The 72,089-nt window shown below is 43.8% G+C and overlaps 2 protein-coding genes, 3 long non-coding RNA genes and 1 other non-coding gene across 6 annotated transcripts; 1 reads left to right on the top strand and 5 right to left on the bottom strand.

Moving 5' to 3' along the window:
• Positions 1-26,343: 26,343 nt before the first annotated feature.
• Positions 26,344-26,445, bottom strand: LOC123146500 (U6 spliceosomal RNA). Its single transcript, XR_006472762.1, has one exon. It is a non-coding gene; the product is annotated as a U6 spliceosomal RNA (small nuclear RNA).
• A 3,005-nt stretch (positions 26,446-29,450) lies between these two features.
• Positions 29,451-30,278, bottom strand: LOC123142398 (uncharacterized). The gene is made up of 3 exons (XR_006470570.1): positions 30,205-30,278; positions 29,735-29,810; positions 29,451-29,658 (listed from the first exon to the last, which is right to left on the bottom strand). It is a non-coding gene; the product is annotated as an uncharacterized lncRNA (long non-coding RNA).
• Positions 30,279-33,488: 3,210 nt separating this feature from the next.
• LOC123143559 (stomatal closure-related actin-binding protein 1) lies at positions 33,489-39,323 on the top strand. Its single transcript, XM_044562507.1, has 9 exons — positions 33,489-33,854; positions 34,056-34,118; positions 34,695-35,001; positions 35,091-35,219; positions 35,422-35,514; positions 36,063-36,203; positions 37,064-37,131; positions 37,784-38,092; positions 39,244-39,323. The coding sequence occupies exons 3-7, from the start codon at positions 34,954-34,956 to the stop codon at positions 37,076-37,078; spliced, it is 426 nt and encodes a 141-aa protein (XP_044418442.1). The 5' UTR covers positions 33,489-33,854; positions 34,056-34,118; positions 34,695-34,953; the 3' UTR covers positions 37,079-37,131; positions 37,784-38,092; positions 39,244-39,323.
• Positions 39,324-42,994: 3,671 nt separating this feature from the next.
• LOC123143560 (uncharacterized) lies at positions 42,995-44,067 on the bottom strand. Its single transcript, XR_006470940.1, has 2 exons — positions 43,939-44,067; positions 42,995-43,299 (listed from the first exon to the last, which is right to left on the bottom strand). It is a non-coding gene; the product is annotated as an uncharacterized lncRNA (long non-coding RNA).
• Positions 44,068-50,090: 6,023 nt separating this feature from the next.
• LOC123143558 (uncharacterized) lies at positions 50,091-51,135 on the bottom strand. Its single transcript, XM_044562506.1, has 5 exons — positions 51,042-51,135; positions 50,859-50,963; positions 50,622-50,747; positions 50,422-50,526; positions 50,091-50,343 (listed from the first exon to the last, which is right to left on the bottom strand). The coding sequence occupies exons 1-5, from the start codon at positions 51,115-51,117 to the stop codon at positions 50,183-50,185; spliced, it is 573 nt and encodes a 190-aa protein (XP_044418441.1). The 5' UTR covers positions 51,118-51,135; the 3' UTR covers positions 50,091-50,182.
• Positions 51,136-51,271: 136 nt separating this feature from the next.
• On the bottom strand, positions 51,272-52,077 carry LOC123143561 (uncharacterized). The gene is made up of 4 exons (XR_006470941.1): positions 52,015-52,077; positions 51,859-51,942; positions 51,595-51,767; positions 51,272-51,412 (listed from the first exon to the last, which is right to left on the bottom strand). It is a non-coding gene; the product is annotated as an uncharacterized lncRNA (long non-coding RNA).
• Positions 52,078-72,089: the final 20,012 nt, after the last annotated feature.

The following is a 72,089-nucleotide window of genomic DNA, read 5'->3' as shown; positions in this document are numbered from 1 at the left end:
GAAAGAACACTGTCATGCAGACTCCGCATAGCACCGGTTGCAGCATTGAGCAGATTAGTCGGTAGCATCGGCCTACCTGCCACATGCACCCTCCTCGAGATATCCTTAGGTATGGGGGCCCGTCCTGAGCAAGGATCGTACTCGGTGCCGGCTCGCTTGCACCCTTGTTATTTTTTCTTTTCCGTCCCTTCTGCTTCTTCTGCTGTAATGGGATCGAGTTCTGCTCAGAGACCACCTTCTTGAGTGTGTTGGGGCTGATAATATTTCGCACCTCGGCTATTTGAGTCTCGATGAAGGCGGCAGCTGGAGGCGTCTCCTGAGAACTGAACGCCAGGCGACGCCTGTTGCAATTGGGTTTCTCCGCGGTACCAGCTAGATCGCGATCGTCTTTTGCAGGGTTGGGTTCTTGAGAAGGAGGCCCCAAGAATTCCTCACCGTACCCATGTTCGTTGAAGTACTGATCAACGTTGGAAAATGTATCGTCGTCGTCGTCCGGATCCTGTGCCATATGCATGTCCAGATCAGCTGACGGCGGCAGCGTTGCGGCGGTCTTGCCATGGCTTGGTGCCGGCACGACTGGCGGTGTTGTCTGTGGGGTGGTGTCCCCCGCCCCCAAACAAATCTGGCTCTTCGGCCAAAGCATGGACCAGCTTAAGCAGGCGCTGAGGGTCATCACATCATCTTCGTCGGCCCCAGGGGGTCGATACGGAGGTAACAAGTCGTCGCAGCCCCGCAGCACCCAAACCAGTTGAACCCTATACACGGTGGGTGGCATCGGATTACCGTGGAACACGCGGTTGCCCGGTTGAACGATTTTGGCCTTGGCGACATCGATCAACTCGCCTTCCACGAAGTGTAGGAGAGTGCATGGAACGTCGGCGGCACCCTGCAAAAACATGTAGGGCTCAGGGATGCCCAGTCAAAGGCAAGGAGATGAAGTCATCGGCTGAGGCTTAGTTACCGTGATGGCGTCGAGCTTGGCTAATGTCGAGGCACCGCCAACAGCGGGCATGCAAGTGATGGAGGGGCCGCTTGCTGCCGAGGTGCCGGCCGGCATATTCTTCCCACACCCGGGTGCATTAAGCTCCAATGCCGGCACCGACGCCAGAGACACCAATGCCACCTCCGCCGGAGACACCAATGGCGTCGGTGCGTTGTGCGAGTTGCTGCCTGTGAAGCTGGGAATCGGGGGCGGCCCCTGTTGGCCGCCCGCAATCCACACCTGCAGCCCCTCAAGCAAGGTAGGCATAATGGCGGTGATTGTCGCTCCCAGTTGGTCTCGCACTTGCTCTTGGACTATCTCCGGAATCCGTGCCACTTGTGCCTTGAGTTCTTTAACCTCGCGCTCCTGGCTTTCTGAGCTGGTCTTTCTCTCCTTTCGCCCGGTCTTATAGTATTCCGACCATTTCGTGCACAAGCCTTTGCCGGCCACACGACCAGCTGACGACGGCTTACTGAACTTATCCTTGTGTTTCATTACATTCAACGCCCTATTTAAAGTGGTGTCCCAAGGGGAGCTCTGAGACCCCGCGCTACTGCCTTCAGTTTCCTGCGAAAGGAACGTGAACCATTTAGAAATTTGCCTTCATTAATTAGAATGCAACCATATGGAGCTAATTACGCGGGGGTGTATTCCTTACCAGAACAAGCTCAAGCGCCTTGGTCTTCGGATCCGTGGTAAGCTCCTTTGTTACCGGGTCCACCTTGTACCGGGCTCTGACATAGTTCCTGGTCTGCTTGTCATGGTATTTATCGAAGAGGGGCGGTAGGCCTTGCTCGGCACGCTCCGCGTCCTCCTTGTCCCATATAGATTCCGCCACTCTGTAACCGCCGGGACCGAGTGTGTGGTGTCCTAAGTTCAAGTCCCGCATATCATTCCCCCACTGACTTGATTCCGCGGATGCGTTGCTCTCGCACTTGATCTTGAACTCCAGGTAGTCAGCTTCGCTGATCGAAGGATTTGTCTCCTTGATCTTCTCATAACTATCACCACTTAGAATCCTTCTCTCCGCGGCTCCCCAAGTAGCCAAGGCCGTGCTCATCTTCGTAAGGGCGGCACTATTCACTTTATTCCCTGAGAGGCGTGTGTTTGCGAAGTCACCGGGGAACTTGTATCGTTCGTGCAGCTTCGTGAAGAGGAGGTTGCGCAAATTCCCTCGGTCACGATGCCTTAGGTTCTCGGTGTTGATCGAGACGGTGCACCGGAGAATGCACCCGAGTTGTCCCGCGTACCCACTGGCTAATTCTTTGGGCGCCGTTGGATGCCCACTGGAGGACACTTCAGTAAATTCCTCCTTGACGGTGCCGAGCATGTTCGGGCGCCGGTCCTTCCGTTGCCTCTTCGGTTGGCTGCCATCTGTGCGTGCGCTGCCATCATCAGTGGTGGCATCCCCGGCGGCACCATCAATGGTGTCATCCCCGACGCCACTAGGGGTTGTGTAGTCGGGATCGGTGTCTTCCGCGGCGTCCTCATAGCGGTGAGGTTCTTCCTCCATCTCCTGGGACAGCTCCCAGAATGACTTGCCCGAACCGCCGACCTCATCGTTGTCGGCCATGTTCGCTCTAAATAGGAAAAAACGCTACTAGAGTTATTGGATGAGATCAGGGTAGTATCTATTCTTCTCAGATTTAGAGGAATATTTCCGTTTCGGTTGAGAATCGGGCACCTTCTAGGTCAAGAAAATTGGGCATGACCTTTGCTAATTTTCTTGACCTAGGAGTGCCCCATTCTCAACCGAAACGGAAATTAATCAACATTTCAGGAGAAAGGGGTCATTTCACATCAGAAGCTCATGCCAGGCAATCAACCAAACCAAATATGACAGGAAAGGCTCATCATGTTCAAATCAGATTTAGGAGAGGGAATTGGCAAGGAAAGATATAGTCCATAACCAGAAATAGGACATTGATAGCACACATACTAAACATCTGCTCTAACCAGAACACATACACCCACCTACACATGGGTACTATTATGTATATAGGTACACAAGCATAAGACATGCACCTACTATTGGTAGGAGTATAAGCATGCATCTAAACCATCTGAAATAGCTAAAGCAAAGAAAGAGTTATCACTACATGCAACAATCGGGACTGTGACCTGTACAATATACAACTAAACCACCAGTAGATGATGTACTAAACCATACAAGAAATGCCAATACATGGTATTTAGATAAAGACAACACAAATACCAAAAATTGATGAGTACTCCAAAAACTGATTGCTTTTTCATGAAACACTTACTTTCTTGAAACAGATGAAACTGATTACTTAAATCTTGATTGCTTTTCATCAGTAAATAGATGCAACTAATGGAAACTTTCAGTAGCTTGTTGAATATGGCTCTAACTGTCATCTCAAAGAAAGGTACACTTGGCTATGGCTCTAACTGAATTTTCAAAAGAATGATGGTAATTTCTGATTCTATACATGACATGCAAAACTAATAATTCTCAGGTTATAATATCTTCATTAGCAGGATGACAAGAAATTTGGTACCCCATTCTCAGTAACAGTTGTACTGAATTTACAATGATCATCACAAGCAGCAACTGTTGTACAACAGCAGTTCTACTGAATTTACAATGATCATCATCATGACTGGCAGCATGACATATTGTTCTGAAAATTTCTGTAACCTAGACAACTGTATATACAATCTTGACCCAAGTAGTGCCAACAACTATATCCATAGTGCCAACAACGGTAGAAACAACCTAGAACCACTTGAACTACGTACGGTAGGCAGCAGCAAGCAAAGCAGCGGCAGCGGCTCAAGTAGCAACAGCGGCGGCGGCAACAGGCAACTGAGACGCGCGCGAGGGGCAGCGGCCGAAGGGCGCGGGCGTTGGCCGCGGCTAGGCAGGAGCAGGCGAGCGGGAAGCGCGACGGCGCAGCCATGCGAGGCACAGCAACAGCAACACACAGCAGCAGGAGAACCGAAGGGGAAAAGGAGGGGATCGACAGAGGAGCTCACCGTGACCTGCAGGTGAGCAAAGCGGGCTCGGGGGAGAGCTCGCCGGAGCGAATTGTCGACGGAGTCCGCCGGGCCGAGGAGGAAGCCGGTGGTGTTGGAAATATGCCCTAGAGGCAATAATAAATGGTTATTATTGTATTTCTTTGTTCATGATAATTTTCTATTATTCATGCTATAATTGTATTGTCCGAAAATCATAATACATGTGTGAATACATAGACCACAACGTGTCCCTAGTAAGCCTCTAGTTGACTAGCTCGTTGATCAACTGATAGTCATGGTTTCCTGACTATGGACATTGGATGTCATTGATAACGGGATCACATCATTAGGAGAATGATGTGATGGACAAGACCCAATCCTAAGCATAGCATAAAAGATCGTGTAGTTTCGTTTGCTAGAGCTTTTCCAATGTCAAGTATCTTTTCCTTAGACCATGACATCGTGCAACTCCCGGATACCGTAGGAGTGCTTTGGGTGTTCCAAACATCACAACGTAACTGGGTGACTATAAAGGTGCACTACGGGTATCTCCGAAAGTGTCTGTTGGGTTGGCACGGATCGAGACTGGGATTTGTCACTCCGTGTGACGGAGAGGTATCTCTGGGCCCACTCGGTAATGCATCATCATAATGAGCTCAATGTGACTAAGGTGTTAGTTAAGGGATCATGCATTGCAGTACGAGTAAAGAGACTTGCCGGTAACGAGATTGAACAAGATATTGGGATACCGACGATCGAATCTCGGGCAAGTAACATACCGATTGACAAAGGGAATTGCATACGGATTGATTGAATCCTCGACACCGTGGTTCATCCGATGAGATCATCGTGAAACAGGTGGGAGCCAACATTGGTATCCAGATCCCGCTGTTGGTTATTGACCGGAGAGGCGTCTCGGTCATGTCTGCATGCCTCCCGAACCCGTAGGGTCTACACACTTAAGGTCCGGTGACGCTAGGGTTGTAGAGATATATGTATGCGGAAACCCGAAAGTTGTTCGGAGTCCCGGATGAGATCCCGGACGTCACGAGAGGTTCCAGAATGGTCCGAAGGTGAAGAATTATATATAGGAAGTCAAGTTTCGGCCACCGGGAAAGTTTCGGGTGTTACCGGTATTGTACCGGGACCACCGGAAGGGTCCCGGGGATCCACCGGGTGGGGCCACCTATCCCGGAGGGCCCCGTGGGCTGAAAGTGGAAGGGAACCAGCCCTTAGTGGGCTGGGGCGCCCCCCTTGGGCCTTCCCCATGCGCCTAGGGTTGGGAACCCTAGGGGGGAGCTTCCCCCTTGCCTTGGGGGGCAAGGCACCCCTTCCCCCCCACTTGGCCGCCGCCCCCCTTGGAGATCTGATCTCCCAAGGGCTGGCGCCCCCACCCCCCAGGGGTCCTATAAATAGTGGGGGGAGGGAGGGCAGCATACTACAGCCTTGGGCGCCTCCCTCCTCCCCTGCAACACCTCTCTCTCTCGCAGAAGCTTGGCGAAGCCCTGCCGGAGACCCGCTACATCCATCACCACGCCGTCGTGCTGTTGGATCTCCATCAACCTCCCCCCCCCTTGCTGGATCAAGAAGGAGGAGACGTCGCTGCACCGTACGTGTGTTGAACGCGGAGGTGCCGTCCGTTCGGCACTCGGTCATCGGTGATTTGGATCACGACGAGTACGACTCCGTCATCCACGTTCATTGGAACGCTTCCGCTCGCGATCTACAACGGTATGTAGATGCACTCCCCTTCCCCTCGTTGCTAGATTACTCCATAGATTGATCTTGGTGATGCGTAGAAAATAAATTATGCTACGATTCCCAACAGTGGTATCAGAGCCAGGTTTATGTGTAGTTACTACGCACGAGTAGAACACAAAGAAGTTGTGGGAGTTGAGTTTGCCAATTCTTCTTGCCGCTACTAGTCTTTTCTTGTTTCGGAGGCATTGTAGGATGAAGCGGCCCGGACCGACCTTACACGTACACTTATGTGAGACAGGTTCCACCGACTGACATGCACTAGATGCATAAGGTGGCTAGCGGGTGTCTGTCTCTCCTACTTTAGTCGGAACGGATTCGATGAAAAGTGTCCTTATGAAGGGTAAATAGAAATTGGCAAATCACGTTGTGGTAGAACGTAGGTAAGAAAACGTTCTTGCTAGAAACCTACAAACCACGTAAAAACTTGCAACAACAATTAGAGGACGTCTAACTTGTTTTTGCAGCAAGTGCTATGTGATGTGATATGGCCAGAAGATGTGATGAATGATATATGTGATGTATGAGATTGATCATATTCTTGTAATAGGAATCACGACTTGCATGTCGATGAGTATGACAACCGGCAGGAGCCATAGGAGTTGTCTTTATTATTTTGCATGACCTGCGTGTCATTGAATAACGCCATGTAAATTACTTTACTTTGTTGCTAAACGCGTTAGCCATAGAAGTAGAAGTAATCGTTGGCGTGACGACTTCATGAAGACACAATGATGGAGATCATGATGATGGAGATCATGGTGTCATGCCGGTGACGAAGATGATCATGGTGCCCCGAAGATGGAGATCAAAGGAGCATGATGATATTGGCCATATCATGTCACTATTTGATTGCATGTGATGTTTATCATGTTTTTGCATCTTATTTGCTTAGAACGACGGTAGTAAGTAAGATGATCCCTTATAATAATTTCAAGAAAGTGTTCACCCTAACTGTGCACCGTTGCGAAGGTTCGTTGTTTCGAAGCACCACGTGATGATCGGGTGTGATAGATTCTAACGTTCGAATACAACGGGTGTTGACGAGCCTAGCATGTACAGACATGGCCTCGGAACACACGCAATACACTTAGGTTGACTTGACGAGCCTAGCATGTACAGACATGGCCTCGGAACACGGAGGACCGAAAGGTCGAGCATGAGTCGTATAGAAGATACGATCAACATGGAGATGTTCACCGATCTTGACTAGTCCGTCTCACGTGATGATCGGACACGGCCTAGTTAAACTCGGATCATGTTTCACTTAGATGACTAGAGGGATGTCTATCTGAGTGGGAGTTCATAATCAGATGAACTTCATTATCATGAACATAGTCAAATAGGTATTTGCAAATTATGTCATAGCTTGCGCTTTAGTTCTACTGGTTAAGATATGTTCCTAGAGAAAATTTAGTTGAAAGTTGGTAGTAGCAATTATGCGGACTGGGTCCGTAAACTGAGGATTGTCCTCATTGCTGCACAGAAGGCTTATGTCCTTAATGCACCGCTCGGTGTGCTGAACCTCAGCGTCGTCTGTAGATGTTACGAAACATCTGACATACACGTTTTGATGACTACGTGATAGTTCAGTGCGGTTTAGAATTGTGGCACCAAAGACGTTTTTGAAACGTCGCAGAACATGTGAGATGTTCCGAAGACTGAAATTGGGATTTCAGACTAGTGCCCACGTCAAGAGGTATGAGACCTCTGACAAGTTTCTTAAGCCTGCAAACTAAGGGAGAAAAGCTCAATCGTTGAGCGTGTGCTCAGATTGTCTGAGTGCCACAATCGCTTGAATCGAGTGGGAGTTAATCTCCCAGATGAGATAGTGATAGTTCTCCATAGTCACTGCCACCAAGCTAGTAGAGCTTCGTGATGAACTATAACATATCAAGGATAATTATGATGATCCTTGAGCTATTCGCGATGTTTGACACCGCGAGAGTAGAAATCAAGAAGGAGCATCAATTGTTGATGGTTAGTAAAACCACTAGTTTAAGAAGGGCAAGGGCAAAAGGGATACTTCATGAAACAGCAAGTCGTTTGCTGCTCTAGTGAAGAATCCCAAGGTTGAACCCAAACCCGAGACTAAGTGCTTCTGTAATGAGAGGAACGGTCACTGAAGCAGTACTACCCTAGATACTTGGTAGATGAGAAGGCAGGCAAGGTCGACAGAAGTATATTGGATATACGTTATATGAATGTGTACTTTACTAGTACTCCTAGCAGCACCAGGGTATTAGATACTGGTTCGGTTGCTAAGTGTTAGTAACTCGAAATAAAAGCTGCGGAATAAATGGAGACTAGCTAAAGGTGAGATGACGATATGTGTTGGAAGTGTTTCCAAGGTTGATGTGATCAAGCATCGCATGCTCCCTCTACCATCGAGATTTGGTGTTTGCGTTGAACATGATTGGATTATGTTTACCGCAAAACGGTTATTCATTTAAGGAGAATAATGGTTACTCTGTTTATTTGAATAATACCTTCAATGGTCTTGCACCTAAAATGAATCTCGATCGTAGTGATACACATGTTCATGCCAAAAGATATAAGATAGTAATGATAGTACCACATACTTGTGGCACTGCCACTTGAGTCATATTGGTGTAGAACGCATGAAGAAGCTCCATGTAGGTGGATCTTTGGACTCACTCGTTTTTGAAAAGATTGAGACATGCGAACCATGTCTATTGGTATATATGCATGAAGAAACTCCATACAGATGGATCGTTTGGACTCACTTGATTATGAATCACTTGAGACATGCAAATCATACCACATGGGCAAGATGACTGAAAGTCCTCGTTTTCAGTAAGATGGAACAAGAGAGCAACTTATTGGAAGTAATACATTTTGATGTACGCAGTCCAATGAGTGCTGAGGCATGCAGTGGATATCGTTATGTTCTTACTTCACAGATGATTTGAGTAGATGCTGAGTGTATTTACTTGATGAAACACTAGTCTGAATTATTGAAAGGTTCAAGTAATTTCAGAGTGAAGTTGAAGATCGTCGTGACAAGAGGATAAAATGTCTGTGATATGATCATAGAGATGAGTATCTGAGATACGAGTTTGGCACACAATTGAGACATTGTGGAAAGTGTTTCACAATTAATACCGCCTGGAACACCATAGTGTGATGGTGTGTCCGAACATCATAACTGCACCCTATTGGATATGGTGCATACCATGATGTTTCTTATCAAATTACCACTATCGTTTATGGGTTAGGCATTAGAGACAACCGCATTCACTTTAAAAGGGGCACCACGCAATTCCGTTGAGACGACACCGTTTATAGAAACCTAAGTTGTCGTTTCTTAAAAGTTTGGGGCTGCGATGCTTATGTGAAAAAGTTTCAGGCTGATAAGCTCGAACCCAAAGCGGATAAATGCATCTTCATAGAATACCCAAAAACAGTTGGGTATACCTCCTATTTCAGATCTGGAAGCAAAAGTAATTGCTTCTAGAAACGAGTCCTTTCTCGAGGAAAAGTTTCTCTCGAAAGAATTGAGTGGGAGGATGGTGGAGACTTGATAAGGTTATTGAACCGTCGCTTCAACTAGTGTGTAGCAGGGCACAGGAAGTTGTTCCTGTGGCACCTACACCAATTGAAGTGGAAGCTTATGATAGTGATCATGAAACTTCGGATCAAGTCACTACCAAACCTCGTAGGACGACGAGGATGCGCACTACTTCAGAGTAATGCGTGATCCTGTCTTGGAAGTCATGTTGCTAGACAACAATGAACCTACGAGCTATGGAGAAGCGATGGTGGGCCCATATTCCGACGAATGGCTCGAGGCCATGAAATCCGAGATAGAATCCATGTATCAGAACAAAGCATGGACTTTGGTGAACTTGCCCGATGATCGGCAAGCCATTGAGATAAATGGATCTTTAAGAAGAAGACGGACATGGACGGTAATGTTACCGTCTATGAAGCTCGACTTGTGGCAAAGAGTATTTTCACAAGTTCAAGGAGTTGACTACGATGAGTTTTTTCTCATCCGTAGCGATGCTTAGGTCCGTCGGAATCATGTTAGCATTAGCTACATTTATGAAATCTGGCAGATGGATGTCAAAACAAGTTTCCTTACCAGTTTTCGTAAGGAAAGGTTGTATGTGATACAATCAGAAAGGTTTTGTCGATCCTAAGGATGCTAAAAGGTATGCTAGCTCCAGCGATCCTTCCATGGATTAGAGCAAGCATCTCGGAGTCAGAATATACGCTTTGATGGGGTGATCAAAGTTTTTGGGTTTATACAAAGTTTGTTAGAAACTTGTATTTACAATAAAGTGAGTGGGAGCGCTACAACATTTCTGATAAGTATATGTGAATGACATATTGTTGATCCGAAATGATGTAAAATTTCTGGAAAGCATAAAGGGTTGTTTGAAAGGAGTTTTTCAAAGGAAGACCTGGATAAAGCTGCTTACATATTGGGCATCAAGATCCATAGAGATAGATCAAGACGCCTGATGATACTTTCAAAAGACAGCACACCTTGACATGATTTTGAAAGAGTTCAAAATAGATCAGCAAAGAAGGAGTTCTTGGCTGTGTTACAAGGTGTGAGTATTGAGTGAGACTCAAGACCTGACCACAGCAGAAGATAGAGAAAGGACGAAGGTCGTCCCCTATGCTTTAGACGTAGGCTCTATAGTATGCTATGCTGTGTACCGCACATGTAGTGTGCCTTGCCATGAGTTGGTCAAGAGGGTACAATGGTGATCCGGGAAAGGATCTCATGACAGCGGTCGAACTTATCCTTAGTACCTAGTGGATTAAGGAATTTTCTCGATTATGGAGGTGGAAAGGAGTTCGTCGTAAAGGGTTACGTCGATGCGAACTTTGACACTAATCCGGATGACTCTGAGTAGTAAACCGGATTCGTATAGTAGAGCAATTATTTGAAATGGCTCCAAATAGCGCGTGGTAGCATCCACAAGATGACATAGATATTCGTAAAGCACACGGTTCTGAAAGGTTCAGACCCGTTGACTAATAACCTCTCTCACAAGCATAACATGACCAAACCAGAACACATTGAGTGATAATCACATAGTGATGTGAACTAGATTGTTGACTCTAGTAAACTCTTTAGATGTTGGTCACATGGTGATGTGACCAGTGAGTGTTAATCACATGGTGATGTGAACTAGATTATTGACTCTAGTGCAAGTGGGAGACTGTTGGAAATATGCCCTAGAGGCAATAATAAATGGTTATTATTATATTTCTTTGTTCATGATAATTGTCTATTATCATGCTATAATTGTATTGTCCGGAAATCATAATACATGTGTGAATACATAGACCACAACGTGTCCCTAGTAAGCCTCTAGTTGACTAGCTCGTTGATCAACTGATAGTCATGGTTTCCTGACTATGGACATTGGATGTCATTGATAACGGGATCACATCATTAGGAGAATGATGTGATGGACAAGACCCAATCCTAAGCATAGCATAAAAGATCGTGTAGTTTCGTTTGCTAGAGCTTTTCCAATGTCAAGTATCTTTTCCTTAGACCATGAGATCGTGCAACTCCCGGATACCGTAGGAGTGCTTTGGGTGTGCCAAACGTCACAACGTAACTGGGTGACTATAAAGGTGCACTACGGGTATCTCCGAAAGTGTCTGTTGGGTTGGCACGGATCGAGACTGGGATTTGTCACTCCGTGTGACGGAGAGGTATCTCTGGGCCCACTCGGTAATGCATCATCATAATGAGCTCAATGTGACTAAGGCGTTAGTCACGGGATCATGCATTGCGGTACGAGTAAAGAGACTTGCCGGTAACGAGATTGAACAAGGTATTGGGATACCGACGATCGAATCTCGGGCAAGTAACATACCGATTGACAAAGGGAATTGCATACGGATTGATTGAATCCTCGACACCGTGGTTCATCCGATGAGATCATCGTGGAACATGTGGGAGCCAACATGGGTATCCAGATCCCGCTGTTGGTTATTGACCGGAGAGGCGTCTCGGTCATGTCTGCATGTCTCCCGAACCCGTAGGGTCTACACACTTAAGGTCCGGTGACGCTAGGGTTGTAGAGATATATGTATGCGGAAACCCGAAAGTTGTTCGGAGTCCCGGATGAGATCCCGGACGTCACGAGAGGTTCCGGAATGGTCCGGAGGTGAAGAATTATATATAGGAAGTCAAGTTTCGGCCACCGGGAAAGTTTCGGGGGTTACCGGTATTGTACCGGGACCACCGGAAGGGTCCCGGGGGTCCACCGGGTGGGGCCACCTATCCCGGAGGGCCCCGTGGGCTGAAAGTGGAAGGGAACCAGCCCTTAGTGGGCTGGGGCGCCCCCCTTGGGCCTCCCCCATGCGCCTAGGGTTGGGAACCCTAGGGGGAGCTTCCCCTTGCCTTGGGGGGCAAGGCACCCCTTCCCCCCACTTGGCCGCCGCCCCCCTTGGAGATCTGATCTCCCAAGGGCTGGCGCCCCCCAGGGGTCCTATAAATAGTGGGGGGAGGGAGGGCAGCAACTACAGCCTTGGGCGCCTCCCTCCTCCCCTGCAACACCTCTCTCTCTCTCGCAGAAGCTTGGCGAAGCCCTGCCGGAGACCCGCTACATCCACCACCACGCCGTCGTGCTGTGGATCTCCATCAACCTCTCCTTGCTGATCAAGAAGGAGGAGATGTCGCTGCACCGTACGTGTGTTGAACGCGGAGGTGCCGTTCCGTTCGGGCACTCGGTCATCGGTGATTTGGATCACGGCGAGTACGACTCCGTCATCCACGTTCATTGGAACGCTTCCGCTCGCGATCTACAAGGGTATGTAGATGCACTCCCCTTCCCCTCGTTGCTAGATTAGTCCATAGATTGATCTTGGTGATGCGTAGAAAATTTTAAATTATGCTACGATTCCCAACTGGTGGCGGGGAAGGCGTCGCGGGGGCGTCCGGCGTCCTGCGGCTTGTCCGGGGAGACGTAGTCGAGGGAGGTGGAGTGCTTGAGCACGTCGGTGTGGCATGAGGTCGACGGTTGCCATGGCGGTGCGAGGTGGCCGGCGACAGGCGCGTAGCACGCGGGTTGCTGACGCGGATCTGGGGAAGAGGAGAAGGCGGAGAGGGCGAGGGGAAGCGCGAGGGGGCAAGTGGGGAGGGGGGCCTGAGGAGGCAGGGCGGCGGCGCAGGTAGGGGCGGCGGCGCAGTGGGTCGGGGCGGCGGCGTAGGTCGGGGGCAGCAGGTCGAGGGCTGAGAGAGGTGTGAGATTGGGGATTGGGGATTTGGGATCTTTTAGTGGGGGGAGGGTTAGCAATGGCGCACGGTGCGCCATAAACACCATGATAGCAATGGCGCACCTTCTCGTGGTGCGCCATTACTAACTTTTTATTTATTTTTTTGAATTTTTAGTTGCATGTAATAATGTTTTAGAAAATTACCATAAATTTTAAAATGTTACGATATAAGTAGTTATTACTAATTTTCAAATACTTGCGTTGCAAAACATTTATGAATTGGTAAAACATTTATGAATATGAAAAAATATCATCAAATTTTAAAAAATATTCATGAATTCGAAAAGTGCCCACGAAATTTACAAATATTCATGAGTTCAAAAAATATTAACAAATTCAATACTTTTTGTGAGTTAGAAAAATGTTCGCATTTTCAAAAAATGTTTGCAAATTTAAGCAGGAAAAGGAACACTGAAAAATAATATACCAGAATAAACATAAATAAAAATTGGTATATCAATGGCGCACCCTCTAGGGGTGCGCCATAAACACCGTGATAGCAATGGCGCACCTTCTCCTGGTGCACCATTACTAACTTTTTTTTATTTTACCAGAATAAACATAAATAAAAACAATTAAAATACCAGAAGAAAACACAAAGAAGCCCAAGGTGCCTGTAAATGATGATTTGCAACAAAACAAGAGGGAGAAGAACAAAAATTCCAAAGCCAAGAAGAAGGTGGTCGATACTTCAACTTGGTGATGGAGAAGTTATAAAAGGAAGGTAAGTACATACAACATTAATCCCCACTGTTTTGAACAAAAGAGGTTACTGGATAGAGGACTAGAACAGAAGAAATGCCATTTCCATACTTCAACTTAGTTTCATGTAATAATTGAGCTTGCCACTGACACACACACACACACACACGGCCGACACGTCGTGATTCATAAATGGAGTTCTTCTCTTGAACGGACGTCCTTTAGGTAGGGTGGTCCTGCTTCTTCTTGTGGTGTATGGTACTTCATCGTCGTCGTCATCTTCCATCTTCGGGTCGCCGTACTTGTCGAAGTCTTGATCATTGGCGACTCCATCCATTCCGATGATGTTCCTTTTGCCTCTCCTCACGACAACACGACTGGGCTTTGACGGGTCGGTAATGAAGAAGCATTGGTCCACTTGGGAAGCCAGTACCCATGGCTCATTTTTCGCGGTGACGTTTGCGCCCGCGGTCTTGGATTTGGCTTCGGGTATAACCATGGTGGTGAAATACCGGTCTTCTTTTAGGACGCTCTTGGCCCATCTGACATGGAACATCGGGACCTTCTCTCCAGCGTAGCTCAGCTCCCAGATCTCCTCGATCCTTCCGTAGTATCTATCCTTGTCGTTACCGGTGTAGGATTCCATCGTTACCCCGGAGTTCTGATAATCATCCTTTTCCTCTGTGTAGAATGTGTAGCCGTTGATATCGTACGCCTCATAGGTCATCAGGTTGTGCTCAGCGCCCTGTGACAAGGCGAATATGAGTTTTTCTTCCGCGGAAGAATCCTCATGTAAAGGGTACGACAGAAGCTTCTCCTTGAACCAACGCGTGAAACATGAGTTGTGCTCTTTGATTATATCTCCGTCCGTCCTATGTTGGCCTCGGTCATTGTACGTCTTCTCAATAAAGGTTTTGTGCTCTACCACCCAAGGATCGACCACGTCTATGTGTTGTAGCGCGACTAGGTTTGCTCTTTCAAAGTCGGCGAGTTGACCCTTGAAGTCGACATGCATTTCGCGGCGACCGTCGCGGTGACCCCATCCAGCGAGCCTGTCGAGGTGCCTGTTGACAGGCAGACCAACGGGGTTCTCGATGCCTAGATAATTCGTGCAGTAGGAGATGCACTCTTCGGTCAGAAAGCCCTTGGCTATGCTTCCATCTGGACGTGCCCTGTTGCAAACGTATCCTTTGATGACACCATTCATCCTTTCGAACGGCATCATGCTGTGCAGGAACGTCAGCCCGAGTTGGATGATATCCTCCACGATATGGACCAGCAGATGCACCATAACGTCGAAGAATGCGGGCAGGAAGTACATCTCAAGCTCGCATAGTATCACCACGATCTCTTCCTGTAGCCTTCTGAGTTGCCTCAAGCCAACCGACTTCCGAGAGATGACGTCGAAAAATTTGCATAGGCCAAATAGCATTTCACGGACGTGCGCATCCATGATCCCACGGATTGCAACTGGAAGTATCTGCGTCATCAGCACGTGATAGTCGTGAGACTTCATCCCGCTGAACTTCTGCTTCGCTGAGTCTAGGTATCTGCTTATCTTCCCCGCGTAACCGTAAGGAAGTTTTACTCCTACGAGGCAGGTGAAAAACTGCTCGATCTCCTCCTGACTTAGAGTGAAGCACGCGGGAGGGCAGTCATATTCGATCTTCTTGGCCTTTTTGCCTTTGCGACGACTTTCCGTGTCCTTCGCCTCATCATCATCATCATCATCATTAGGGCGTTTTGCGTGAAGCTCCTCCCTGATGCCCATTGATTTCAAGTCTGCCCTTGCTTTCGGCCCATCTTTGGTCCTCTCTGGCATGTTGAGCAGGGTACCAAGCAGACTCTCGCACACGTTCTTCGTGATATGCATGACATCAAGGCTGTGAGGCACACGGAGGATCTTCCAGTACGACAAGTCCCAGAAAACAGACCTCGTTTTCCATACCTTCAGCAGCGGCTCTAGCGCCTTTCGCTTCTTTCCCGGCGGTGGGCACTCTTTCCAATTTTTCAACAGCTCGTCTATTTCCTCGCCGCTCCTCTTTCAACAGCGTCTTTGGGGTTCGGTTTCACCATCGAGCAGATCCTTGCGTTTTCTCCATGCGTCATCGTCGTGAAGCCACCTTTGATGTCCCATGAACACGGTTTTCGAAGACCCGGGATCTCTATCTAGCTGGCGATACGTTGTTTCATCCATGCACCTGACGCATGCACAAAATCCGTAGACCACCTGCCCTGCGACATATCTGTAACCGAGATAGTCGTGCACCGTCGTGAGCAGTGCGGCTCTCATAGGGAAATATTCTTTCGCTGCGGCGTCCCACGTATTGGCTGGCGTTTTCCACAGCATGTCTAGCTCCTCTTTCAACAGCCCCAGATACAGACTGATGTTGTTCCCTGGTTGTTTCGGCCCTTCAATTAGCATACTCATGTGAATGTACTTCCTCTTCATGCACATCCAGGGGGGAAGGTTGTACATCCACACAAACACAGGCCAGGTGTTATGTGTGCTTCTCTGGCTGCCAAACGGATTGACTCCATCGGTGCTCGCGCCCAGCACGATGTTCCTTGGATCGTCCCCAAATTCTGGGTGTTCAAAGTTCAACGCTTGCCACTGGCTCGCATCCTTAGGGTGACTCAGCATCTTGTCTTTTTTATTTATCTCCGGATCATTTCCGCCATCTTCGCTTCTTCTCCTCCCTATCCGCGTCCCAACGCAGAAGCTTTGCTAGCTTAGGGTCCGCGAAATACCGCTGCAGACGAGGAGTGATCGGAAAGTACCACACCACTTTTCGAGGAGCTTTCTTCCTCTTCTTGTATCGAGTGACGCCGCACACCGGACATATGGTAGACTCCGCATGCTTGTCCCGATAAATGATGCAATCGTTCATGCACACATGGTATTTCACATGCGGTAAATCCAGTGGACACACGATTTTCTTCGCCTCCTCGAAACTGGTCGGGCACTTGTTCCCCTTGGGAAGACGTTCGTGCCAGAATGATATGTTCTCGTCGAAGCATGCGTCGGTCATTTTGTGTTTTACCTTCATCTCTAGAGCCATGATCGTTACTTTCAGGTGGGTATCCTCGGGCCTGCATCCTTCATACAATGGAGTAACCACGTCTATCTCCAGTTGATCCAGCTTGGCTTTCTCTCGGGCAGCAGCTCTTGCGTTACCCGTCTGCTTGAGAAGCAGCTCTTGAATATGAGGGTCCTGCACCCAGTCCATCGATGGTCCATCGTCGTCTGCTCCGGCATCTTCATCTTCATGATCATGCCCTTCGTCTTGATCTTCCTCATCATCATGTCCGGCATCTTCTACATGATGACTGTGTCCTGCATCTACTTCGTGATCATGTCCTGGAGATTCTTCGTCTTCTCGCCCGCCCTCGCCGCTATTGTCTTGCTGCCCTTCCTTATTTCTTGCCTGGCCCCCATGGACGACTTCATAATCATCTTCATCACCTTGCCACCGATAGCCATCCATGAAACCACGCAAGAGCAGGTGGTCCCACACCTGTCTGGAATCCGGGTCCATAAGGCTCTTCAGCTTGCATCTTCGACACGGACATCTTATCTCCGCCTCATTCTTTTGAAGCATCTCGGCCTTTGCGGAGCTCAAAAACCTATTCACGATGCCTTCGGTCATCGTGCGGACCATGGTCGCCTGCGGGGTAGAGGAAAACGATATTTTAGAACCAAAAAAAAAAATTTGGCATGACTTTGCCTAAAAATAGGACCAAAAAGAATGCATAGTGCCAAATTCTCGCCGAAACGGAAACGAATCAACATTCCGGCAAAATGTTGGCAACTATCGCATTTCAAATACCGGTACCTGCAAACACAAACATATGCAACACCACAAACATACGTAGATCTAGGCCATAAAAAGTGTGTACGTTGTTGGAGGGAGAAAAAAGTAGATCTAGAACATAAAGAAAGCTTTCCCCTTACTTACCTATCAAAAAAGGTAATTTAACCACTTAATTTGGGTGAATCTATGGTGCAAATGAGGTGAGGAGAAGGAGGCAGCCGAGACCAAGCTTGGTAGAGGTGGAGAGAATGAAGTGGGGAAAGTGAGTGTGGTAGGTGGCTGTCAAAAATATCTAGCTGCTCTCAGGTTACCAATGGCGCACCTCCTAAAAATGCGGCATTGGTAACCAGGGTTACTAATGGCGCACCTGGTGTGTGGTGCGCCATTACTAGTTTTGAAAAAAAATTGAAAAAAAAATTGTTAGTAGTGGCGCACCGTGGGTGTGGTGCGCTATTACTACTCCAGACCACGGTGCGCCACTGGTAAGTCTGGGGAGGGGGTGTGCCTAGGAGAAACTTAGAGGTGGCGCACCACACACAAGGTGCGCCATTAGTAATATGGCCACTAATGGCGCACCTATATCTGGTGCGCCACTGCCATATAGCAGTGGCGCACCACATACATGGTGGGCCATTAATGTCCATATTAGCTATAGCCGTTTTCCTAGTAGTGCGTGGAGGAGAATATTTGAGTTACGAGTTTGGTCTTCATTTGAAACAATGTGAAATAGTTTCACAACTTACGCCACCTGAAACACCATAGCATAATGGTGTGTCCGAACGTCGTAACCGAACTTTATTAGATATGGTGCGATCTATGATGTCTCTTACTGATTTACCGCTATCGTTTTGGGGTTATGCTTTAGAGACAGCTGCATTCACATTAAATAGGGCACCATCTAAATCCGTTGAGACGACAACTTATGTATTGTGGTTTGGCAAGAAACCCAAGTTGTCGTTTCTGAAAGTTTGGGGCTGCGATGCTTATGTGAAAAAGATTCAACCTGATAAGCTCGAACCCAAATCGGAGAAATGTGTCTTCATAGGATACCCAAAGGATACTGTTGGGTACACCTTCTATCACAGATCCGAAGGCAAGATATTCGTTGCTAAGAAAGGATCCTTTTTAGAGAAGGAGTTTCTCTCGAAAGAAGTGAGTGGGAGGATAGTAGAACTTGATGAGGTAATTGTACCTTCTCCCGAATTGGAAAGTAGTTCATCACAGAAATCAGTTCCAGTGATTCCTACACCAATTAGTGAGTAAGCTAATGATAGTGATCTTGAAACTTCAGATCAAGTTACTGCTGAACCTCGTAGGTTTACCAGAGTAAGATCTGCACCAGAGTGGTACGGTACTCCTGTTCTGGACGTCATGTTACTAGACCATAACAAACCTACGAACTATGAGGAAGCGATGATGAGCCCAGATTCCGCGAAGTGGCTTGTGGCCATGAAATCTGAGATGTGGTCCATGTATGAGAACAAAGTGTGAACTTTGGTTGACTTGCCCGATGACCGGCAAGCCATCGAGAATAAATGGATCTTCAAGAAGAAGACTGACGCTGACGGTAATGTTACTGTCTACAAAGCTCGACTTGTTGCGAAAGGTTTTCGACAAGTTCAAGGAGTTGACTACGACGAGACTTTTTCCCCCGTAGCGATGCTTAAGTCTGTCCGAATCATGTTAGCAATTGCCGCATTTTATGATTATGAAATTTGGCAAATGGATGTCAAAACTGCATTCCTGAATGGGTTTCTGGAAGAAGAGTTGTATATGATGCAACCAGAAGGTTTTGTCGATCCAAAGGAGGCTAACAAAGTGTGCAAGCTCCAGCGATCCATTTATGGACTAGTGCAAGCCTCTTGGAGTTGGAATAAACGTTTTGATAGTGTGATCAAAGCATATGGTTTTATACAGACTTTTGGAGAAGCCTGTATTTACAAGAAAGTGAATGGGAGCTCTGTAGTATTTCTAATATTATATGTGGATGGCATATTGTTGATTGGAAATGATATAGAATTTCTGGATAGCATAAAAGGATACTTGAATAAAAAAATCGATGAAAGACCTCGGTGAAGCTGCTTATATATTGGGCATCAAGATCTATAGAGATAGATCAAGACGCTTAATTGGACTTTCACAAAGCACATACCTTGATAAGATTTTGAAGAAGTTCAAAATGGACCAGTCAAAGAAAGGGTTCTTGCCTGTGTTATTACAAGGTGTGAAGTTGAGTGAGACTCAATGACCGACCACTGCAGAAGATAGAGAGAAAATGAAAGTCATTCCCTATGCTTCAGCCATAGGTTCTATCATGTATGCAATGTTGTGTACCAGACCTGATGTGTGCCTTGCTATAAGTATAGTAGGGAGGTACCAAAGTAATCCAGGAGTGGATCACTGGAAAGCGGTCAAGAACATCCTGAAATACCTGAAAAGGACTAAGGATATGTTTCTCGTTTATGGAGGTGACAAAGAGCTCGTACGTCGATGCAAGCTTTGACATTGATCCGGATGACTCTAAGTCGCAAAACGGATACGTGTTTATATTGAATGGTGGAGCTGTCAGTTGGTGCAGTTCTAAGCAGAGCGTCGTGGCGGGATCTACGTGTGAAGCGGAATACATAGCTGCTTCGGAAGCAGCAAATGAAGGAGTCTGGATGAAGGAGTTCATATCCGATCTAGATGTCATACCTAGTGCATCGGGTCCAATGAAAATCTTTTGTGACAATACTGGAGCAATTGCCTTGGCGAAGGAATCCAGATTTCACAAGAGAACCAAGCACATCAAGAGACGCTTCAATTCCATCCGTCATCAAGTGTCGGAACGGGACATAGAGATTTGCATGATACATACGGATCTGAATGTTGCAGACCCGTTGACTAAGCCTCTCTCACGAGCAAAACATGATCAACACCAAGACTCCATGGGTGTTAGAATCATTACAATGTAATCTAGATTATTGACTCTAGTGCAAGTGGGAGACTGAAGAAAATATGCCCTAGAGTCAATAATAAAGTTGTTATTTATATTTCCTTATATCATGATAAATGTTTATTATTCATGCTAGAATTGTATTAACCGGAAACTTAGTACATGTGTGAATACATAGATAAACAGAGTGTCATTAGTATGCCTCTACTTGACTAGCTCGTTGAATCAAAGATGGTTAAGTTTCCTAACCATAGACATGAGTTGTCATTTGATTAACGAGATCACATCATTAGAGAATGATGTGATTGACTTGACCCATTCCGTTAGCTTAGCACTTGATCATTTAGTTTGTTGCTATTGCTTTCTTCATGACTTGTACATGTTCCTATGACTATGAGATTATGCAACTCCCGAATACCGGAGGAACACTTAGTGTGCTCTCAAAGTCACAACGTAACTGGGTGATTATAAAGATGCTCTATAGGTGTCTCCGATGGTGTTTGTTGGGTTGGCATAGATCGAGATTAGGATTTGTCACTCTGAGTATCGGAGAGGTATCTCTGAGCCCTCTCGGTAATGCACATCACTATAAGCATTGCAAGCAATGTGACTAATGAGTTAGTTGCGGGATGATGTATTACGGAACGAGTAAAGAGACTTGCCAGTAACGAGATTGAACTAGGTATTGGGATACCGACGATCGAATCTCGGGCAAGTAACATACCGATGACAAAGGGAACAACGTATGTTGTTATGCGGTTTGATCGATAAAGATCTTCGTAGAATATGTAGGAACCAATATGAGCATCCAGGTTCCGCTATTGGTTATTGACCGGAGATGAGATGAGTCTCGGTCATGTCTACATAGTTCTCAAACCCGAGGGTCCGCACGCTTAATGTTAGGTGACGATCGGTATTATGAGTTTATGTGTTTTGATGTACCGAAGGTAGTTTGGAGTCCCGGATGTGATCACGGACATGACAAGGAGTCTCGAAATGGTCGAGACATAAAGATCGATATAATGGAAGCCTGTGTTTGGACACCGGAGTGGTTCCGGGTGAGTTCGGGCATTTACCGGAGTACCGGGAGGTTACCGGAACCCCCGGGGAGTATATGGGCCTTATTGGGCCTTAGTGGGAGAGAGGAGGAGGCGGCCAAGGTTGGGCCCCCCCCCAAGCCCAATCCAAATTGGGGTGGGGGCGGGCCCCCTTTCCTTCTCCCTCTCTCCTCCTTCCTTCCTCTCCTACTCCAACTAGGGAAGGGGGGAAATCCTACTCCCGGTGGGAGTAGGACTCCCCCTTGGGCACGCCATAGAGAGGCCCGGCTCTCCCCTCCTCCACTCCTTCATATACGGGGGAGGGGGCACCCCATAGACACACAAGTTGATTGTTTAGCCGTGTGAGGTGCCCCCTCCACAGATTTCCACATCGGTCATATCGTTGCAGTGCTTAGGCGAAGCCCTGCGTCGGTAACTTCATCATCACCGTCATCACGCCGTCGTGCTGACGAAACTCTCCCTCGACCTCAGCTGGATCTAGAGTTCGTGGGACGTCACCGAGTTGAACGTGTGCAGATCGCGGAGGTGCCGTATCTTCGGTTCTAGGATCGGTCGGATCGTGAAGACGTACGACTACATCAACTGCGTTATCATAATGCTTCCACTTTCGGTCTACGAGGGTACGTAGACAACACTCTCCCCTCTCGTTGCTATGCATCACCTAGATGAATGTTGCGTGTGCGTAGGAATTTTTTTGAAATTACTGCGTTCCCCAACAGTATGGATCTCATGTAATTCTTGGAATCTATGCCTTCCACTCCCAACTAGAGATAAAACATGATGTCCTCTCATCACTTGAAAACTCTCTTTTCGTTACTTCAAGACACAAAAGCTTTGTCATTCATCGTTCAACAACTTCTCGTGCCTTTTTTCTCTTGGTCAATTTCAAGCGAATCATGCTGGAGCACGGGCATAAAGCAACCGAGTCCCACTTGAAAGAATCCAACGACACAATCTACCCATGGTCACTGGTAGAAAATAGGCCTTTAGTCCCGGTTCGCAAAGGCCATTAATCCCGGCTGTGCAACCGGGACTAAATATGCGCGACTAAAGCCCCCCCCCCTTTAGTCGCGCCTCTTACGAACCGCGACTAAAGGCCCGTCCACGTGGGCGCCAGGAGTCCGTCGGGGCGGAGGACCTTTAGTCCCGGTTCTCGTGGCTAACCGGGACTAAAGGCCTCCTCCGCAGGTTTAGTTTCCTTTTCTGTATTTAATTATTTAGTGCAAACATTTTTAGTTTCCAGCACGGGCACGCACGGCGGCGCCGTTTCCGCACGCGCGCGAGGCTGGCAAGGCGCGCATCCAGTACGCGGCGACGAGGAGGACGGCAGGCAGCGGCGGGCGAGAAGACGAGGGCGAGAAGACGACGGCGGCGGTCCCCTCTTCTTCTAGGCACGCGAGGAGGACGGCAGGCGGCGGCGGGCACCTACCGGAGACGAGGGCGGCGCGGAGAAGACGAGGGCGGCGGCGCGGAGAAGACGAGGGCGGCGCCGCGGAGAAGACGAGGTCCTGGATGCGTTTGGTCCTTAGCGCGGAGAAGACGAGGGCCACGGAGAATATATAGGGCAAGCCTTTAGTCCCGGTTGGGGACACCAACCGCGACTAAAGGTACCCTTTAGTCGCGGTTGGTGTCCCCAACCGGGACTAAAGGGGTACCTTTAGTCGCGGTTGGTGTCACGAACCGCGACTAAAGGTTTTTTCGCGCCGTTTTCGTTCCCGCGCGGAAAGAGCCTTTAGTCGCGGTTCGTGTCACGAACCGCGACTAAAGGTCCTTTTTCAAATACTTTTCATTTTAAAATCTTAAAAATACAAATAATATATCAAAAAATTCAGAAAAATAAAACTAATTCATTTTAAAATCTTAAAAATAGAAATAATATATCAAAAAATTCAAAAAAATAAAACTAATTCATTTGAAAATCTTAAAAATAGAAATAATATATCAAAAAATTCAAAAAAATAAAACTAATTCATTTTAAAATCTTAAAAATAGAAATAATATATCAAAAAAATAAAACTAATTCATTTGAAAATCTTAAAAATACAAATAATATATCAAAAAATTCAAAAAATAAAACTAATTCATTGTGGCTAAGTGAAGTGAGCTGAGTCCTATATAGGGATGGGCCTTTAGTCCCGGTTGGCCAGGCCAACCGGGACTAAAGCCCCTCCCGTCCGCCAGCTGTCGACCGAGCGCGCTGGGCCCAGATAGTTGGTCGCGGGTCTCCTCCCGAACCGCGACTAAAGACCCCTTTGATCGCGGTTCGATTATTTTGGGGACTAATGGGGACGTATGGAAGCCTCTTTTTCTACTAGTGGTGTTCGCACGACCAGCAGATCACAACCTCGAAAGTTGTGGGTCAGCGGGAACAAAACACCACAACCTCCATAACATTGGCCGCATCGGCAATAAAAACCATCTTGATGCAATTTGCTGGTGATAATCACAGCCTCGGCGGGACAGTGACATCCCATGGTGTATAGTCTGAGGTTTACCACTGACAGACACTGGCGATGGAAGTGTGAGATTGCCGGGTTATCTCCAAGGTCGAATTTCAGTGGTGGTGATTTTCTACTCTACGGTCAGTGGCTCCGTGACTGGCTATATTGCTTTGTTGTGCGTATGGTTTTTAGCTCCCGTGGATATCACACCTGGACCATATGCGCTTACATAATTTTTTTGGTGGCTACAACAGCTCGACGAAATTCAATGTCGCTCTTTTTTTTCTTCTTTTCTTTTTGTTTTCCATCCTCCTATGCATAGCATAAGTCTTCTATTACTTTGCTATTTACCTACGTGATCCACTCTATGTGCATTAATGTTGGTTGTGTGCATCCTAATTATGCAGAGGTCAAGTGTATGCCAATTATATTTTGTATCCTCTTGATGCTTCATTATGAGTTAATACAAAATTCCCTTTTTCAAATAAAAAACTTGTATTATTAGATATTGGAACGCCGAACATGCTTTGGTCCTGCGAGTCGACCAAAGATGCTCCCATCATCTGGCGGCAATATGGGAGTAGCCGACGATGATGTTTCCACACAGTCGAGAACGTTGAGACGACGTGCAAGCAAGTGTTGCGCCATCGACTACCAAAGGTGATGTGACGGTGACAACCGAATGTTGTGATGATGACGAGAACTTGTGTGGCCGGCATTTCTACTAGTCGAAGGCCTACACCGATACTACGAGCAGGGTGACGACTGGACATATGGGGGCGGGGAGGCTATGCCGATGCAACAAAATGAGATATGTCAGGCCTCTTGTTTCACTATTCACGCACATGATGTGACAATAAGGGTGAAAATCGAGCGACCACATGGGAAGGCGATACCTATTTCACAGATAGGTCACTGAATAGCGACCTACCGCACGCTCGTCCTTTGTATGGGTTGGCCCAACTTGGCTTTTACGTTTAAATTCATGAACTTTTTCTCAAATACATGTTTTTATGAAATACGGGAGCAGTTTTTAAATTCGTGAAAAAAATTCCATAAGATTTTCTGAAAATTATGGACATTTTTTGTATTTCGAAAACACAAATTGTTTTTGAATTTATTAACATTTTATAAATTTATGAACATTTTTTTGAATTCACAAAAAAAATGGATACCAAATTTTAATCTATTCACGAATATTTTAGGATTTCAGCAACATTTCTTGAAATCATGAACCCTTTTTGAATCGTGAACTGTTTTTGAATGCATGAACCATTTTTGTATTGGCGAAATTTATTTGTAGTTGGCAAAAAAATTGTATTCACAACCATTTTTGTATTTTGGTTTTGTTTAAATTTCAAACTTTTTTTCCAATTCATGAACATTCTTTTGAAAATTTGAGAAAAAATTGATTCATGACCAGTTGTTGGAATCCCGAACATTTTATCAAATATGATATTTGTGAACAGTTCTCAAATTAGTAAAAATTGAAATAAAAAACAAAAATACTATGAAAAAAATGAAAATGAAAAGAAAAAGGGGTGCAAAGTCCACACATGGGCTGGCCCAGAATGCATGATTGGTGTCTATTTGCCAACCTACGCGGAAAATAGGTGCTCCCGTGATCATACGACTCGCAAGGCGGCCGACCAGGACGGGACGTTATGTGCCGCGCGATTGCGTTGGTTTGTCGAGCAAACATGTGCGAGCGTTGCTGGACTGACCCATTGTAGCACACAGTGGCAAGAAGCAAAATCGGGAATGTAGCGACTTGGGTCGAGATGGCCACTGTAGCCTCAAGCGCATTGGTTCACTGTAGTGAACCCGACACTATATAGATGCCCGTTTTTTGCTGATGTATTTGAATATTACCGTTGTATACGAATATCAAACCTGTATAAACAAATGTTCCTGATGGATACGAAAAATGTATAACATACATAAAATAAAAATAGACATAAAATAATATATATTTTAAAAAATAATTTTGTATTATAAAATGTTAAACATGTATAAACAATGTTACTGATATATTAAAAAATGCATATTGTGTGGGAGAAAATGTTTATTCCAATTAAACAATCACCATGTATTTGTAAAATGTTAACCATGTATTCATAAAAGTGTTCAAAACATTGTATTTAAGAAGAAATAAAATGACAACATGTATTTGAAAAGCTTGAAACCGAGAAAGAAAAAAAATAAAAATGAACAAAACCGATGAAAAAAAAGAAAAGCATAAGAAAACTGAAGAACAAATTTCAGTCAAAACTTACCAAGAAATAGAAAGAAGGCTGAAGAAACAAAGAAACTGAGAAAAAAACAAAGAAAGCCAACATATAAAGAAGAAGAAAAGGAAAAAGCAAAGAAAACTGGTGAAAAATATATAATGAATAAGAAAATAAAAAGCATATAAGAAGTGCGTGTCATCCTTGTATAGGGGCCATGCTAATCTTCTTTGTATCGTTCCAATTTTATCTGATGTCCCCGAAGGGACGCATATAAGAAGTAAAAGAGAAGAAAACAAGAAGCAAAACAAGAAAGCCTGACCCTAAACAGTCGAACGCAAGCCCATCTCATCACAAACGGGCCGCGATAAAGGCACCTAATCAGCAACGGACCTGCCTACGAACTGAAATAAATAGCCATCCGCCCACGCTATAAATGATCAATCGAAGCCGGTGCGAGGCCAGCTCGGTAGTCGTTAACGGCACCAATCGCGTTCGCGATGCCGCCGCTGGCGAGGGCGTCACAGCGAATCCGATATTCCAAGAAACAAAGGGCACCGCCGCCGCCGCCGCCGCCGCCGGAGAGAGACTGGGCGGAGCTGCACCCGGACCTCATCTCATGCATCCTCCACCGGCTGGACCAGGCCGAGCTCCTGGTCGGCGGCGTGGCGGGCGTGTGCCGCTCCTGGCGCCGCGCCGCCCGGGAGGAGCCGGAGCTGTGGCGCCACATCAACCTGCGCGAAGGCATGTGGTACGTCCCCACGTTCTGCCCCGAGTTCAGCGTTAACGCCATTGTGGGGAAAGCCCTGCGGCTCGGCGCGGGGCAGACAGAGGCCTTCCTGAGCGAGGGCATCGACGACCACACGCTCCTGCTACTCGCCCAGCGGTAAGAGATTTAACAAGTTCTTCCGTGATCCTCGAACCCTCCCCATATTCTTAGGATTTTCCTGTCTTCGATTTGTTACTGCGTTCCTCTAGTGCTCGTCGTTTATTTGGTTTAGAAGGTTTTAAATTTTAGACCTCACCAAAAGTGTTTTTGTTTCGAATGAGATGCTATGCTCATTCATCACTCATAAGTCATAAGTAGGGATGCAGGCGGCCATCCTGCATAAGCATGATATTAGTTCAAACTAAGCTAAATCTGACCGGAAGAATTAAAACTAACCTGAGATATTTTGACTTGGAAACGGGGCGGATCGGGCGCCGTTCTGCATCCCTACTCATAAGTCATATCTAATGCTACCTTGCAGGGCACCCTCGCTGAAGAGCCTTCATCTCATCAAGTGCTCTGTCTCCAGTTCTCCACCCATGGATTTGCAAAGGCGATCAAGATGTTACCTTTGCGCGAGGAGCTTGAGATTTCACTGCCTTCATATTTCAATACACTGGAGATGGTTGAGCTAGTCGCGGGAATATGCCTAGAGTTGAAACACTTCAGACTTGCCATGCATGGCCATGAAGACGGGTGTATTAGTGCCGGGGTAGCATCTATGGTCGCAAGGATGCACAAGCTACGCTCCTTGCATCTTGTCCGCCTTATGCTCGACAATGAAGAGCTGGCAACCATCCTTGATAAGTGCCACGACCTAGAGTACCTTAACATGCAAGAGTGCAGCCTTGTTGACATGGATAACATGGATGACAACCTACGAGTGAAGCTTGCCCAGATCAATATGGATAACCCTGAGTACTCCAGTGACCAACAGGTTGACTATGAGTACAAGATCCTTCCTATTTATGACTACCGTGAACTTAGAGATGATTGGCATTCCTACTATCCGGATTACAACGATTCCTATGAGGAATATTGCTACTACATTGGTAGTGGTGATGGTATCGCCGATGCCGATCTCGAAGAGTATGAGAAGATACTTGACATCAAGAGCATGCGTAGGTACCTAAGCTAATATGAAACAATGTATATGTGAGTGATGTTTCGATGAAACTACCCCTTCTCATAAGCATGCACACACTCGCACAAGAACGGCCGATGCTTTGTTGCTTTAGTTTCGCCGTGGATTTTGCATTATTAATTGTTCAATGGTTGATCGTTCAAATATTTTATTCACATAAAAAATGTGAGATATCGAGAATTTCTTTATTTCAATTTTCCAGAAACAAGTTTAGCAACATGATACATCCAGGGCCGGCGCGGGGGGGGGGGGGGGGGGGGGGGGGGGGGGGCAGCCACCCCGGGCCCCCCTCTGACCAGGTATGTTGTGTGCAGCAGCAGGTCAGATCATGTCATACGTTTTCCTATTTTCATCATTGCGATCACACAAAGAAGGTAGCCGACGAGTGCGACGTGTTTTCAACGTTGCGATTCATCCATCCCTCTCACTAAGATACTAGGCCTGGCCCAATGCATGGGCGGCATGACCAATGCTGCCGAGGCCCTAGGTAGCGCACAACGCCCTCGTCTCCTTTTGTTCCGTCGTGGATGCCCATCGCCCGCCACTGACGCCAAACTTCAGGACCCAATCGCGGCTAGGCCTTCGTAGGCGATGCTACGACGGTGGCGAGGTACGCTGGTCTTCAGGCCCTTGTAAGTATAACTTCGCTCTTTTTTGATCGAATCTTGTGGGATTGTATGGATTTTCAGATTTATCCCCTTCCTTGCTCTTGATGGAAAGAAATAATCACCATACCAAGATTTAAGTTTGGCATCAAAAAATTAGGGTTTGTGATGTTACTGTTCAATTTAGAGAAATTATGAGTAGGGGCTGATGTCTACTGAAGCAGGATTAACCACTAAGTTACGTCAAATTCTGTACGAGACTTGTCGATCAATTTATGGTTTTGTAGTGATTCTGCAAAATCACTTTTCTCAAAAACATTCAGATGGTTCCTTCCTTTTATAAAAATATTTAAACATAATCTCCAGGATCAAAGTTGATAGGAAATAATTCCTTTTGGATCCGGAGATGATATCTAGTAATATACTGAGTCTTTCCACTCATCAGTTTTCTCATATAGTTTATGACATTCAACTCATTATCCGTGTTATCCCTAGAGCTTAGAAGATGGTTTGAATGCTTCAAGAACATTTTCTTTTATCAAGGACATGTATAAGGAGGCACTGGATGTCTGAATGATGGCCGAGGTATGCTGCCTGATGTGATAGTTATTGTCATACTTTAAGAAGGACTAGTAGAGTGCCCGTGCGTTGCCATGGGCTCTTGAAATAGTTTACAAGAGTTACATGTTAAATTCCACACGTACAAACAATAAAACACAAATGCAATTATTTAATAACTGAAGTTCATTTTTGCAATGTAAATTGATAACATGAAGAAAAATTAACGACATGTCCATGTAACAAACCGAGCGATGTTCCAACTAAACATCTATTACAAAACTATTAATATCTAGATGATGCGCTTAAGTAATTCTTTCACAATATCAGGAAAGTTTCCTTTAGCTTCATTCCCACGATGTTTTAGCAAGTGTAATAAAAACTGCTTCCTCAATTCATACCCATCCTGCACAAACAATACATGTAGTTATTATGAAAATTTCACGCCGAAGGTCTTAAAACATGTAACTGACAATACTCACCGTGCAAATCGGCTTGACCAATTCTTTACCGTTCCACCAGAGCATAAAATGAAAAACAAAATAGCCAGACACATTCCTGCAAAACTTTAGATTAATAATATATAGAATATAGTGATAACAAAAGTAAATGTTTTTGTTATGAATCCATTACCCGTCTATACTCGTTGGAACACCGAACGGAAATAAACGTTGCCATTTAGATATATCATAATTCCAACCAGGCAGCTTTATTTCGAGTGCTTCTTTGAAATCCCTTGCAAAACTTTTTAATTTCAGTGCATGCCGCAATTTTTTTTCCTCTAACGATTGTGATGTTTGAATAGGATCCAGAATATATAGACGACGTGCCTCTTTCTCGATGACGTACAAGATGTATCGGCCGATGGATGCATAGGGAAGATAAATCTACAAGTGGAGCTACTAGAAACAACAATAAACCATGATAACAATGGACAAAATACTTTACTTACCTTGTTGCACGATGAGATGTCATTGTCCATCCCAGGCCAGCTATCAAATAATGTTGCCAACGTCTGGATAGTTTTCTTCTCGCAAAACTTCTGACCTCGTGTTGACTCTAGCATCATGGACTAAGTAAAAAAAAGAAATATTGCTTCAACATGTTGATGCTAATGACACATAGAATGAAGAGTTACGATAACTTACACAAAATCGTAGATCCATGTAGTGCACAGGAGGGTCTGTGAACAATACTCCCTCGTCACATGCCAGCATACGCACGGCTGTGTTGAAGCAATCATTGTCCATGGGCTGCTCTATGTTAAGTATGCACTGAAGTTTCTTAAGACTTAAGCCCATTGGATCGGGTGTCGAGCTCCGGACCCATACCTTCCTATAAATTGGATGGTAAGAAGAACAATAATATACAACCTCACATTAAATATTGATACCTGATACTTACTCCAAACAACCGGCATCATCGATCGACATGATGTAGTTGCAGAGGCCGGCAAGTAATTCACGTTGGTCCGTGGGTATGATAGTGATTGGTGCAGGACGTTTGTCTTTGACTACGTCAGATGGATTGTCCAGTATCTCGAGATCAGAATTAGCTAAATTTTCTTGATCGTCAGGTTGATGGTATATGGGACCTCCTTTTAGCTTATTCAGCTCTGAATCGAGCAAAATGACAGCTAATTTTTGTCGAAAATGTTTCATATCCTCCTACAAGATATATATAAAAACAATTTATATATTATTTTGAGATAAAATAACGAGATAATGTATAAAAACGAAATACCTGGGTGAATTGGTCTGACAGTGCATGTGATGTCCAGTATTCCATATAATTTAGCATAAATAGTCCACATGATACGCTATAATATTATAAAATAATGCTTTAGAATACCACACAGATGAATCAAATAAACAAACCATTGTAACAAGTGCTTACCCATCGGTTTGTATTGCCTCATGAAACTGCTCTACAACCGTCCATTTTGTAACATTCAGATCGCGCCACTTATGACCTCTGATAAAATCCGGTCTATGCTCTACAAGTTTCAGACACTTCTCGAGTCCTAGTAACTATTTTATATATAAGAAATAGTAGGGATCAAGGCAAACAAAAACATATGTTAAGATGAATAAAAATAATAGATAGTTACCGTAGTAGCAAGGTCATTGCGTTTGACCCGAGAACCAAGTGAGTCCAATACTTGAATCTCACGTTTCTTGGCATTGAGGACTGCTAGATACCAATGGTAGCTCGGCATGTTAATCGGAATGAATAACTGCTGTAAATATCATACAAGTCACGGTCGCAATTAGATATAAATATTAAGAAATCATTATACATATGAATTAATAAAAACAATACATAATTATATGCATGGATAACGAGACAAAAACTAACCATGTCTTGCTGTAGATAAGTATTAACATGATGCACGATGCGGTGATATTTTGATGGGTCTATGTCTCTTTCCCCGTCTTCTTTTATCTGGCCAGATACAAACGTGCTAACAACGTGTACCTTTTCACCCGCTCTGTCTTGTAGATGGTCGTGAGCAAGTATGCAATATATGTAAGCATTTATCACCTGTAATCAACATTTAGATTATGTGTGCATTTTATAATATTAAATATTGTTCATATTATTAATTACAAAGTTTGTGCAATTGGTCTTACACCGTCATGTAAGAACATATCATCTTTCATAAGGCATTCCAAATCGTCGGTTGATAACAAGGCATCTCCAATGTCCACGAACTGGGTATTCTTGGGGGCAGACTTGATTGATTCGATTACTGTAATATCCCTAGGGGTACAAACACAGTCTGTCGAATTCATAAATAAATGAGCCAATTTAGCAATCAAACTGAGCAAAAATAGTTGAATACAAGAGGCAATATCACAAAAATAAGATTGATAGTAATATTAAAAAATACCTTGTGAGATAACATGTAAATTAGCATCCTTTTTTGGTTTGTTATGAGATATAACCTCTTCGACATTTTTATGTTGTGAATTTTTGTCCCCTTGCAGCAACATCGCATATGAACCCTCAATGGATTCTTTCCGTGCATCTCCAAAGTCCATATCCATGTCTTCTATATTCTGAAAAAACAAAAATATAAAAATAGACCTTTCGTGTTTTCATGTATAATATACATACAGAGGAAGGTTAGCTATATGCACCTCTTCTCGTGGTGTTTCAGTGCGGTCTGTCATCGTTACATCAGTGCATATGTCGGAACCCATCACTTTGTATCTACGATGAAATATATATGATGAAATACAAATGATGTTTTCTACTGCATAATATAATCATATATAATATCTGAAAAAATAGTAATGACGCCCAGCAGCAGCAACCATGGATGAAATTTATTTATTTTAATTCCCAATTAGTTAGTAGTAGCGCGGGGCCTGACAATCTTCTTAATAATCAAGAAAACATCAAAGCTTTTGGCTCGTGTTTGAATTTATTTACTCATACTCATTTCCTCAACTAAAATTCAGATATATCAAATGTGTTTTTTACCAGTATTTTTTTCAACTTTTATAGATATTATTTATACAGGAAACCTTTTAAAGCATCAAATGATTATGACTATAAAAATAATGGATTTTATTAGAACAATGTGAGGTGAATCAGACACGGCCGATAAAAAGAAGACCATTTCTTTTTTGGATCGGACAACGCCGTGATCAATCACAATCTCTCCCCCGTCACTGCCTAGTACAGTAGTCTACGTAGTAGTATTAAGAAAAAACGTCGGATTTCTCAAAAAAAAACGTCAGTCATCCTCTCCACTGCCGCCTCACATTCTTCTCTGGATAGTTCCCCACCACTGCCTCACAATCTCCTCCGTTCCCCATTCTCTCCACCACAACCAGCGCTCCCTGGTCAGGCCGCCCCCTCCCCTTCGTCACCACCGCCGGCGCTCCCTGGTCAGGCTGCCCTCCCCTTTGTCACCAGCGTCGCCGCTCCCTAGCAGGCCGCCCCTCCCCTTCGAATCAGATCATAGAAGTGGCCGAGGAGGTCCTCGAGCTCGGCATGCTCGCGCCAGTGCCAGGCGCCGTTGGATGCGGACGCGGAGGCTCGGGACTTGCACGCCCTACTCTACCCTGTTCCTTCCAATCCGGCCCCGAAGTGCTCGAGGAGGCGCTCGAGGTCGGCATGCTCACCGGCGACGCTGGGTCCCTCCATCCTCCTGGTTCCCTCGCCATCGCCAAGATGAGCCTCTCCACCCTCTCCCGCGCGATCGTCCAGGTCCAGGTAATCTCTCTCTCCCTGACCCTGCCGTATGCTCCTCCCCGTCAATTCGGTTAGTCGCCAGGTGCATCGCCTCACTGAGATATCACCATGAATATTCCTTTTCAAGACTGTCCATATTTTGTTCTGTTAAAGGGCTTTGTTAGAAAATCTGATTTAACTGAGTATTATTCTGCTCTAAATTGCGGCCCCTTCTGGTTGTGAGTGGATCCAAGAGTTCACATGATGCAGTATCTTTTTGAAAGATGATACATTATCTTCATAAAAGAAAGGAAGTTGGAGGAGTTATTATTGAAGAGGGATTCAGTGGTATGTGCTTCTCAAGAGCTAAACTGGAACAAGAAGTGCATGACTCTCATGCCTACACTAACTAATCAGGTAGCATATGCAAATTTTTAACCATACTACATCCAGATATGACATTTGAATATAAAAACTGACAATTCATATTATAAAATGGAACAAAAATGGGTGTCGCGTTTATTCTTTAGAGAGTGTGTTTTCCTTTCAAGAATGTAATATGAGAAATCATCTGCTTAGTTGGTGGTTGTATTGATGATTCGGCCCTTAATGGTTTAGACTTCCCGAAGGAGAAGAAGGAGGTGCGGAAAGAGGATGGGAGCAACAAATCTGAATCAAAGAGTATGCTTTGTTGTGGATCTTCTATGGAATGTTGTTGCTAGTAACCAAGCATGCTTTCTCTTTAGTTCCTCTATGAAAGTAGCATCAAATTGGGATTTTGTTGATGATTTGCAAAGCTTAATTGAGACATAATTCTCTCAGTTCCCACTTTTGCAAATCGTGATTGTTAGTTGAAGTTAGTTGGTTCTCCCGATCCCAGTTGCTTCTAATGCAGGTCTGTAGTCCTGAGTTTAGTGGGTGATTCTGTACGATCTTGCGATGATTATAACTGCAACACTTGAGGGTTGGTAGTAGCACATGCCCAAGGCTTGATGAACTCGTATGGCTTTTGTTCTCTTTCTTTTGGAGGGGAGAACTCTTCCACTTGCTTCTGCCTTTTCATCAGCTTCCATGCTGCAGTTTGACAATTTTTATTTCGGTGATATTTTTTGGGTTCCCCTTTTCCATCTTTTATGTTTGTCGATGGGTCATTAAAACAAAAAACGGTGATGTATGAACCATTTTCACCAATGATTTATTCATTGTGTCCACCAGTGATCTTTTGAGATACTGACGCTTGTTTTTTTTTGGAATTAGGGGTGAGAATTACTTATCGATGACTCGGGCATCAACTCTTGATTTTCGGCGGAAGACACAGGGTCAGAACAACTGGTCTGGGCCGTTGCGCCTAGTAAATGTCGTCAGAAATAAATTCCCTACCTACAAGAATGGTACGAATGGGATAGTCATCAAATTTGCTGATGAGCCAGAAACGCCATGACTTAAGGAGTCTGTTGCCAAAGGGACAGCAGATCTGCTTGATCGGCGTCAGCGTCTTTCAGTCCGCGAGCTCGCAATGAAATTTGAGAAGGGCCTCAGTACTGCCACATTATTATCTAATGAGGTATGGGTCTTCCTGATTCCTGAACACTCATTTAGCAATTGGTCCAGTTATTACAGACCTTAAGTTATTGCATTGGCTTTAACTCTCAAGTTAAATGTAAACAAGTGGCTTTATTGGAGCGAGACATCCTTCTGAAGAATCTAAAGAGTGTATTGGAGTCACTGAGAGGACAAGTAGCTGGCAAATATAAGGATGAATTTGAGGAATCAGTATCTATGGTTGGTTTTTCTTCTTTTGAACCATATTTACAACCACGTGAAGGATTATTGTTCCTCAGTGCGTTTTTAGAGTATCTTTAATGACGCTGCAAGTGTTCTAAACTAACCAATATGGTTTCTTAAAAGAAGTCTCCAGCTAAATATATATGCCTAAATCATCCCTTTGTTTGTGAGCACTTTAATAGTTTGACACTTTCTATAGGTGGATATTTTAGCAGTTCAGCTGTCCAAAAGAGAAAATGAGTTGCTTCAGCAGAAAACCGAGGTCACGAGAATAGCGACTTCACTGAAACTGGTGAGTTGATACTAGTACTTTGGAAGTATCTTTATTCTATGGACCTTTGTAAGCACATTTTAGTACCATGATCCATTCTGTGTTCTCTGTTTACAATGTACTATCAAATGTCATGTGTATTTTCCCTGCTTGCTACTGGCTTTGGAGGAAAACTTAGTTCCGTCGTTTTTAAATGTAAATTATCTGCTATGATTAAGCAAGCCAAGCTGAAGTTTTGCCTTTGTTGGGACTTCTGAAACAGACTATCAAACAGTACTACAAATTTGAAATGGTGTTCTTTCCTTGCAAATGCACAGCAAATTTTCAGGGGCCTGCCGATGGTTTGTTGAACAGCAAATTTTTAGGAGTTCTGCCTGATTTTCTTACCATGGTTAAGAAAATAACATGCTGGCAATGATTTGTGAGTAAAGCATGTTCCAATTCCTCTTGGATTGGCGCGTCGTTTTAGTATTTTTTATAAACATCATTTATCCATATCAAGTATGCTTAATCTTGGTATATTCCCATTTTTTCATTTTCACAAATCACTCTTTCTATATCGTTCACAGGCTTCTGAAGATGCTAGGAGAATTGTTGACGAAGAACGAACTAATGCACGCATGGAGATTGAAAATGCTAGAGCTGTTGTACAAAGAGTTCAAAAAGTACTTCAAGAGAAAGAGAACAGTTCACAAAGAATTGGAAAGCAGGTAAATTGTATATAATTTTATGAGCAGCATATTATCTTGTTTTCTGTACTTTGTACCATGCTTACCTGGAACTTATGCCTGAATCTGTATTCCTTATATATTCTTTTATTTATGTCATATACAATTACTCCCCTTGACTTCTGTACAGTTTTTCTGTTCAAAACCAGCGGTAGTTTATTTTAATTTAACTATGCAACCTTCTACGTACTGCATCATACAGCAACAGATCTTCCTGCCCAACTTTGCTTTTATTGCTTGCTTGTCCAGATGTTGTGCTTTGACACTGTCCTCAATTTGTTATATTCATTGTATTACTTGCTCTATCTTGATAATGTAGATTCATTCCGTTGGGATATAGTTGGTATTAGAGTATTACATATCCATTGTGAATAATTTTAGACTATTCCATCGAAGCATTTTGTCCTCAAGCAATTTCTATTACATGTAATGACTTAATATTATGACTCTGATGATATATATCTTCAAGCAGTCCTATTATATTTGTTTGTTTTCTGGCATGTTGAAACACTTAATAAGTTATTTGTTTGTTTTTCTGGCTCAAATATATATATGAGATTTCATTAAAAAGTTAGGCAGTCAACTATGGTCATGACTTCAAAAGTAAGGTGTATGACACACGTGCGATGTCCAGAATAGACTATTAGCCTATAATATCTGAAAGAACTGTTTGTATTCAGTTGCAGCCCACCTAATAGGACTGCTTGATTAGATCTACAGTCAATTGTATTGGCTATGATCTTTTTATAAGATGGCACTATCTCCACTGGTGTTTTTTTCGGAATTTGATGGTATGCCTGACCAAACATGATCCTAATATAATAACTGTTACCCTTTTACAGAAGAGGAAGATCTAGAAATTTGCATACCTAGAGGAACTCGCCTTCTTGATGCCCCTTGCTTACAGAAGGTACTCCTCGGGAATTTGTCCTCCAAGTCTGGGTATTTTGATCCTTTGATATCTGTGATGGGGGAAGGGAGAGTAAGGAGGGGGATGAGGGATGGCACATGAGGTTAACATATATAGGTAGGCCATGCAGGGGAAGGCTGGGTAGCAGATATCTTTCCTTTTTTCAGATATATTCTTATGTATGGTGTAGATATCTTTCCTTTTTCAGATATGTACTTATGTATGGTGCAGATATCTTTCCTTTTTTCATGAAACGCACACCTCTTAATAAATTAGAAAATATGTCAGAAATCAGAACTTACTAAATAATTAAATTGTTGTATTAATTAAATAAACAACTTATCATTGATTGCATGTAAGTTACTTGTTTGTTCTTCTAAAATTTTCCCATATAAAAACGAAATATCTTATTTGTCTATTTAAATATTTATTCTTTTTTTAATATTGTTCAATTTGAAGAGGTAAACATGAACTTTCTATATATTTTATGTGTATTTAATTAGTTCAACATGTACTATAAATCAAGTTAAATTAACAAACAAACAATCTTAAATGTTTTGTTTCTGAAAGATGGCAATTAACAGCCTTCGGATTTTGTTGTTTGCACAATCAAAACACAAATGCACCTAATGCATCATCGATCTTTTGCAAGGTCGACATCGACTGAGTACGAGCGGCCGTAGGTCACAAGGGGGCGTGGAACTGCTGCAGCCCATCTGTGACAGAGCAGACTCCTGCGAATTTGCCCAGCAGTACATCCTCTACATGGTAGTAACTTGAAGAAAATTCTTCCTTTTTGCTTCCATGACCTGATATCCTCCTCGCTGATGTATCGAGGAGCCGTGACCCGGCCTCACAGGAAGGGCCAGGGCGAAGACGTATCCCCGACAGCCAAGACACGGCCACGGTGGTGATTTTTGATGGTGAGACAGAGCAGACTCGAGCGACTTTGCCCAGCCAGGTACATCCTCTACACAACTACATGGTAGCAAATTGAATAAAATGTGACTTGATTAGTATAGTAGCTTAGTAGTAGTAGGTTCCTGTACTCGCAAGTTTATGTCGAACAATCACTGCACCGGATATGCAAGCCTGGGATTATATATGTGTGGGGGTCTGTGATATTGCGAGTACAACAGCAACCAGCCCACCAGGTTCCCTTTGAAACCACTTAGCCCGGCCTGAGTCAAATACAAGGCCACTGTCATCTTTGAAACCACTTAACCTCAGATAAGACCCCCAAGGTTGATGGTTTTAGAATGTTGATGGACAAGTCTGAGGGGGCCAAACCTAAACAAAACATTTTTTATCTAATTTTCATCACCCCTACTTGCTGAAGATCCTGCAAAAGTGTACGGGCAAAATGTGTTGAGATCAAATGGTTACTTAATTTGTTTTATTTACAAAAGACCGTAGTTTTCAAATGCCAGCTTGCTTATGGTGTACAGTTGACACAGGTATCAGATAAAATGCACACACTCGTAATCTTGTTGCACAACACTGGGATCAGATTTTTGACAACATTATACAGTAGACTGAGTAAGATATAAGTAGGGAACATTCTGTAATGTGCTTATGGATATTGATAGCAGAACAGATAACAAAATTGACTTGAAGCACAAGCCCAAACCACTGAAGCTTATGTTGGCTGATGCAGTCTAACTTCTCGCCCATCTCGCGGCTCATGTGGTTCACCCAGTCCCCTACTCCTGATTTCCTATAAACCAGGAATTACCAAATTAAACTTTGTTTCCGTGGCTAACGGCCCCAACCTGGTTAACTTATAGGCTGGTAAGTGTCTCAAAACTGGAGAGTCTCACCACCTCTTTAGCAACACCAGAGCTCTATCCTCCTCTTCAGTCAGTGGCACGCTGAGGAATTTAGCTAACTTGCTCACAACTTGCAACGGGTTTGAGGACGTATTTTACACTAAGGCACCCGCGGTGTATGTAACTCATTAAATTATGAAGTTATCATTGATTTGTATGCAACTCATTAAAATTCACAGCCTGCACACTAACATATCTACTGTTACCGTGGTTTTACTTTTTTACTGTAGGTACTGATCAATAAGAAAAACTATTCCTCTCTCATTTTTGTTACTCTATTCAGGAGCACATAAAAGATAATCAGCGTTTATTCGCTAGCTGGAATTAAAGGCAACGGCGAGAGAGCAAGATCAAGGACAACTTCAAAATTTAAGAATATATGCAAGGTATGTGCCGTATGACCGTCATATGTTTATTGACTATTCTCTAGCTGGAATGTGATTATTTCGGACGAAGAAAACCTCGTATAGTATAACAGTGCGTGTATGGATGGAGTTATACTATACGAGGTAGTATATGGTGCCTGTATGACCGTCATATGTTTGTTGACTATTCTCTAGCTGATTATTTCCGATGAAGAAAACCTCGTATAGGATGGAGTTATACTATACAAGGTAGTATATGATGCGAGGCACGGAATGTCTGAAAACATCACCTGCCGGACTTTGAGTACGTTGTGAACCTGCCATGGTCCAACACAAAAGTACTTAGGTTCACCTGGAGCAAACCTGGTCCAAACTGTCTGGTCTACAACCATAAAATTTAGATAGAAGGAAAGATAGATATACAACCAACATAGCTAGTGGATGCCACCATCAATCACTCTTTAAACTTTAAAAATATTTCAGAAAATGTCATCTGATCATCTGATCAGCACGGGCATTCAAAAAGATTATTACCTTCAAAATGCCTCCTGTTCACCGGGAGCAACAAACCTGCTCCTGACCGCACAGGTATTATAGTACAAAATATACATACAAGCCAAATTATATAGATAGAACCAAAACAAGCAGACAACGTTGAAGCAAATACGAAGCTAGAGGGTGCCATCGAAGCATTTATTCCCTACATATATATAATCCAATACATTATTCATATTGCCAAAAGGATAAATCTGATATTTGATCCCTAACAAAGCTCTATTGGCTTATTATATCTGCGACATTTCAATATGCATCAGTCCATAGTCATTCGTCCAAAAACCTCAAGGCCGCTGTAATTTCAGCTGGGATGTTTCCAGCTGCTTCATTGCCTTTGATCATCAGCATCTGGACCAGCAAGTTCTTTCTGAGCTGTATTGAATCCTAGAAAACATAAAAAAATGAATTGTTATATATATATGTGTAGGGAATAAATTGTTGAACAATGAATTGCACAACAAACCTATGTGAGTGGAAGAACATAAATTTATATTCAACAATGATATGGAAGAGAGAAACTTGTTATATATGCACCTACCGAAGTCCTGGAAATGTTATGCCCGAGAGTATCATCTTGGTGAGCCATCTCCTGTAGGAGTTTGAATCCAGAGTCCAGGCTGTGACAAAAAAACTCCATATGTTAGAACCTATACCAGTGAGGCTGTATTGTGCATGACCAATTAAAACTATTACCGCGGGGTTGTAATATAGGTATGATCTTGTGGCCAATCTACGAGTTGGGGATTCAAACCAGGCCTGTTGCAATACACTGCCAAATTCTTTCAGAACTATCAGGGCTTCCTTCTTAAGTTCCTTGTCATGAAAGTCCTCTGAGCCTAGGAATGACTCGTTAGAATGATCAATCAGGAGAGTCCTCCTATTTTCAATATTAACTGCAAGGAGGCCGTAGGAGGAATCCACCAAATACAACGGCAATAGGTACTGCAATAGGTATACAAAGTTAATGGTGAACAGATACTATACACACCAACTTTTAAGAAGGTAAATCCTTACAATGGACGGGGTCATGAGCACGTTGTATTTCGGCAAAGGCCGTACAATGACATTGTTAATCAACAAGTTGGTGCGTTCAGCTTGGCATAAGCCAGTCTGACTCAGCACCCGTGCTAGGCCATGGAATTGCAAATCAAACATATGCGTGGAGCCAACAAAGTCTGTTCCTGCGTTCCTTTGTATCGCATCGCTACTAAGCTTACGCACTGCAAGATCGAAGCAGCTCGGATTGACCCATGTATCACCTCGCATGGTGTCTTGGATAGTCCGTAGACTTAACTCGATCACGAATGGACGAGGGCTCCTTATCCATATTGTGCTGCAAACAAACCGGCATGATAAAATCAGGGTATCATAAAAATATTGTACTTCAATGTGTGGGCAAACAATAGTATATTTTTTCAAAACTTTAGAAAGGTCTGAAATGTATGTACCTAAAAATTAGAGTTGTAGTGTCATTTGAGGACATAAGTACTATTTCGTAAGATAACCAAATCTATTATGATATGTTCGGTTGCAACTTGTTCCTATTAAAGTTATGATAAAATCTATAGATGGTACATGTATCATGCACCAGGACCCGTTGCAATAAACTACAGTTCATAGAAGATTTGTAGTTTAAAATAACGTGATGTGGATGGTACTAACATGGCGTAATGTAAAAGGATAATATTAGCGCATGACCAAATTTTGCCAACCACTACGTTAGATCTTAAGAACCTTATGGACTTAGAAAGGATCGCATGATCCTAACCAGTGCATGCATGCAACAACTTATGAACGTGACCAACTCATCGACGTGGATTAGGTGAAAGAACAGATTTTTACTCGGGTTTAAAATAAGAAGCCGATAATGCATAATATAATGGTACTGATCTGCAGCTAATAATTGCAAATAAATTATAGATAGAGTTTAGGGCTGCCAGAACAAACTCTAACTGCTCCTCGACTGAGGAAAGCATGACGTAGTTGTATATGTACTCGACTGCGTCGTTCACTCCATCAAAAATCGGCATTGCAGCCATTGGCACGGGCAGAAAGTCGTCTTAGCACCAGGACGAGCGAGCGAGGGGGCAGTGGACAACGGTGGACTCACAGCCGGACCATATATATGAGTGTCGGAGGGGAATCGTCCGGCACCAGGTCGGTGACGCATTAGCATGTTGTATGGATTGGAAGGTGCCCCTTATCATTCCATCCGTGCATGTTTCATTACAAATCCTTGCTAATAAAAGGACAAGCATATGTTTTTCTTCCATACTCCACTAGGCAAATAAATATACGCCGGATTATATATCTATTATATATGTCTCCCTTTCCCGATCGGAAGAAGCATAATTTAACTTTCCTTATAAACAAATCCGATTAAGGGAATATTAATGGCCACACTGGGAAACCCATTGAACGTATGGTAGGCCGGACCGGGAGATTGGACACTATAACGTTTTGGAAGGAAATGACTTTAAGGATAATTATAGTTCTAATTGACATATCCTGGCCGGGAGGAATCGTGGGCATGTACTCGGAAGGTGGCCCATATCCTTCCGTAGTTACAATATTCCATAACAGAAACTATAGGAAAACATGGCATAAAATTATTTTGGTTGCATGCTCCACCCGGCAAATGTATCAACGCCGGATTATATATTTCCTAATTTATGTCTCCTTTCCAAACTTTGCCTCCAGATATATAGAAAGAAACAATTAATTTATTTCCCAAATATACGTCAAACACGGGCGTCCGAGAAATATAAAGAAACACAACGTTTTTTCTTCTTTTGTTTTTGTCCTCCTCACCACGATCAAAAAGCCCGCGCCACTTGAAGAACTATTGTTTCCGTGTGTAGAAAGAAACACAACGCACGGGCATACGGCAATCCTTGATTCCATGTACAAAATTAATTATATTATCTTTGGAATGTCATAATGCATGATAGTATGCGATAGCATCTGTCAAGGTAAACGTATTTTCCTTTTTGCGCTGCACTGTATATTAAAAAATTTGAACCTACACTGAAAGAGATTCATACGTGTAGCTCAAATGAGAGTAGACAGGTTACCATTTGAAGTCCATTATTGACAGTTTGGTCATCAAATATATATTAGTCAAATATATAGTTCAGAACTTCACAGTATATGGCTCCGAAATATGACGACACTGTTAAATAGATTTTTTTTATTGAATATCACATATTATTAAACCTCCAAGACATAAGCGAACACTTCATAATGTGACAATTGGCAACAAAATGTTGCATGCAAAGCGTTCATACATTTTTATATCTAAGACAAATTGTGCACTTGTGTACACAGATACTTCTAGCCTCCATTGTTCCTAGCTTGAACAACACCATTGACGTACGCACGTGTTTCGTCAAGTGTCATGAGGCTGGCTTCATGGATATCTACGCTAAAAATCAGTGTTATATAGTAGTGACATAGTATTACATAAAAAATACATTGACAACAAATGTAAAATAGAACGCAACCCCTACCTTGTAAAAAAATTCAAACATATGGAAATTAGTAATACCAATGCAGTAAACAAAATGTTCAGCTACCATCTTCTAATTAGTACAGATATGGTTCTATCAGCTGACTGCTCCGTATAGGATGTCAGAAATCACTGCCGGAGCACATGAATAATTTTGCAGGATGAAGTCTCCTGTTACAGACACACTTTTGGGCACTATGGCCACTACCACATGGCAACCCTGTCACAAACGGCTAGGTCACAAAGGGGAAGCTGGATAAATCTTCGTGGCTGGGAGCTCTGCGAAAGTCCTCCAAGCTTATCTTTTAGGAGTTATCTATCTCTAATAATTTATTTCTTAGATTCATGTTGCACCAGAATATCCATAAGTAATACAGAAGCTTGCTCTAGATAATTAGCTAAGATCCTTACTCGCCATGCTAGTTGCTAGGGACTTACCCAAAAGAATAATCTGGTGCATGCTCTGATCAGAAGGTAAAAAGAGAAACCTAGTATTACATGGCATCTAGAGAAGGATACACATTTTGATGAACATTTAAACAGTTGATACCTGCACAGCCAATCGTCTTGGCTGGGTGCAACCTATAAGTCGACCACCCTCAGCCCAACCAGCGTCCTTAAGATACTGCAGAACGATGCTTGCTCTCTGAACCAATCCTCGCCAGGTCCTAGATTAATGCAGCCTTGTACAATTTTTTAGGTTAGAACTCTTTCAGATCCACAGTAAACTCATGAAGGTACATGAACCAATGCAAAAAATAAAAATGAAACTCGAACTGAACTGATAAATAATTAGTTCAGACGCGTGAAAATACAAGTAATCAATCTTTTTTCCAAAGATTGCACACTTCAGCGATCAGACACGTGCATTGTCACATTCTCCAGAGTCGCACGGGCATTTGAACATATTTGCAAGTACGCAGGCTACCATTTTATTATTTATTAGATGTACATATGCAAAATATATCTTGAAAAGCTACACAAACTTCCCTTCTGCGTGTGTTGGTCTTATAATTCAGACCAATCATAATCCTATACTTCTGACCTATCAGAATAATACAGGGATAATAAGGACGCCAATAAATTTACATTCAACCATATTATCAAAATATCAAAATAATAACAATGGATATGATCACTTGCCCTAACACAAAAGTTTCATTGCATGTTCCAGGTATTTTTCAGGCCAATCATTATATCAGAATCACATATTACACATGAAATACTACGGTGGGTGACATGTACACTGCCAGAAACATTGCGATAGTAGAAAAGATATAACAGCGATGATGGTGCCAACATGACGGCTGATTATTGAAATGCAGTTAGTAGCTCAACTAAATGGAGTATACCTCCAACTATCAAAATACCAAATAAAAAAGATATATGTAAAAAAACGAATTACAATAAATCTTGACCATCACAAGAGTAAATGTTGTGTCATTACATAACCTGCCGGTCTATTAAGACCGGACTTCAGCCTGTAAGGACTTCCTTGTAGACGATGTTCTTCATCGAGGTTAGTAATGACACGGTCGGTCTTTTTCGCTTCTTTGGATTGTCCTTTTGCTTGTTGGACTTCTCCTTCGGCTTCTCCTTCTGAATGAGTATCTTTATGTTTCTCTTTGCGGTGGCTCGAGACAAAGCAACATAGAGTTGACCATGAGAGAACACGGGATTGGGTAGGTAGACACCAACAATCGGGATTGTCTGCCCTTGAGCCTTGTTAATGGTCATAGCAAAGCTAAGCCTTATAGGAAATTGCTTCCTCTTAAACTTGAACGGAAACATGTCGTTTTCAGATGGGCAGAGAGGTATTCGAGGAAGGAAGACCCTCCTGCCAGCGTGTTGTCCAATCACGATTTATGCATCAATGGTGTTCCTCTCAAAACCTCTAACAACAAGCCTAGTGCCGTTACACAATCCATTTGCTGGATCAATGTTCCTTAGAAGTATGACAGGGCAGTTCAGCTTTAGCTTGAGTGCATGCGGAGGAAGACCGTTAGGAGTCAATCCATTCAGAAACTCCTGAGCGTAGTAGCCATATGGGTCGTCCTCCGCACTGTCAAAGCTATGGTATATTACTTCATCTTCCTGAAAACGCTCTATCATGCGGATGTTTATCTTGTCGACATTGTCGTTTGTCGTGGAAAGGATTGCTCGAGATGTCATGTAATTTGAATCAGACATGTTGTCATCTATACTCGGAAACACGTGGTGAATAAGCTTCTCCAGGTCGTCAACCTCGCCTGTAGACGGCAGACAAATGTCTTCAGGGAGTAGTATGTTGCCTTGATCGTCGACTTCCTCAGTGCCATTGCCGACCCTTAGCAAGTAATTTGCAAACCACGTGTCATTATGAGGCCTCATGTTGGTGATGAGCCGAAGCTGCCGCATACCCTTCCATAGATGAGAACTTCGTAGGGTTGCATCAATTATCTGGCCCCGCGGCCCCCTTCTGACGACCGGAAGCAACAGTCTTTCCTCCAAAGGGTCGGTCGCGTATTCCCATGATGTCGCGCATGCTATTGTCCAATGCCTCGACCGCTTGTCGTTTCGTCATGCTGGCCTCGTCCCATATTATCAATGAGGCCATCCTAAGCAGCTTGGCGGTCCCAATCTGCTTCATGAAGCTGCACGAGGCTCCATCATCGCAACTCAATGGGATCTTGAACCTCGAGTGGGCAGTCCTGCCGCCAGGCATGATAGAAGCGGCGACGCCCGACGTCGCGGTAGCGATACCAATATTGCCATCGCTCCTCACCTTGGCAAGCATCGCCCTGTATAGAAAGGTCTTCCATGTACCTCCAGGGCCATCAACAAAGAATACACCCCCATCACCGCGTTCAACAACCGCTAGTATCTCATCGTATGCGGCCCTTTGCTCCAAGTTCAGGGAAGATGCCAATTTAGTATCATCCACGTCAAACTCAACAGTTGATTCCTCGATGACCTCTCTTGCCTCACCCTCGGTTGGGTCAAACGCATCATCTATGCTTGGAAGAGCGAAATCAACAATGTCTTTACCCATGGACTGCAACATACCCCTAATGTCAAGCAACACCATCTGCTCCACCTCGATAGGGGACGTGCGTGATCGACGATAGTCATCTGACATAGGATCGAGGTGCCTATCCCATAAACCACGCACGTCGCCTAGCTCGCAGTGCACCAAGATGGTTGCGAAGAGCCTCCTAAGAGAACATGGCATCGCCCACTGCTCAGCCTCAGTAAGACAGTTGTCGAGCGTGTTGTCTGCCTCGATGAGTCCCAACCTTTCAGCAGCTTCTCTAAAGCTCCCACATAGAACGTCGTCCACGGTGAGCAAGTCGTCGAAGGATGTTTTGCCCGTAACATGGTTTAGCAACACACGCAGGTAGTATCGGTCACCCTCGGCAGGATTGGCAGACACGATGCGACCTATTTGAAAACGCTCGACCCGCGGCTTCCAAAACTTCTTTTTCTTCTGCCACGTGAAGCTTCCGGGAAAATCCTTGTACAATATATGCCTAGCCCGAGGGTGTTCCTGGTTAGCCTTGAAATACTCCGTTAACATGGATTTTGAATTATTTTCGGAGGCGACAACATTCTTCAAGTCAGCCTGTGCATTGAATGCGACCCTGTGCATATTCGGGAGATGAAGAGGCAACTGCAAGACAGGTGGGTAATTGGCGCAAAGTGGAAAGCCAAATATCCTCCACATAGCCTCCGGAGGGGTGATCCACCTTGCATCAACGTATCTCTTGATCTCATCAATGTTACCATCGGCGTCGGGATGGTCGATGCTGAAAGAAGCCTTATCATGGCCCTTGTAAATGTACTTGTAAAGATATTTGACGGCCTTTATGCTGGAGCAGACCTCAACGTTGATGTGGCAATTGAACATCCGCAGCAGGTATGGGTTATAAGGCACAACCCATCTGTTGTCCAACATCTTCCCTCGGACCTTAGCACGCCTTCCATCGTCTCTACGCCGATAAATTGGATATGAGTCCTTCCCCTGTGATGTGTTTTCATTGAACGGCCATGGGTATCTGCACTTGCATCTGTTTTCTTGCATGCAAACATTCTTCGGGTTGAGAGCACCGCATGGTCCGTGCATCATATGTTTTACCACCATAGCATACAATTCCGGATACTTATGCTTGTCTGGGAGCTCTGCGGAAATGAGTCGGTCATACTGCTCCGGGACGATAAGCTTATATTTAGAGTCCATGATCAACAAAAAATGTGTGTGGGGGAGGCCCCTTTTTTGGAACTCGACTACGTATACATATGCGACAACAACACCCAGGATATGCTTCTTGAACAACATGTCCTTCATAGCCTCTAGCTTGCCGTAGAACACGCGAGCCACAATATCAGGTCGGTCTTGCGCCGTCTGACCAGGCAGCAACTCATTCGTTATCTCTTCCCATTTAGGATTGCAAGTCATGGTCAAGAAGATGTCAGGCTTCCCATATGTATGGACAATTTCCATGGCATCCATATGCCTCTTCTTCATGTCGCGGTCGCCACCAGGGTATGTTCCAGGGAGCACTATTCTTACCCCAACAGCGCTTGCTCGCGTCTCCCCCGATGTGATTGCATCAACAACTCCTTTATACAAGTCGGCACGAATCTGCGTCTGGTTTTTCCTGTACCACCTCAACCGACAACTTTCAATCTTGACGTACATGTCGACCGCCCATTGCTGCAAGAGGCGTGCTCCACAGAGTATGGGATTGAAGATTCCAGGCCGTGTCTGCAGCATGTAACAGTAGTAGTCTCTGACAGAGACGCACAACGTGCTGTTGCCCTCTGCACATGATTGAGTACCATCAAAATGAGGATATATTCGAGAAATAAGATATTATTTGTAGCAAAATGGGACGCAGACGGCATACCTGCATCCTCATCATCATCATGGACCAGTTGAGAATGTAGTACAACCTCCTCCGTTACATTACGTTTAAGTAGCTTTGGATGCCAACCTAGCTCCCCCCTTGGATAGAATAGGGGATAAGACAACGGGTCATATGCTCCGGAGGTCACACGTATACTATGCCTTTCGTTGTTGTTACCACAAAGTGTTATCCTCCGGTCAAACCTTTTTGCTAGGTCGTTGCCCTCAACCCAAATTGCAGCGACCTCAGATGACAACGGTCTATTATATCTTCTTTGGTCAAGCCTCTTATCGGTGTTTAGGTCTATCCTATAATCATCGAGGTTGTCCTTGTGTGCACCCAAACTCCTAAATTGCTGGGAGTACGGGTTTTCTTTGAGTATGTCTACTAACTTCTTCACGACATCCTGGTCTAATTGCTTGGTGGCCACCTTACGATGAGTTATGGTTGGGTCGTCATCATAGAAGTACAACTGCAGATGTTCTGGACGGGAGCTAGGCCCGAACGAATGCCCATTGTGGTAGATGGAGCCGTGCGCACGGAATGTGTACACCCCAGACTTCATGTTTGTGTAGTTCTCATCAAGGCTGACGCCAAGGGTTGTGAAGGCGAAATGCCCGTTGAAGAACCGTATGTTCTCCCGAAAATGTCTAGAATCTGCATCCATGCTTGACCATAGCCTCATCAGCTCTGGGATTGGCTCCGGTTGTTTAAGTTCGATCTGGCCATTGTGACAGCAGAACCCGTCGGTCTCAGAGACAAACTTTTTGGCCTTGCAGTGTTTGCAGTTTGCGTCGAGCTTCAGGATGTGAGTGGTGTCGGGGATGTTTGTGTAAACAAATTCTAATGGATCAACCTCGCTAGGTATAGCAGACGACATGCTCCCTTCCTCGTCATCATCCATGTTGTCATGATCGGACCCTACGAGCATTTGTTGAAACATAACGTTCAAAACAAAAATTACAAAAAAAAAATTAACTACAATATAGATGCACGCCGTCCTACTTCATATCTCACCATACCTTCGTTGCGAAACATGTAGTACTCCTCATCCATCAATTCGGCTGCTGTCGGCTCATCGCCCACGATGCCGCTTTGTAAAAATTCGATGTCCTCTGGACATTCGTCGTTGCGAATGTCACAGTAGATAACATCATGTTAGAAGATGGTTGCTGATAATGAGCAGAAGAAAGTGACATTAGCAATTTCATACCTTCGATACCAACAATGTAATTCGTCTTGTTCGTCGGAGGGTCGCCATCAGATGAATCATCTTCGGCGACCCGAGAGACGGATGATGCGCGGCAGATTAAAGTGGGACATTCAGAGGTTGAGTTTGCTAGGTCTGGACGTGGGAGCGCGATGGATTCGTTGCATGGGGTGTTTTTTCTTCTGGCATAATTGGCCTTCCTCTGAGCACTTGACTCCCCCTTCTCAATCACTGACATGCTTTTGCGACGTTGCATTCGCTTCTCTCGTACTTTTTCATTCACTGTTTCTCTGACATCAACAGATACCTTGTCCTTATTCCGCTGATAATCTGCACGCCTCTGTGCGTTTATTTGCTCCCTTTGCACGTTTGTTAAATTTCTTTTCCGCTCATTATCACGTTGCCTCCTAGCTAGATCATTGTCATGAGTGACAACAGACGCGTCTAATGTTGAATGGGGAAATGTTGCTGCGTCACCCTCGAATTCTATATAGCTGGAGCTATTAGGGTTGGCTGGTTTCGTAATGATTTTAAAACATAGTTAGAACCAATATTATTTAAGATGTCTATAGGAAAAAAACCATGATGGTGCATTAATATGCAGCATTAAACTGTACGCATCGAGCATGATGGTGGCTATAAGAATATTTAGCTATGAGCAGCAAAACAAGATATGTAAGTCATGGTGAAAATATAGATCATGTTTTACCTGATAACGAAAGTGGACGTATGTTTTCATCATGGATAAGCTTATCCTTTTTCCTCCTATAAGCAGCTCTCCGCAGGGCGTTTCTACGATCTCTCTTGAGTTCTTCGTCGGTTTTTTGCTTTGTTTCTTGGGTGTTATTCAAGACCACATCTGATGTCGATCAGGACATTAGACAATAAAACATAACAATGACAGCAATTGATGATGGAGTACGCACAAATCGATTACCTTGTACCTCCATGTCATTAATGAGACCAGATGTGACAGTAGTTGTAGCTTGAAATGTCGTCGCATCAACCGAGAATGATGTATAGTTGGAGCTAGTTGGGTTGGCTGGTTAAACAAATTGATGAAAACATGTGGAAAACTTAATCATTAAGACATGAAGTCGGGTACTGAATATAATGGTCAAAACCTTTAGAGGTTACCAGATAAAATAAGGGCCTGTGCATGTTCATCTTGGAGATTCCGATCTTTTCTCTGCCGATATGCAGCTCTCCTCAAAGCTTTTTTACGGTCTCGTTTGCGTTCTTCTTCTGTTACTTGCGTATTTTCTGTGCTATCATTCAAGTTATCTACTGATGTCTTCCTTGGGTTTCTCTCAAAAGCGAAAGGTAAAAACAACATGACAGCAAACGAGTATGGAAAAAGCACAATCATTTTACCTTTTATATTTTTATCTGCAATTACATCAGACGCTCCCGTAGCTTTAGGAGGATATGTTGATTCATTATGCGAGATTGATGTATCAACCGAGCTAGCTGGGTCATCTGATATAACATGCTTGGTTAGTATTTATTAAAATGGTTGAACCATGAATGCTAGGATGTAACATAAAATAATCTTACTTGAATTACAAAGGGGACGAAGATCAACTTTCCCGTGCTTATCATCTCGCGTGGGTTTGATTAGCTGCCCCAACATATGATCTGCCCCAACATTAGTTCCTATAGTTATCCACCACGGGCGTTCAGAAAGGAAAGAGAAGTTAAACATAATCACAAATAGTATGATTGTCAAATACGCACATATAATTAACGACATTGTAAATCTACCAAATAAGTACCAGGGATCACATATGAAGGTTGTTGAACATTTGTGATATCACATAGAGTACGACGGTGAACAATCGGTCCATCGTCTAGATGGTTTATAAAACCATCTGACTTCTTAGTGCGATAAGATGCCCGCCTCCACGCGTTGATAAGATCCCTATGGTCTACCATTTTTACAATAGGTATGAGAGTTAGAGAACAAAAAAAGTATCGATGTTGATACAACATCTATGAAACCAACACGGGGAACATCTATGAAGTCAGGTTACTATAACGATTAATTTGCATACTATAGGTATTCAGAAAAAACCAAGAGTAGTCAGCAAAATCACGCTTAAATACTTACCAGTCTTTGAAAGGGATGGCTGATTATACTCTTGTAACCTGACCATATCCTCCTCTTTTTTCTTCCGATAAGATTCACGCCTCAGTGCGTTGAACTGCTCCCTTGTTTCGCCAACATTTTTTTTTCTTCATTAAATACAGCTACTGTTGCATGCTGCTCGGAAGTTTTGTCATCTGCATTACGTTAAGCGTAAAAACCACAAAGCCCATTAAGCTCATCTGGGAGATGTCGATTTGGAAGCTGTATAAGCATGCCTGTGAATACCTTGAGTATCATCTCGTAGCTTAGTCGTACCATCCTTATTATTCTCAGAATACGACGGAATCCCGTCGTTTGGAGGTTCCCGCCCTACATCTTAGCAATCAACAAAATATACGGTATGCACGAAACATTAGCAGCAATCTTGACACAGTCTTATACCTGCATGTAAGGGTATGAAGTTTGCATTGTAGTCTCCAACATTTATCCCGCCCGTAAGGACTGCAACACATAATGCATTCTGCCACTTTCAGAAATGGACGTGAAGCAACATTTATAACCAATCTCCGGACAGTATTATACCTGATTCCGTCGAGTAGACGTTATCAACAATTTCAGCTACGGGTATGATGCTCGCATTGTGTTCTGCATCACTTCTCCCGCTTGTAAGACCTGGAAGACATTATGCATCCTGTCATATATTCAGGTCTCGCAACTAAACGAAAACATGGTAGGTTGCATCATACCTATAGTTACGTCATCTTCAGGTTGATGTTCGCCAACCGTGCTTTTTGAATTCCCCATATGCAACTATTGAATGGCAAAAATCATGAAGACAGAAATGGTAGTTATTTGATGACATTCTGGAAGGGTTATTGTTCTACATATATACTGCAACCTGTTGCTAGCATATACTGCAATTGTATTTTATTCTACATAAATACTGCAATGGCACTTTCATCTACATCTTCTACATCTCTGTACTTTCTTAGAATGCAAGTGTTTTTGTTCTATCTTCAGTTCAGCACAAGTGGAAACATACTCTAGGGTCCTGTATGGTTTGTGTTTTCTTTTTTGCCATATTTATACAAGTGCAGGATGCAGGATACCCCTTGGTAATTTTTTTTTGCCAATTGCCATCTGTAAACATGTGTACTTGAGTCTAGTTTTAACATGGAAAAAAACCTAAACTGTGTAGAACAGAAATCAATCTTGCAGGCGGATCCATCCCTGTGAAAGCACTTGCCATGGCTGTATGACATGCGATGGATGTATGGGCTGTGAGATGTATGAGATGCGATTGTATGGCATTTGAGATGTATGAGATGCGATTGACGTATGAGATGGTTTGTATACCTATTTTTCGGATCCGGGACGTGTTCTGGCCGGATCCTGGACGTGTCCGCTTATCCTCGTCCAGGATCGGCGCCGGATCCTGGATCAAGGGCGAGGAGTTCAGCGCGGCGGCGAAGTGATGGAGGGCGGCGGCGACCTGATCCAGGACCCGCGCCGGATCGTTGAGGTGTTCAGCGCGGCGGCGAAGTGATGGAGGGCCGCGGCGACCTTGTCCAGGATCGACGCGGATGGAGGACGGCGAGTGAAGCGGGGCGGCGACCTCGACCAGGATGGAGGGCGGCGAGGATGGAGGGCAGCGACTGAAGCGCGGCGGCGCAGGGATGTAGGGCGGCCACGAAGGAAGGCCTCGCTCGAGAACAGGACTCGTCGCTGGTTAACCGTCGTAGGTTTTTTTGTCGCAGGTTAACCTTCATACGTCTTTTGAGGGTCGCATGTGGATAGGTGCGGGTTCGGGCCTCAGGAGGAGGTTTTTTCGGTTTGTGATGTCTTAGTCAGAGGTGGGAGGAGGTACCAAAATAAATCGTGGGAGGTGGGACTAAAAAAACCTGGAAGCGAGACTACCAACTGCTCCCTTAGGAGTAGAGATGAACATCTTTTAAATAGCTATATAGTGAGTAGAAACGTTGTGAGGTTTGCAAATTTTCAAGGAAGCTTAAATAATTTGGCAACTTAAAAAAATCATTGAATGAGATTTATATTAATACCATAGTAAACATAATTAAATCTACCAATGTGAGAGGTCAATTTTAAGGTAAAATACAAATTATTTGATTTTGGATGCATTTTACTATAATGTTAATTAATAATATTTCACATATACATACATTGAATATTATTGTGATGTTTATATTAAGGGCCCCCTGATTTTAGTCTCGCCCCGGGCCCCATAAATCTCAGGACCGGCCCTGGATACATCAAAGTTTTTTTTTCCTTGCTTGTTTACCTTACTACTGCCTGAAAGGCTGGAACATCACATATCTTGTTGTTCCTAGCACAAGCAGATTGTGAAAGTTGGGGTGTAGAAAAATCACTCTCTTACTTAAAACCCTAAAATATAGGAGCTTGGCAGCTCATAGAGACTTGCAAGACCGAGCATCGTACGCTCCCGAAGCCCTATGATGTTGGCTGAAGCATAGAGGGGAAAACTTGTGGGTTAACTAGTGGAGGAATTTGTGTCTTGATTTGTGGCACATGTGCCATATAAACTCTCTTCCTTTTTTTCGATCGAGCGACGACGACTTACAAATTTGCCACTCTCATTATTTATCGAACAAATTGCTGCGGTTCCGTCGATGGCAAGCTCCTAACCTCCGATGGTACCGTCGCCGTGTGTTTGGGGTTCACGTGTGCGGCGGTAACCGAGCTGGTCGGCGGGAGGAGCAAGTGTTGTTCCCCATTAATAATAACATAATTAAAGGAGAGGAAAGAGAGCCTTCAGATTGAAATGGACGATGGGTTTTAAAAGCAACAACATGTATATAGTAACATCACGACTGTATACCCGTATTCCAGCACCCGACTCATCGTGCTCCGAGCCACCTCCGCAGCCGACAGCGGCATTTCTCCTTCGCGTAGCTTATGTCTGTTGGACCACCACTGCGATATGTAGACGCTGTTTTTCATCTAGCCCCCAAAGAAGATCCAGCATAGCATGCATAGACATTATTCCTTCGAGGGCTAGATGTTCCTTCTCCATTGCCAGGTCCCTCCAAACCTCCTTGACTGCTTTGCATTTTATGAAGAGATGTGCTCCGTCCTCGGCAGCTCTTCCGCAGAATAAGCAACTAGTATCCTGGATGGGAATGCCTTTGCGTGCAACATTTGTACGGAGGGCGAAAGATTCATGTTTGAGATGCCAGGCAAACATTTGGATGTTTCTCGGGCATGGTATAGCTTCCAGAGTCTTTTCCAGGAATCGTCATCTGTACTTTCAAAATTTCCAGGTATGCTCGTACTCCTACCTTGTCCTCCAGATCTCCTCAACTCCTCTAGCTGGACCTGAAGCTTGTAAGCACTCTTCACCGAGTGTAAGCCCTTGCTGTCATACAGCCAAGCAATGAAGTCATGTACACCTTCCCATAATGGAATCTGGAGTATGTGCTTGACATCATCAGGCCATAAGGTCTCCCTCACGAGCTGTTCATCCCGAGAGCCGGTTGTGGGGTCAATCAGGTCACTAACCCTCTCCAGAAGGTGGTGTCGTCGTGGTGTAATAACCCTTCTTGACCACGGTCGCGGTATCCACTGATCTGTCCAGATCTTAACTCCAGTGTCATCCCCGATCCTCCACACATAGCCCTCCTTGAACAGCCTTTGTCCGTGCAGAAGGTGCGCCATGAATAGGAGATGCCGTCCCTTGGCTCCGCCTTTAGGATATGCTTGTTGGGGTAATATCGAGCCTGCAAGATTCTAGCACATAGGGAGTCCGGGAACTGAATTAATCTCCAAATTTGCCGAGACAACATCGCCAGGTTGAAGCCGTGCATATCCCGGAAACCGAGCCCACCATGCCCCTTGGGTTCGGTCAGTTTCCTCCAGGTGATCCAGTGAGTCGTATTTTCTTTATCTTGTTGGCTCCACCAATAGTTGCCAATGAGAGAGCTTATTTCGTCGCAAAAGGACTTTGTGAGGTAGAAACAAGACATGGCAAAAGTGGGTATAGCCTGAGCTACTGTTGTAACCAGCCTTTCTTTTCCCACCTTCGCAATGAGCTTCTCCTTCCACCCATATACTCGCCCCGCAATGGCATTCTTCACGAAGGAAAACGCTTTCTTTCTTGATTTACCAACAAGAACCGGCAATCCAAGTTACTTCTCGTTCCAGTTCTCACTCTGGATTTGAAGAGCATTCTTAACAACATCTTTCACTTCCTCCCTTGAGTTTGGGCTGAACATAATAGCCGATTTTTCAAGGTTTATACATTGACCAGAGCAAACCTCATACAGGTCTAGTGTCTCGCGAAGAGCTTGGGCCTCCTCCTGCTTGGCCTTGAGAAGCAGTACTGAGTCGTCTGCAAATAGGAGGTTGATAATCCCCAAGTGCAGGGAATCATCGTAGCAATTTCCAAAGGTGGAAGTGATAAGTATGGAGTGTCGAACCCACAAGGAGCTAAAGGTAAGATCAATATTCTCTCAAGCCCTATCTGCCACTGATACGACTCTACGTACACCGAACGTTTGCTTCCAACTAGAAACGAGAAATAAAACTACGTTGTGGGTATGAAGAGGATAACTTTGTATGATATCGGAGAGCTAAAATATAAAAGTAGGTGCTGTTATCATAAAGTTAGAATATATTACTAAATAATATAAATAGCGAGTGTGGAATAATGATGGATCAGTGTCCGGAATTGTCCTAGGCAATTGTTAACAAGACCGATAGTCGTCATTGCAATTTCATATGAGGGAGAGGCATACGCTAACATACTTTCTCTACTTGGATCATATGCACTTATGATTGGAACTCTAGCAAGCATCCGCAACTACTAAAGATCATTAAGGTAAAACCCAACCATAGCATTAAAGCATCAAGTCCTCTTTATTCCCATACGCAACAACCCCCTTACTCGGGTTTGTGTTTCAGTCACTCACCAACCCACTATAAGCGAATCATGAACGTATTGCAACACCCTACAGCGGGAATCCCTCACGCTTGCGCGACACGGAGGGCACCATAGGACAGCACCAAAATAAAACAGACAACTCGTACCAATCTAGATCATCAATCAACCCAAAGACAAAGGATATCTACTCAAAACATCATAGGATGGCAACACATCATTGGATCATAATATGTGGCATAAAGCACCATGTTCAAGTAGGGATTACAGCGGGGTGCGGGAGAGTGGACCGCGTAAAAGAGGTGAGGATGGTGATGATGGTGGTGATGTTGATGAAGACGATCACTGCGGCGATGATTCCCCTCTCAATGGCACTCCGGTGCCACCAAGAGAGAGGAGGAGAGATTCTCCCCCTTGTGCTTCCTCCTCCATGGCCTTCCCCCTAGATGGGGAAAGGCTCTCCCTCTGGTCCTTGGCCTTCATGGCGATGATGGCCCCTCCGGGATCCTCCTCCATGGCCTCCGGTGATGATGGCCCCCTCCGGCAGGGTGCCGGAGAGGGCCTAGATTGATTTCTCGTGGCTACAGAGGCTTGCGGCGGCGGAACTTCCGATCTAGGTTAATTTTCCGAGGTTTCTGTATTTATAGGAATTTTTGGCGTCGGTCTCACGTCAAGGAGGTTCCCGAGCTGTCCACGAGGCAGGCCCACGCGCCCAGGGGGGTGGGCGCGCCCCCCACCCTCGTGGCAGCTCGGGACTCTTCTGGCCCAACTCCGATGCTCCATGGTCTTCTTTTGGTCCATAAAAATCATCAAAAATTGGCACGTCAATTGGACTCCGTTTGGTATTCCTTTTCTGCAAAACTCAAAAATAAGGAGAAAACAGAAACTGGCACTGGGCTCTAGGTTAATAGGTTAGTCCCAAAAAATCATATAAAATAGCATATAAATTCATATAAAACATCCTAGATGGATAATATAACAGCATGAATACTTCATAAATTATAGATACGTTGGAGACGTATCAACATCCCCAAGCTTAATTCCTGCTCATCCTCGAGTAGGTAAATGATAAAAGAAATAATTTATGAAGTGTGAATGCTAGCAAGTGCATAAGTTTGATCAATGGTAATTCCAATCACTTTTTCCTAGCATCATTATATGTCATAACAGTAGCTCATCTCATAAGACTTTTCATGATCAAGTAACAAGCTATTCACATGTTAAAGTATAGATCATAAACTTTCTTGAAAAGTAACAAACAATATTCTCAGTCATCAAACAATTGCAATTCATCTTATTTTCAGGAAGGGTCTATGTTAGAGCTTTGATTTAGCAAACTCCACATACTCAACTATCATTTAGTCTTTCACAATTGCTAACACTCACGCGATATTTATGGGTTCAAAGTTTTAATCGGACACAGAGAAAGATAGGGGCTTATAGATTCGCCTCCCAACCTTTTACCTCAAGGGTAATGTCAACAATAATAGTTCATGATGCCTTACATCCAATTGGATATATATATCAGAATCTTTCCAACACAATGGGCTTGCCAAAGGATAAAATGTAAAAAGGAAAGGTGAAGATCACCATGACTATTGCATAAGGTAGAAGATAAAAGTAAAAGATAGGCCCTTCGCAGAGGGAAGCAGAGGTTGCCATGCGCTTTTATGGTTGGATGAACAAATGCAAAAGAACGTCACTTTATATTGCCACTTGTGATATGGACCTTTATTATGAGGTCCGTCGCTTTTATTTCTTCCACATCACAAGATCGTATAAAGCTTATTTCCTCCACACTAATCAATCATACATATTTAGACAGCAATTTTTATTGCTTGCACCGATGACAACTTACTTGAAGGATCTTACTCAATCCATAGGTAGGTATGGTGGACTCTCATGGCAAAACCGGGTTTAAAGGTATTTGGAAGCACAAGTAGTATTTCTACTTGGTGCAAAGAATTTGGCTAGCATGAGGGGGAAAGGCAAGCTCAACGTGTTGGGCGATCCATGACAATGTACTTTATTTCAGATATAAGAAAACATAACCCATTACGTTGTCTTCCTTGTCCAACATCAACCTTTTAGCATGTCATATTTTAATGAGTGCTCACAATTACAAAAGATGTCCAAGATAGTATATTTATATGTGAAATCCCTCTTCAATATTCTTTCATGAATTGTTCAAGTGACCAATTCTACGTTTGCTAACTTTCAATAAGTTTACTACCTATACTTATTATGTGTGAAGTCATTATTCCCCATGTTATAAGCATATGAAACATATATAAATTCAGATTTATGACATTCAATTTATTTAACAATTTACTCATAGGATATACGTGAAGCACATGAGTAAATGACAAACTACTCCAAAAGATATGAGTGAAGAACACTGAGTAGTTAAATAATTAACTAGCCATGGGAGGATTCTTTTTCATTCAATATTTCAGATCCAATGATTTTATTCGAACAGCAAGTAAAATTGGAAATACGCTCCAAGCAAAACACATATCATGTGACGAATAAAAATATAGCTCCGGGTAAGGTATACCGATAGTTTTGAAGACGAAAGAGGGGATGCCTTCCGGGGCATCCCCAAGCTTAGGCGCTTGAGTCTTCCTTGAATATTACCTTGGGGTGCCTTGGGCATCCCCAAGCTTAGGGTCTTTCCATTCCTTATTCTCCTCATATCGATATCTCACCCAAAGCTTGAAAACTTCAATCACACAAAACTTAATGGAACTTCGTGAGATAGGTTATATGATAAAGAGTAAACCATTCACTTTGGTACTGTCAAAGACAAGGTTCATAATTTTTCTCACACAATGCCTACTGTACCATATCATTTCTACAATTTATATTGAGGAATATAAGCCATAGAAACTAGAAAACAAGCAAACTATGCAATGAAAACAGAATCTGTCAGAAATAGAACAGTCTGTAATGATCTGAACAATCAACATACTTCTGCTACTCCAAAAATTATGAAATAAATTGGTGGACGTGAGGAATTTGTCTATTAATCTTTTGCAAAAATAATCAACTCAAAAGCACTCTTCTGTAAAAAATGACATATATTCTCGTGAGTGCAAAGTTTCTGTTTTTTACAGCAAGATCACATTAACTTTCACCCAAGTCTTCCCAAAGATCTTACTTGGCACTTTGTTGAAACAAAAGCTATAAAACATGATTACTACAGTAGCTTAACCTTGTAAACACACAAAAACAGTAAGGGTAAATATTGGGTTGTCTCCCAACAAGCGCTTTTCTTTAATGCCTTTTAGCTAGGCATGATGATTTCAATGATGCTCACATAAAAGATAAGAATTGAAACATAAAAAGAGCATCATGAAGAATATGACTAGCACATTTAGATCTAACCCACTTCCTATGCCTAGGTATTTTGTGAGCACATAATTTATAGGAACAAGAATCAACTAGCATAGGAAGGCAAAACAAGTATAACTTCAAAACTTTAAGCACATAGAGAGGAAACTTGGTATTATTGCAACTCCGATAAGCATATGTTCCTCCCTCATAATAATTTTCAGTAGCATCATGGACAGCAACTTTGTTCTCATACTCAATTGGAACCTCTTCCGAAATAGTGGAGTCATTACTAGCTAAAGTTGACACTCTTCCAAATCAACTTTCATAAATATCACACTAAGATTCAACATCCTCCAAAATAGTGGGATCACTAATTCCTAAAGTTGACACTCTTCCAAACCCACTTTAAATGATAGTATTATTCATACTCCAAAAGACATAAGTGAAGTTCATGGAGCATTCTACAATTAACATAGACTAACCAATATCCAAGCTCAAAATATATAAGTGAAGCACACGAAGCATTCTATAAAACCATACTCAAAAGATTTAAGTGAAGCACAAAGAGCAATTCTATAAAATCATAATTAAAAGATATAAGTGAAGCTCATGAAGTATTATATAAATCAATGAAGGGATATCTCATGCTAGCATGGTTCTTAAAGAAAAAGAAAAACACAAAGGACACAAATCATGTGAACAAAACAAAAACCGAGGTATACCGATAATTGTTGAAGAAGAAAGATGGGATGCCAACCGGGGCATCCCCAAGCTTAGATGCTTGAGTATCCTTTGAAATATTTACTTGGGGTGCCTTGGGAGTCCCCAAGCTTGAACTCTTGCCTCTCTTTATTCTTCTCATATTGATAGCTCCTCGACCTTCGGACACTTCATCCACACAAAACTTTAACAAAAACTTGTGAGATCCGTTAGTGTAATAAAGCAAATCACTACCTTTAGGTACTGTAATGAACTCATTCTTTATCTATATTGGTGTTAAACCTACTGTATTCCAACTTCTCTATGGTTCATACCCCCCCGATACTAGCCATAGATTCATCGAAATAAGCAAACAACACACGCAAAACAGAATCTGTTAAAAACAGAACAGTCTGTAGTAATCTGGAAGTTTGGTAAAATTCTGTAACTCCTAAAATTATGAAATAAATATGAAAATTTTAACAATTTGTACAGAAGTAATGTGCAAAAAGTTTCAGACCCATTTGACTTTCCAGTAAAAAATGTAAAATCATGCACTACAGCCAAAGTTTCTGTTTTTGTTCTGCACATAGCAAACAAGCAATCTAATCATCCCAAAACCAAAGCTTGGCACATTTATTTTTATAATACAATGTATATACACAAGGTGATAATTATTTACAGAGAAACTTCCATGAAAAATTCTACATTGTTTCAGTGAGCATGAACACAAGTGCTCAAGGTCGACCCTCACTTCTTCAATGCATAACTTTCCAATCACTTCTCTTTTTGAAAAACTTTTAAAGCATGAGAGGCAAGTAAATTTTTTTGTATTTTCGTTCTTTTAAAAAAAATTGTATGTTTCACACACAACTAAACAGAAAATAAAAAGGAAAAACAAAATCTACTTAGTGAAGAAAGCAAACAAGCACACACGAGAATATCAACCCCACGCTATTGCTCCCCGGCAACGGCGCCAGAAAAGAGTTTGATAATCCCCAAGTGCAGGGAATCATCATAGCAATTTCCAAAGGTGGAAGTGATAAGTATGGAGTGTCGAACCCACAAGAAGCTAAAGGTAAGATCAATATTCTCTCAAGCCCTATCTGCCACTGATACGACTCTACGTACACCGAACGTTTGCTTCCAACTAGAAACGAGAAATAAAACTACGTTGTGGGTATGAGGAGGATAACTTTGTATGATATCGGAGAGCTAAAATATAAAAGTAGGTGTTGTTATCATAAAGTTAGAATATACTACTAAATAATATAAATAGCGAGTGTGGAATAATGATGGATCGGTGTGCGGAATTGTCCTAGGCAATTGTTAACAAGACCGATAGTCGTCATTGCAATTTCATATGAGGGAGAGGCATAAGCTAACATACTTTCTCTACTTGGATCATGTGCACTTATGATTGGAACTCTAGCAAGCATCCACAGCTACTAAAGATCATTAAGGTAAAACCCAACCATAGCATTAAAGCATCAAGTCCTCTTTATTCCCATACGCAACAACCCCCTTACTCGGTTTTGTGTTTCAGTCACTCACCAACCCACTATAAGCGAATCATGAACGTATTGCAACACCCTACAGCGGGAATCCCTCACGCTTGCGCGACACGGAGGGCACCATAGGACAGCACCAAAATAAAACATACAACTCGTACCAATCTAGATCATTAATTAACCCAAAGACAAAGGATATCTACTCAAAACATCATAGGATAGCAACACATCATTGGATCATAATATGTGGCATAAAGCACCATGTTCAAGTAGGGATTACAGCGGGGTGCGGGAGAGTGGACCGCGTAAAAGAGGTGAGGATGGTGATGATGGTGGTGATGTTGATGAAGACGATCACTGCGGCGATGATTCCCCTCTCAATGGCACTCCGGTGCCACCAAGAGAGAGGAGGAGAGATTCTCCCCCTTGTGCTTCCTCCTCCATGGCCTCCCCCCTAGATGGGGAAAGGCTCTCCCTCTGGTCCTTGGCCTTCATGGCGATGATGGCCCCTCCGGGATCCTCCTCCATGGCCTCCGGTGATGATGGCCCCCTCCGGCAGGGTGCCGGAGAGGGCCTAGATTGATTTCTCGTGGCTACAGAGGCTTGCGGCGGCGGAACTTCCAATCTAGGTTAATTTTCCAAGGTTTCTGTATTTATAGGAATTTTTGGCGTCGGTCTCGCGTCAAGGAGGTGCCCGAGCTGTCCATGAGGCAGGCCCACGCGCCCAGGGGGTGGGCGCGCCCCCCACCGTCGTGGGCAGCTCAGGACTCTTCTGGCCCAACTCCGATGCTCCGTGGTCTTCTTTTGGTCCATAAAAAATCATCAAAATTTGGCACGTCAATTGGACTCCGTTTGGTATTCCTTTTCTGCAAAACTCAAAAACAAGGAGAAAACAGAAACTGGCACTGGGCTCTAGGTTAATAGGTTAGTCCCAAAAATCATATAAAATAGCATATAAATGCATATAAAACATCCTACATGGATAATATAACAGCATGAATACTTCATAAATTATAGATACGTTGGAGACGTATCAGAGGTGCGAGACCACAGGCGCACCATGGCAGATCCTTATTCCTGACAATTTCCCGGTCCTCTTAGCATCAAGGAGAAGGGCCGAAAGACCTTCTGCTCATATCACACAGAGATAAGGGGACAGTGGGTCGCCTTGTCGGAGGCCACATGAGGGTGTGAACTGTTCGGTAAGCACCCCATTCACTTTGATCTGGTAGCGTACGGTCGTGACGCAATTCATGACTAGATCAATCCATCTTGTGTGGAATCCCAGTTTGTGTAGCATGGCCCTCAAAAAGTCCCACTCGACCCTGTCACACGCTTTGCTCATGTCTGCCTTGACCGCTGCAACCCCTTCCTGCCCTTTCTTCTTGTTGGGGAGGTAGTGTGACAATTCATAGGCAATTAACACTTTATCGGTGATCAGCCTCCCCGGAACGAATGCACTTTGATTATCTGATATTATGTCCGGAAGAACCAACTTCAAGCGATTTGCAATCACTTTGGAAACCAGCTTATATATGACGTTGCATAGGCTAATAGGCTGGAGGTCCTTGATTCTGCTTGGATTTTTAACTTTGGGTATGAGCACCACCGTTGTGTCATTCCATCCTTCCGGGATCGAGCCTCCATTGAGTACCGAGAGAACCTCATCTACCACTTTGTCTCCCATGAATACGGGCAACTCTTTGGCTGCGTCCCAAGCAAAACCCCAGTTGACAAATGGCACCCTCCAGCGGACTCAGTTTACAAGATCAATATTGACGGCTCTTTTGTGCCCGGGCAGTCACATGCTGGCTGGGACATGGTGGTCCGGGAAAGCGATGGCACCCTCGGCTTTTCCAGAGCGGGACGACAGGAGCATGTCTACGACGCCTTTGCTGCCGAGATTTATGCCATGTCACATGCCATAACCACAGCGGCAGAGATAGGCCTGGTCCAAGTGGTGTTTGAGACGGACTCACAACTGGTCTCTGAAGCCCTCGACATGGGGAGGGTGGACTCATCCGCTTACGCTGCTGTCATTGAAGACATGAAGTATCAACTCAAGCTTTGGTTCTCCCAGTTTTGTATTTCTATGTGTATAGGCGTAGTGCCAATAATGTAGCACATGAACTTGCCTCTCTAGGTCGTGCGTATGAACCTTACCACTTCTCAGAGTGGGTGTCGGATGTCCCAGCCTCTGTGGCTGAGTGTGTCTTGGGTGATATGGCCAACCACCGTTGATTAATAAAGCTTTGCTTTCTCTCAGAAAAAACATCACGACTGTATAAGAGCCGAACCCATAATCTTGTCCTGGTTCAATATAGTTTCCCATAATATTCAAGAATGGTATCGCATGCGAGTCTTCCGGTGTGGCGGCCAACCCACATCTCTCTCATGCATGGAAAGAATGACATCAGTGAGATTTTCTCAAAAGTCTCAAAATTATAAGGGTTTTATCTTACAAACAGTTAATCCAATTGATGATCCACTTTTCTCATTGTTGGCTTCCTCATGGCGTAATCTGCAAAGAAAACTTGATCTCAAGTTTTGGTAATTGGTTTTCGTTAATACTTGCCAGATTACTATCACTTACTTGACATTTCATTATTAGCCACTCAATTTCCAGATAAAGTTAGCTTGATTTTTGGGGTACTGAACATCAATATAGCAATACTTATGGTATATCTAGGTGTGTTTTAGCAAAACTGTTTTGGTTAATACTTAAATATCTAGTTCGACATAATATTGCAGTGTATAAAAGTACATAAATTATTGCCTTGTAAAAATACACGGTCGTCATGCCAACTGTTCATTACTAAGATAAAGAACACAGTAACATAATCTGGCAAGTAGTGACGAGGATAAAAAAATCATCAAAACATGTCAACATGGAGTCTTATCGGAAGCCCTCGCGAGGACAAACCCACCAATGAAGACGGGTCATGGATCGAATAACTGTTCATTAGACAAATCATTTTAAAAAATTCAATTTGGCAATTAATGTCGTGATGTCAAAATGATGTGGGAGATTCTTTCATGCATGCATGTGCTCGCCCTTTTAGGGGGTAATCCATTGAAGAGCCTCTGCATGCGAGAGCATAATTGTTTTATGTGTGTGACATCGCCATGTGTTGGACTCAAATATCTAAAGGGCAAGGAAAATTTTGAAGAAACAAAAATAAAACTATCATATTCCAAATTGGGAAATAAAATCATATGGACACATTTGACACTGTTACTTTATTTTATTTACAGTCTTTCCTTTCCCATTCTCGTCAAAATAAAATATTAGAAAAAAAAAATGAAGGACTAGCCCAAGGTGTCTCCACATTATGAAAATATTTTGCAGTTTTTCTTACTGAAAAATTCAACTTTATTTTAATTTTTTACTCTTTAATGATATTTCAGTCCTTATTCTTTAAAATAATCCGTGGTTTTATCAGATTATTTCATGCTATCAATCCGATTTTTAAATTTATTTTTGATCATCCTCATGTTCCTCCCTCCATTTAATACTCGTAAAATTATAGTGTATATAATATATTTAAAAGTCAAACCTTGTAAATTTTGATTAGGTTTATAAAACATTATCAACATTTGCAATACCAAATCAATACCATTAGATTCATCATGAAACATATTTTTATATGGTATATATTCCGTAACGGAAATATTCATTTTTTTTGGTTAAAATTTACAAAGTTTGACTTTTTCAAAAATGTTATATATATAGAAAGAAGGGAGTTTCTAGACAAGTTTCTCTTTAGTTCTTTACGCCTCCAGTAAAAGCAACTATACTCGTATGCCTAAAAAGCAAGTATACTAGGCCAAGCTAGGAATGAGCCAGAGCCAGCGACTTCGCATGCGAGTTCGAAGTTTGACATGTGCGGGTGGACGTTCGCATTTTCTATTTTAGCTCGGATTAGACGGTGCGGCGAGCGGCATCAAGGTGTGCCGTCTCAGCCAGAGGAGAGGCAAGGAGGCAAGCTGGAGGCGAGGGGCTGGAAGAGGGGAGGCATGAGCCAAAGGCGTGTAACTGAAGGAGTAAGAAGACCTAGTTGGTTGGAGAAAAAATACCAGAATAACGGCTGTTCGATGTTAAATGAACCGTTTGCATACGCATTGCATATAATTAGCTACTACGGTTACATGACAAAATTGTAATGAAAACCTCTATTCATACAAACAAAATTTGGACATGTCAAAACAAATGGTACAAAGCTGGTGTGTTTCACATCTATGCTATGAGCACAAAACTCCAAATGTAACACATCCGCCATCTAAGGTAAGGAACTTCGAGTCGTGGCTGCTCCACTACGCTGAGGTCTTTTGAATTTAACTTTGTTGCCTTCCCGTGCACGAAACATATGGGCATGTGTCGTGGGTCAGTTTTGGGGCGAGGGGCTGAGAGAGACAGAAGAATGATTCATTTGGATCGACAAGCCATTTCGCGAATTAGTAGAAAATTCCTCTATCCATATCTATTCTATCTTTATATGACCGGCCATAAAAAAGTATTTTTATGGCATGCGGGATGATCGCTTCTAGTAGCCACATATCAGTTGCGCTCAATATGTGGGACCTCCATTGGATCAAATCTTTCGCTTTAAGAAATTTGGACCTAGTGAAAAGGACTATAAGCCTTCGTGCAAACAAGCAAAGTAGAAGCAAGACGAGGAAGCGGAGCTGTCGTAGAAGCAGTTGCTTCCCCCGAAAATATACAATACAACAGTAGCGACCATGGGTAAAAAATCCCCTAGTTTAACGAGTTTGTTGCTTTTCCCAGGTCGTAGAAGCGCAACTACTTATTGATTGATCACCTTTCTTTTATATGTGTTCAATTTAGTACAATAAAAACTACAACTAGATCAAAGCGGAAGGGCCACTCACTATAGAAGCTTTAACTAGAAAAGCCCTAGCCAATAGTCTAGTTTAGTAGTCGGACAAACCCCTATGCTCATGGCATGTTCTTGATATTGATTGAGTTGGAGGGAGTCAAAGACTACCACAGAATCCTTCAATGGTCACCCGGTGACCTTTTTCACCGAAGTGTCACGACAGTCCATATAATCTCCAATGGGGATCAGTCGAAGAAAGCTCAAATACCTTCCCTTCATTTGCTTCGCGGGAGTCGCACACACACTACTAGGAAAACGCTTATACATAGGCGCTTAGTAGTAGCGCTAGAAAGAAGTAAACGCTGCTGCTATTTAGCACATAGTAGTACTGTAGTAGCGATGTGAAGCAGAAAATCGCTACTACTATATGGGACCAGATGAGGCCACCGACTGTTTTCATAGTTGTAGCGGTGTACAGAATCAAACGCTACTACTAATAGTTTAGTAGCAGCGGTTGGTTTTACTGCACCGCTACTGCTAATGGGCCCCGCTTAATAGTAGCGCTTTTCGTGGAAAGCGCTACTACTAAGTCCAATAGCAGCAGCGCTTTTTGCAAAGCAGCGCTACAGCTAGTTGCGTCTGGTGCCACCTTTTCCACCCCCTTCCCCTCCCTCTCCCCCACTTTGCCCTCTCTCCCCCTCCTTTCCCCTCTCCCCTCTCCACTCTAGCTCCACCATTGTTTCTCTTCTTCTCTCTTCCTCCTACCTCACTTCTCTCCTCATTAATGGCACCCTCCTCCATAAATGGCCTCTCTCTTTCTCCTACACCTCTCTTCTCTCCCCCATTAATGCCCCCATCCACCATAACCCCTCTCCATTAGTTAGCTAGCTAGATTCACCTCTCCTCCCCAACAACTAGATCTAGCTAGCTATTTAGCCAACCACCCTCCTCCACATCATCTAATTAACCGCGTGCTCTCGGTCTCTCTCGGGAGATATATATAGGTGAGTAAAAAGTTGTTCATTTCAAGAAGAGTATGTGTGTGAATGAGAATATGTGTGTTTGGGATATATATATATATATATATATATATATATATATATATATATATATATATATATATATGGAGAGATTTGTGCTAGTGACATGCCCTCGAGTTGCTTATGTTTTGCCGAAATGTCGATTTATTTCCGTTTCGGTGAATTTCGAGCAAACTCATATGTCCTATTTTTAGGCAAGGTCATGCCAAAATTTTATATATATGACTCTGAAGCATGCATTATTTATTTCATAACCCTTTTGCTTGTTATACCGTGCAGTCGGTCATGAAGGTGAGTGGATGGAAGGTGGAGCGGTACATGCAATCTGCGGTGATGGACATGTATGCAAATAATCGGACTAGGATTAGATGTCTGTGTGCAAGATGCAAGGAAGGAGTCCTTTTGGACCCTTTTGATCGTGGCACTTTGAAGGCGCACCTGCTGATGAATGGTTTCATGGATGGCTATACTCGGTGGATAAGTGAAGAAGATGATGATGAGGAGGACGTCCACATGGCAGGGAATAACGACATGGGGCTAGACGAAGAGATGATCGATCGACAAGAAGACGATGGCGCCGGACATGTCGGTGGGGAAGAGTCCGGAAATGATGACGGCGGTGGAGAAAATTCCGGACACGGCGAAGAAGAGTCCGGACATGGCGGAGAAGAGACGGCGGTCACGCCGCAGTATTCAATGCTACTAAGTGCAGTCGTGCATGACCCTCATGTTCGAGACCTCCTTCGCAAGAGTACGACTAGCGAGAGAGCTGCTTCTAGAGAGGAGGCCAAGCTGGCGCAACTTGAAGTAGACTCGAGGACTCCATTGTATGGCAGTTGCAATCCGGGGTGACCCGCTTGAGTTTCACGCTCGAACTTCTAAAGACGAAGGCCAAAAACAAATGGACAGACAAAAGCCTCGATGAGCATTTGAAGTTTCTACATAATAAAGTTCTTCCCGCGGGGAACCTGTGTCCTACTAGTGTCGAGGAGGCCAAGAAAATCGTTTTCCCTTTTGATTTGCCGCACATTAGGTACCACGCATGCATCAACGATTGCATCATTTATCGGGGGAGCATGCGGGGAAAACCAGTTGTCCAGTGTGCAATGCTTCCCAATACAAGAAGGCAGGAAAGAAAGCTCCTCAGAAAGTTGTATGGTACTTTCCGATCACTCCCCGTCTGCAGCGGTATTTCGTAGATCCTAAGGAAGCAAAGCTCATGCACTGGCACGCAGAGAGGAAGAAGCCCGACGATGGAGATGATCCGAGGCTGAGACACCTCGTAGATGGTAGCCAGTGGAGAGCATTCAACGCCGTATATGGATTTGCTACAGAAGATCCAATGAACATCGTGCTTGGTGCGAGTACCGATGGCATGAATCCGTTTGGAAACCAGAACACCAACCACAGCACATGGCCCGTGTTTGTATGGATGTACAACCTCCCCCCATGGAAGTGCATGAAGACAAAGTACATACACATGAGCATGCTGATTCAAGGGCCGAAACAACCGGGAAATAGTATTAACCTGTATATGGGGCTTCTGCAAGAGGAGCTAGACACATTATGGAAAACACCGGCATGGACATGGGATGCCAGCAAAGGAGAATATTTCCATATGAGAGCCGCGCTGATGACGACGGTGCACGAGTCAGGCCAGGTGTGCCACAGATACTGCGGATGCACGAGGTGCATGGATGATACAACGTCTCAGCAGCTTACGTCAACGAAAGATGGTGGGTCCGAGAAAATCTTGTACATGGGGCATCGTAGATGGCTCGAGAAGGATGACCCATGGAGAAAGCATGGAGATCTATTCAATGGGTTGGTTGAGCTTCGAGGACCTCCACGTAAGAGGAGCGGCACTGAAATCAATGAGCTGTTGAGAAACTGGGAACAATGCCCCGCGCCGGGAAAGATCAAAAAGGTGCCGGAGCCGCTACTGAAGGTATGGAAAACAAGGTCTGTTTTCTGGGACTTGGAGTACTGGCCCAATCATGACACACCTCATTGCCTTGATCCAATGCATATCACGAAGAATGTCCTCGAGAGCTTGCTTGGCACACTGATGAACATGCCGGAGAATACCAAGGATGGGCCGAAGGCAAGGAAAGACTTGGAAGATTTGAAGATCAGGAAAGATATCCACCGTAAAAAGTTGATGGAGGAGACGCAGACAGAGACGGAGGAGGGGGAAAGGGGCAGAAAAGTCAACAAGAAGGAGGAGAATTATTTCCCCCCTTCTTCCTTCACCTTAAGTGTGAAGGAGATCGATCAATTCATCAAGTGCCTTACGGGAATCAAAGTCAGTTCCGGTTACTATGGGAAGATAAGCAGATTTCTAGACCCCAAGAAGAGAAGGTTCGGCGGGATGAAGCCTCATGACTGTCACGTGATGATGACGCAGATATTCCTGGTTGCCATTAGAGGGATAATGGAGAAGCACGTCCGTGACACGCTTACTGGTCTCTGCAACTTCTTCGACATTATATCTCAAAAGTCCATAAGTGTGAAGCAGCTCCGAAGGCTACAGGAAGAGATCGTTGTCATACTATGTGAGCTTGAGATGTAATTCCCGCCTGCGTTCTTTGACGTCATGGTGCATCTGTGTGTCCACATCGTGGATGACATCATCGACCTCGGGCCGACATTCCTTTACAGCATGATGCCGTTCGAGAGGATGAATGGGGTCATCAAAGGATTCGTTCGTAACATGTCCCGTCCGGAAGGGAGCATCGTCCAGGGGTATCTGACGAATGAGTGCGTCTCCTTTTGCGAGAATTATATAAGCGTCGGAGACCCTGTTGTTGGTTTGCCCGTCAAGAAGCACGATGGGAAGCTTGAAGGAGATGGTCACAACAACGGCCGGAGGGAATTGCACATGGACTACTCGGATAGACGGAACGACTTTGACAGGGCTAACTTAGTAGTGCTACAACACCTAGATGTGGTAGATGATTATGTGGCACAGCACAAAGAAACCATCGCAAAGAAGTACCGTGATAAGGGGATGCTCAAGACGGACGACGAAGTTACTGTAGAGCACAACGCCACTTTCTTGCGCTGGTTTAAACAACAAGTTCTTGAAAATCCCCCGGAAGAGGGCAGTTCGGACGGATTGCTCGTACATGCCTTAGCACATGGCCCCGCGCCCAAGCTCGCGACCTATCAGTCCTACGATATCAATGGGTGCACGTTCTACACGGAGGCCAAAGACATGGACAGTGATTACCAGAACTCTGGGGTGACAATTCAATGCGTGACTGACGCCAACGGCACAACTGAGAGATTCTACGGAAGGGTCGAAGAGATCTGGGAGCTTGACTATGCTGGAATGCACGATGCGACAATGTTCCGTGTCAGATGGGCCAAGGACGTCGTAAGAGAAAACAAGTATTTCACCACCATGTCTATACCCGACGCGAAGAGCACTCCCATGAACTTTAACGTCATCGCCAAAAATGAGCCATGGGTACACGCTAAGCACGTGACACAATGCTTCTTCATAACCGACCCGGCCAATACTAGCCGTGTTGTCGTGAGGAGATGCAAAAGGAGCATCGTCGGAATGGATGGAGTAGCCAACGAGGAAGACTACGACCAATATGGCAACCCGATGAGGGAAGATGACGATGATGATGAAGCATACGTGAAAAGAAGAATCAATACTACATTACCTAAGAAAGATCGTAATCCATGGCTCCGGAAAAGTCACAAGGAGGGGCTCAACTACTCGGGAACGAACAAGAAAGGGAAGAAGCTCAATGTGAAACGTCGTCGACGCAGCTGATCACAAACCTACATCTATATATATGTATCTATTTTGTGTACGCACTTAAGTAACCGTTATCGGTCAACTAATATGTTACCACCACATGCATGGTTCCGGTGATATGCGCGCAGTGGGGGAGAGGGAGACGCTGTCGTCAGGAGAAAAACAAAAAAACAAAAGGGAGAAAGCAGTACAAAAGAAAAATGAAAGTAAATAGAAAAAAAGGAAAATAATAAAAGCAAAGAAAATTAAAAACTAGAAAAGGAAAATAATAAAAATTGGAACAGTTAGCAGTAGCGCTGGACTGAGAATAGTAGCTATAGCGCTTTGTTCTAGAAAAGCGCTACTACTATGTGCCATTAGCAGTAGCGCTGCTTTACAACCCAGCGCTATAGCTAACTTAGC

Source organism: Triticum aestivum, chromosome 6D (genome assembly GCF_018294505.1).
Source record: "Triticum aestivum cultivar Chinese Spring chromosome 6D, IWGSC CS RefSeq v2.1, whole genome shotgun sequence".
NCBI lineage: Eukaryota > Viridiplantae > Streptophyta > Magnoliopsida > Poales > Poaceae > Triticum > Triticum aestivum.
Note: the sequence above shows the minus strand (reverse complement) of the source record. Positions and strands in the feature narration are given on the sequence as shown.

Excerpts from the sequence above, each read along its gene's own strand:
- LOC123143559 (XM_044562507.1), top strand. The coding sequence starts at position 34,954 with ATGAAATTTGAGAAGGGCCTCAGTACTGCCACATTATTATCTAATGAG. Across the intron at positions 35,002-35,090 it reads CCACATTATTATCTAATGAG|GTTAAATGTAAACAAGTGGC; the intron begins GTATGGGTCTTC and ends TTTAACTCTCAA. Across the intron at positions 35,515-36,062 it reads TAGCGACTTCACTGAAACTG|GCTTCTGAAGATGCTAGGAG; the intron begins GTGAGTTGATAC and ends TATCGTTCACAG.
- LOC123143558 (XM_044562506.1), bottom strand. The coding sequence starts at position 51,117 with ATGTTGGGGCAGCTAATCAAACCCACGCGAGATGATAAGCACGGGAAA. Across the intron at positions 50,964-51,041 it reads TCGTCCCCTTTGTAATTCAA|ATGACCCAGCTAGCTCGGTT; the intron begins GTAAGATTATTT and ends ATGTTATATCAG. Across the intron at positions 50,527-50,621 it reads ACAGGCCCTTATTTTATCTG|CCAACCCAACTAGCTCCAAC; the intron begins GTAACCTCTAAA and ends TTGTTTAACCAG.